The 72,089-nt window shown below is 42.5% G+C and overlaps 2 protein-coding genes and 2 long non-coding RNA genes across 4 annotated transcripts; 2 read left to right on the top strand and 2 right to left on the bottom strand.

Moving 5' to 3' along the window:
• The first annotated feature begins 3,929 nt into the window (after window positions 1–3,929).
• On the top strand, window positions 3,930–7,708 carry LOC146710511 (stonustoxin subunit alpha-like). Its single transcript, XM_085455318.1, has 2 exons — window positions 3,930–3,947; window positions 5,606–7,708. The coding sequence occupies exons 1-2, from the start codon at window positions 3,930–3,932 to the stop codon at window positions 6,140–6,142; spliced, it is 555 nt and encodes a 184-aa protein (XP_085311444.1). The 3' UTR covers window positions 6,143–7,708.
• Window positions 7,709–27,944: 20,236 nt separating this feature from the next.
• LOC146710510 (uncharacterized) lies at window positions 27,945–33,257 on the bottom strand. The gene is made up of 4 exons (XR_014920255.1): window positions 32,549–33,257; window positions 31,865–31,931; window positions 28,224–28,300; window positions 27,945–28,083 (listed from the first exon to the last, which is right to left on the bottom strand). It is a non-coding gene; the product is annotated as an uncharacterized LOC146710510 (long non-coding RNA).
• An 11,741-nt stretch (window positions 33,258–44,998) lies between these two features.
• On the top strand, window positions 44,999–49,057 carry LOC146710509 (ADP-ribosylation factor-like protein 4D). Its single transcript, XM_085453086.1, has 3 exons — window positions 44,999–45,182; window positions 45,731–46,428; window positions 47,859–49,057. Exons 2-3 carry the CDS (start codon window positions 45,985–45,987, stop codon window positions 48,021–48,023), a joined length of 609 nt encoding a protein of 202 aa, XP_085309212.1. The 5' UTR covers window positions 44,999–45,182; window positions 45,731–45,984; the 3' UTR covers window positions 48,024–49,057.
• A 3,189-nt stretch (window positions 49,058–52,246) lies between these two features.
• On the bottom strand, window positions 52,247–53,317 carry LOC146710508 (uncharacterized). Its single transcript, XR_014920254.1, has 3 exons — window positions 52,859–53,317; window positions 52,670–52,762; window positions 52,247–52,501 (listed from the first exon to the last, which is right to left on the bottom strand). It is a non-coding gene; the product is annotated as an uncharacterized LOC146710508 (long non-coding RNA).
• Between the last annotated feature and the right edge of the window lie 18,772 nt (window positions 53,318–72,089).

Here is a 72,089-nt window from a genome sequence, read left to right as displayed (position 1 = left end):
TAGGCCACAGGTGACAAACGCCAGGCCTCGAGGGCTGGTGTCCTGCAGTTTTTAGATGTTTCCTTGATCCATCACATCTGATTTAAATGGTTAAATTCCTCCTCAACACGTCCTGAGGTTCTCCAGAGGCCTGGTAATGAATTTGATTCAGGTGTGCTGACCCAGGGTTAGACCTAAAACCTGCAGGACACCGGCCCTCGAGGCCTGGAGTTCCCCACCCCTGCTCTAGGCCAAATTATCAGATATTACAATAATATTTCTTATCATCTCTACGCTGATGACATTCAGACATTAAGTTATACTGTTCTTTCAAAGATTCTCAGTTTGATACATTTTCTTGTTTAAATAATTGTCTTTCAGGAATCAAATAATTGTGAAACTTCAACTTTCTCCAGTTTAATACGGATAAAACAGAAACTTTGATCATTGCTCCTGATCACATGTCTTCAGAAATTAGGCAGCAGATCAGTTTTTAGGTCCTTCCATTAAATCGAGTCTCAGAAACTTAGGTGTTATTTTCGACAGTTCAATGTTGCTTGAGAAACTCTCTAAACAACTGTTTCAAAACTGTTTTTATCATCCAAGAAACATTTCTAAACTCAGACTGGTGTCAAAGGCAGAACTTGAGATGATTCTTCATGCTTTTATCTCTACTCACTTGGAGTATTGTAATGGTCTTTTTACTTGTCTCAACAAATCAGCTCTGGAGCTTCACACTGTACAGAATGCTGCGGCGAGACTTTTAACTGGCACAAACAAGAGGTCACACATTACTCCAGTTTTGGCTTCTCTTCATTGGTTGCCACTAAATTTTAGGGTTCATTTTAACATTATACTCATAACTTTTAGAGCTGTACATGGTGAAGCTCCTCAGTGCATCTCTGACCTGTTGAAACCTCATGCTTCATACCGAGCACTTAGGTCTTTAGGTCAGAGGTCACTATTGGTCCCACAGACTCGGTTCAACACACGTGGGGATCGAGCTTTTCAGGCACCGAGGCTGTGGAACTCCCTGCTGTTATCTTTATGCTGTCTAGACTCCACTGACTCTTTGAAAAAGCAGATGAAGACATTTCTATACAAACGAGATTATGTGCTATATAAATATATTCTACTTACTTACTTGAATAATAGTTCATTTATGAATATTTTTTTATTAAAATATTTATTTTCTTTACTTTATCACCCAATTAAATTATAATTCTGTAAATAAGGGTGATAGTGTGGCCTGTGTAGGTTGTCTTCAGGTTCTCTGCTTCCTCCCACAGTCCAAAAACATGCATGCTGGGTTAACTGGAGTGATTGTGAGCATAAATGCATAAGTGTTTACCTGGCTACATCACCGTGGTTACTGATGCTGAACCTATAACCTGGTCTGGATCAGGTTATATTCAGAGTGTGTGTTTTAAAATTGACTGAAGTGCCTCGTTTTCACTGAGCCTTTCATTTACAGAAAGCTTTAAGTGTGATATAGATTCAGTCATATCTGACTAATGTCAGTGAGTGAGGCCGAGCTGTAAAGTCACATTTCTGCTAATTAGCACACCAGCTAACTAGCACACCGGCTATCTAGCAAACCAGCTAAGTAGCAGACCAGCTAACTAGCGAACCGGCTAACTAGCACACTGGCTAACTAGTACACCAGCCGACTAGCGAACCGGCTAACTAGCATACCAGCTAACTAGCACACCAGCTGACTAGCGAACCGGCTAAATAGCACACCGGCTAACTAGCACACCAGCTAACTAGCAGACCAGCTAACTGCAGCCACAGGCTGAAGGACGATTAAATGTAGTGGAGATATCAGGGATTACACTGGTGTGTCCGATTCACTCTTTAGCACTCCAGTCACTCTGGTGTGTCAGCCAGAGCACCACTGAAGGCCCAGCGTGTGGAATAAGGAGCTTAAGGTTTGGTTTGAGGCACTTTATTCTTTCACTGATTGATTCTTGTGGCTGTGATCACGTGTGTGGTTTCTTACAAAAAGGAAGTACACAATACAAATACATGACAAATAAGATGAATAGATAAGATACATATCCAGTTATATGCATACGTCAGTATAGCTAACATAACCATATATAAGGTCAAAGATCACAGTACTATAATGCAGTAATGTTAAACACAAAGGTGTATATCTACATAAATCTATCCTATCAGTGATCAGAGTACTGTAGTATACTTCTACTACTTACACTATACAAACTAAACTGCATTAGTGTGACTTTAAGTTACCATCAGTACAGACGAACTGATGGTAGTTGGACAAAATAAAGGCTTTGCAATTATTGTGAAGGGCTTCCGGTTAAAGTAAGATCAGCTGATTACCTCATAACAAATTGTTTGCTATAGAATGCAGCTCCCAGTCTTCATTAATATCATGTACTATAACTCCCAGGTCTACAGAGAGACCAACAGCTGGTGCACGTTGTAACGCTGTGGCTGTCGTAGTCTCTCCTTTTTCTACAGCTCATTTGTTCTTCTTGTGATGGTGCGTCTTGAGGGAGGCTCATACATGCGGTCATTTGTTGATCCTAAGAACGTTCCTCAGACCGACTTCTTCAACAACACTAATTGGCCTGCAGTTTGTAGCTACTCACTTCACTGTGGCGTCTGTTAGCTTGTCTTTCTTTGGTTTATCTTGACTCCTCCCACTAGCTGAATCTACGTAGTCTGCCCAAGCCTCCCACCTCTGTTTGTTTGGGTGGTTTGTTTGCTGCCATCAACAGCGTGTAATGCATTTAAATGATACTTCAGACTTGAAGTACTCCGACGATAAAAAACTCAACTTTGCTTAAAAATAACTTTAGTTGTATCAACACTGCCCTCTGGAATAATTAGACTTTGGTGACAAACTGATGTGATCTCCATGTTTCCTTTGTTGGACTGTGGGCGAGTGTCAGAACTGAATGTACTGAGTAACATGTGGAGTTTAAATATGTGTCAGTTCCAGTTTTAGAGCTCTAAAGTGCAGCTATCATGTTAGGAATATGTTAGGAATAGACAGGAACACTGAGCACACTGAGGTCAAATCTTTATTTATCCAGTTCATCTGTAGGCTGAGCTCAGTCCATCCATTTAGTGAAATGATGTTTAAAGGTCTCCTTGTTCTGAAGCAGAAAGCCTATATTTGGACAGAGACAACATTTTGTAACTTTAGATACAAGTATCAGCCATGTGTGTGTTTCCCATGCTGTATGTCCACAGTCACAGTGACAGTCAGTGACACTGACAGAAGGATGAAACAAGGCTGTGAATCATTTCAGTCTGTGTGTGTGACAAAGAGGCAGACAGGAGCAGCTAACATTTGGAAATGGAAGCTTACTGGAAACACTACATTCACGGCTGAATTCACAATAGATTTGTTCTCAAGTGCACATTTAGCAGCTAATGCTAATACTGTTTTCCCTTTGCTTTCTACAGCAGCTATTGCTAAGTAGGCCACTTTGCTCCGCTAAGGATTTGTGTGACCATGATGGAGACTCTGATAAGCTAATGCTGCTAAGCTAATGCTGTTTACGGGCCCTGTTAGAATCAATATTTCATTCTCATTCTGTTGTTTGAGAACAATATTAACGTTTCACATCATTATAACACAAGAGAAAAGGGTATTGGCATTAGCTACTAGTGCTTATTCACCTCAAATTACCTTTAGCTGCTAATGGCAGCCTACTTAGCATTAACTCCTCACTAATATAATGCTAATTTACATCAAATTAGCATTAACTGCTCATATTGTTATAAGGAAAGAGAAAACGGTATTAGCATTTGCTGCTAATAATTATTCACCCCTAATTAGAATAAGCCGCTAAAAGCAGCCAACTTAGCATTAATTCCTCACTTTGTTGTTACCCAACGGAAAAGAGTATTAGTATTAGCTACTATCATTTTTAATAAGTAAGAGAAAACAGTATTAGCAGTAGCGCATAATGCTAATTCACGTCAACGTAGTATTAGTTAATAATGGCAGCCTACTTAGCATTAACTGCTCACTAATATAATGCTAATTCGCATCAAATTAGCATTAGCTGCTCAAGTTGTTATAAGGAAAAAGAGAAAACGGTATTAGTATTAGCTGCTAATAATTATTCACCCCTAATTAGAGTTAGCCCCTAATGGCAGTCTACTTAGCATTAACTCCTGACATTGTTATAATGCAGGGGAAAAGAGTTACCATTATCGGATAATGCTAATTCTCATCAAATTAGCATTAGTTAATAACGGTAGACTTCATATCATTAGCTGCTGTCATTCTTACAAAGCAAACAGTATGAGCATTAGCTGTTAATCCTTTTTCATCTAAAATTAGAATTAGCCACTAATGGCGTATTGTTAAAAAGTAAGAAAAAACATTGTTAGCATAAGCGGATAATGCTAATTCATCTCAAATTAGTATTAGCTAATAATGGCACCTGCTTAGCATTAGCTGGTCACATTGTTATAAGGCAAGAAAATATGGTATTAGCATTAGCTGCCAATTTCTATTTACCTAAAATTAGCATTAGCCACTAATGGTAGCCTATAGCAAAAACTTCTTAATGCTAAATGAAGTTAATTAATGCTAAGTAGGTTTAACTGAAATTAAAGTAGTGTTAGCATTAGCTGCTGATATTGTTAAAAGGTAAGATAAAACATTGCTAGCAGCAGCGGATAATGCTAACACACATAATAATTAGCATTACCTAATAATGGCAGCCTTCTTAGCATTAGCTGCTCATATTGTTATAATGCAAGGGAAAAGAGTTGGCAAAAACAGTGTTAGCATTAGTGGATAATGCTAATTCACCTAAATTAGCATTAGCTAATAATGGCTACGTACTTAGCATTACCTACTAATATTGATATAAAGCAAGAAAATATGGTATTAGCATTAGCTTCTAATGCTTTCTCATCTAAAATTAGAATTAGCCACTAATGGCATCCTATTTAGCATTAACTCTTCACATCGCAAGGGAAAAATTAGAATTCAATAAAAAAAAAAAGTGTTCACATTAGCTACTTGTATTGTTAAAAAGTAAGAAAAAACATTGTTAGCATAAGGGGATAATGCTAATTCACCTCAAATTAGTATTAGCTAATAACGGCAACCTACATAGCATTAGCTGGTCACATTGTTATAAAGCAAGAAAATATGGTATTAGCATTATCTGCCAATTCCTATTCACCTAAAATTAGCATTACCTGCTAATGGCAGTCTACTTAGCATTAACTCCTCACTAATGTGATGCTAATTCACATTAAATTAGCTTTAGCATTAGCTGCTAGCATCAGCCTACCTAGCACTAGCTGCTCACATTGTTAAAAGGGAAGAGAATACGATATTAGCATTAGCTGGTAATATTTATTCACCCCTAATTAGAATTAGCCACTAATGGCAGCATACTTAGCGTTAACTCCTCACATCGTTGTAATGCAAATGAGGCTAACTTGCATTAAATTAGACTGCTGTTATTAGCTAATGCTATTTAGCAGTAGCTGCTCACATTGTTATAAAGCAAAGGAAAACGATATGAGCATTAGGTTCTAATGCGTATTTGCCTTAAATTAGACGTAGGTGCTAATGGCAGCCTACTTAGCATTAGCAGCTCAGATGTTATAATGCTAGGAAAAACTCACAATCGACACAAACACAGTGAACAAATGGCTCCAACTGTCTGACAACAACAGGAAGGTGACACATGTGGAGGAGGTTCAGTCATATCCTGATCATCCAGACAGATTTGATGTTCATCAGCTGCTGTGTAGAAATGGTCTGACTGGTCGCTGTTACTGGGAGGTCGAGTGGAGAGGAGACGTTTGTATATCAGTGAGTTACAGAAGCATCAGAAGGAAAGGACACAGTGATGACTGTGTGTTTGGATTCAATGATCAGTCCTGGAGTCTGATCTGCTCTGATGATGGTCCTGGTTATGTCTGGCACAATAGAATAAAAACATCCATCTCCTCCTCCTCCTCCTCCTCCTCCTCCTCTGTCTCTAACAGAGCAGCAGTGTATGTGGACTGTCCTGCTGGCACTCTGTCCTTCTACAGAGTCTCCTCTGACACTCTGATCCACCTCCACACCTTCAACACCACATTCACTCAAACTCTTTATCCTGGGTTTTGGTTCTTGTCTCCTGGTTCCTCAGTGTCCCTGTGCTGAGTGGAGTGTAAAGAGTGTCTCCTGTTACAGAAACACTCTGACTGTTGAACAGATAGTTCAGTCTGTACATGTCTGTCTCTTTCACTCACAAACACGTTTTCAGATTCATGGATTCAATCAGTTGATGTTTGAAACTCTTCTAAATGATTCCTTGTAAACTTCTTCAGTCACAAACAAACAGGAAGTGATGTCACATGTGTTCCTGTCCACACAGCAGAATGAGTCTATTGCTGACAGTGATGTACAAACAGAGTGAGCATTTCTGAGGCCCAAAATAAACTGAGTAGTTCACTGAATGAACAATGGACTGTGAGCTCAGTTCCTTCATCATTAGTATGGATTATATATGTATATGTATTATATTAGTATCATATATATCAGGTGCTGCTGCTTTCAGTCATTGTGCAAATGTGCTGTTTGTAAGCTTGTAAAGCTGCAGTCAGCTGAGACTGAAGAAGTCACCTGATCAGTGAGCAAACGTTTCTGAAAACGTCCAGATGAACAGAATCAACCTTTTGGGATCAGCCAGCAATGCAGCATCATTGTTGTTCAGCTTCAGAGGTTTGCAGGAATGAACTGATGACCAGAAACAGCTGCAAAGTCCAAGAAAATACCAGCTGGAGTTCAGCTGCATTTGAAGAAGTCAAAGAAAAGTAAGGATGGCAAAGGGCGACGTTTTCTTCCAAAGAGCTGCAAACATGGTCGACGCCTCATTAGAAGAATCATCTGGACATTTGTGAGGAACTCTAACCAAGAAAGCAACGTCACACAGATCCAACAGACAGTTTCCATGACTGCAAGTGTTGAGTGGAAAAATGCTACATTGCATTATTGCATCCTCTCACCACAGGAGGCGCTGTTGGCACCACTGATTGCTGATCAGCTGTTCTCTGATGATCTGATTGATACTGTGAATAACGGGACTCACTGAACTCTGTGACACAGTGAAGATTACAGAGTTTAACTTCACCCTTTAAGACTGACCACAGAACCAAGTCCGCCAGAGCTTTTGTTATATTTTTACATGCTGTGGAGCCATTTGTGGGAGCATTTCAAGTTGCTATACATCAATACAACTGTTATAGCCCTAATTTTAATAATATGTATGCATTAAGTCCATCGTAACTACATAAACTGCAAAAACAACCTCTGCTCATCCATCTCTGTGTGTATCAGGATACATTTGGTTCATAATACACAGAAAAATCAGAGTTATTACCTGTAATAAATGTGAAAGATTCCTGCAGTGATAACCAGGCAGGACTGAAACACATCCAAGCTGTCACCACGGTAACAGCACCGTCCATCCACAGGTGAGGGGAGGAGCAAAAAGAGGGACTTTGACCATTTTATACTAAAAACACTCAACTAATGTTTCTAATATGAAACAAATAAGCCCACATTAATGTGAGCGTTTATTAAATAATAATAATGATGATTTCCTCCTGATCTCATTTCCACAGCAGAGAAAACTGTGGTGTATATTGAGGTGGAGGGTGTGGTCTGTGGCTCAGGTGTAGAGTGAGGGTGGGGTGCACCACAGCAGCATGCTGGGACTGCTGAGGGTGGAGGAGGGAGTGATGATGACATCAGAGCTGCAGCACAGAGACCAGTGAACACACAGTCTGTTCATCTTTGCATAGATACAATATACAGCACAATATTGAATGACAGACACGCTGTGGGAGCTTCCACAGATACACTGACGTCAGCATCCAGAGTCCTCCTGCTGCTCCCCCCTCAGAGCCCCGTGATCAGCACCAACACATTCAGTTAGATGACAGAGTCCAGCTGCAGCTAGAATCAGCTCCCCTCTGTGAACAACAGCACAGCGTCAGTGTTTCACACTCAGTGAAAGGAGGAAACAGCAGAAGAACACCATGTGTGCTACGTTTCCCAGGACACACTACAAACTGCACAAATACAGAGCAGCACGTGGAAGGACCTGGAGCTGCATTTACAGAGCTGCAGACAGCGTGATGTCCTGTATGGACAGGTGGAAGGAACCAAGTCCTCAGCTGGAACACTCGTGTTTGTCCACAGACAGGAAACACAGCAGGAAACTTCCTGACAGAAGTGCAGCTCATGGATAACACACTTCCTGTCAGTCAGAATGAGGCTGCAGCCAAACACAGAAAGGTGTTTTTGTCCAGATGAGCCCAGAGAAGAAACACGAGTGTTCACAGACATCAGAAGCTCAGAGAGGTGAAACATGAGGTTGGAGTCCTCGTCAGCATCCAGAAGAGCTGCTGTGAAACCCTGAGTACTCATGACAGACTCTGATGGCACAAACACATCATGATTCAAACAGAAAGACAAACATGGAGCTCCTGATCCTCCTGCATGAGAACAAGCTGACATGAGCGCTGTGTCTGAGAGTGTCTCCCTGTCACAGTGACAATAACACAGCTGCTGCTCACAGTCATTAAACTGACCTGAGGTCAGCTGTGCTCCTTACATATGAACCATGTGACCTCACATCAGTGCTGTGGATGACTGTAGTCATAGAAGAGTAGAGCTGTAGCAGGTGGTGTATTGTAGTTAACGCAGTACTGAAACACTCCAGCAGAGGGCGCTGTTAAGTCCTTATTGTAACACAGTTACTGTGTGCAGTTAGACTTCATACATAATCTGCACTTATTTCCATCAGACATGCTGTCAGTAAATGATTGGTTTCTATTGATTCTACTTCCTGTTGACTCGTTTGATGACAGTGAAACAATCACAGCTGATTGTGTGATGATGTAAACTGTCACTGTTACATTCAGTGTGTGTGACATAATGTTAGTGCAGGCTGATAACAGCCTGGTTCTGTTAGAAACACATGAACGTGTCCATAGATCAGTGTGTGTTTAACATGAGAGCTTCAGCCCTGCTGATGTGTTAAATAAAGACATGCAGGAAAACTGATGAGACTCTGAAATAACTCTTTATATTTATAATGTAACTCTGCATCAAAAGAACAACAAAGGATCCCAGACAGGTTTCTGTGAACAAAGACCATTCTGATGTTTCTGTGTTTCTAACACTTTGACATTATTAGTAAACAGACTGCAGTGAGCAGCATTTATAAAGAGCTTCTATATAAAGATATGACAGCTGTTTGACAAGTTTATCACTCTGTGTTTGGACCTGATCAGTCCAGCTGTTTACTTGAAACATGTTCATTTACCTGTTCTGTTATATTCATGTTCTTGTCTCTGTTGAAAACACATTTTAATGTCCCTCAGATTTTTCTCCCAGATGAATAAATATAAAAATGACACAAACTGACTGCAGCTACTTTTTGTCCTTTCTGTCAAAAACCTTCATGTGACTCATGAGAGACACGTTTCAGCTGTTTGTGACAGATCAGAGGCCAACAAGTCATTTATAACACTTTCCATCATTGTTTAAAGTTCTCAGTGTTTCTGTGGTGCTGCGTATAGGATCTCCCAGCATCATCACTGTGCTGTCCAATCATTGTGTGCGAGGTTACCCTTATAGTGCGATGTGTGTTTGCACAAAGAGAAGCATGTGTGTCAAATATAAATAAGCACAGAACAGAAACAGCTGCTCGTTTCTTCTGTTTAGAGTCAAGTTAGTGTTTTGTGTCTTTGTTTGAGGCCTGATGTCGAGCAGAGGTGTGTGTAACTGCACTGCTCTGTTATATGTGTGAAGTGTGTGCTTCTCTTCAGCATCATCTTTGTCACTGCTGATTCCTTTGTGTCATCATGTGTTGAGAAGAGAGAACAGTTATAACGGAGGAGCAAAAGGAAGCCCTGAAATCTGCATCAACAAGGAAGTGTTGGCTCACCAGTGATCCCAGCAGAGCCACTGGTTTGGCTCCAGTTGTTCTAGATTCAATGATGTTGTTGCTACAGATACATGTCAGCATCTTTATTGAATTTAATATGAAGCAGAAATGGTGTCATCAGGAGAAGAAGAGGAGAACAAGTCCGGCGAGGAGGCAGCAGCTCTTAAAGATGAAACAGCAGCTCAGCCCTGAGCTCAGAGAGCTGCACATGAAAAAGCTCCTCAAGCAGATCCTGTCAGAGGTTTGTCATCAACAGGAGGAACTGTTCACATCATAGGATGAAGATGCTGTCAGCTGGATGAAGAAGGTTATTTAATGCAAACGTTCACACTGAAGTCAAATTGTTGTCGTGTTGAACAGATTCATGTACTGATCGTCTCCAGAATGTTAGAAGAGCTTCAATGAATCATTAGAAACAACTTACAGCTGCACAGCTGTGTCAAACACATCTGTGTGTCATTGTGGGATTGTTGTGTTTCTACATGTGACACACGTCTAAAACATGCACACAATCTGAACACAAACAGGGACTCATGTGTTCCCACAGCCAGATGCTGAGAGCCATTTCCTTGTAGTCCTGTGTCTACATACATGAACCATTAGATGTTATTGGAATGATTGTCAGCTCTGATAGTTTCATGTGTGTTTAGCTGGACGCTGTTTGATCCTCGACATGTTTAAAGGTGTCCAGTCCTGAGACACTGGGGCTGGAAACAGCTGTGATGTCATTGGACTGTCACACAGACAGAAGTGCATGAAGTGAGCAGCCGAGGAGCCGCTGATGTTTTGGATTCAACAGCATTTGAAAGGTCGACACAGACACGTTTGCACACAGAAAGCTGAATCTGTCATATGCCACAGTGAACTCACTGTTCAGTGTTTTTCAGGAAGCTTCTTAACTGCCTCTGCTGCCAAACAAGCAGCTGATGTCCTTGAGAAGAAGCTGAAGAAGTCTTCAACAACAAATACAGGAAGTGGACTTTCAAATACTAGATTCACTTTAGACTCACAGAGAAATGACTCAACCAGCTGTGTTTGACTCTATGAAAGGTCAGTGTGTGTCTGCACACAGACTGTTGTGTTGGACTGTTATTCAGTTGTCTGCTGAATGTTTTCAAATGTCTGCATCTCAGCTGTGATGAGGCTGGGGGTCATGGGAGGCCACCGTAGCAGCCTCTTCAACATCATGACATCATCATAAATGCTGCTGGACTGTCTGATGGGCTGACGGTGAAAAAGCCGTCGGGAAGGAAACAGAAGACATTTCAGAGGCTGCAGCAGATTTCTTTGATTCGGGGCCTTTTTCAGCTTTATTGGACAGAGCAGTGAAGATAAGTGACAGCAAAGCAGAGAGAAAGGGGGCGTGGCCCGGGTCAAAGCCAGGCCAGCTGCTCTCCACCTCGTGGTCACCTGCTCATCCTAGTGAGCTCCACCAGCAGCCCTTTCACACACTTTACACTGTCAAACACTGTGTGTGGACCTCAGCTAACAACAGGCTACATTTAAGTCTGGACTACATGCTTTTATATTGTTTTTATTCCATCAGCAGCTCAACATCATGAGCAGCTTTGACATAAAGACATCAAACTCAAGCTGACTTTAAACTACTTTTAATACAGGGGCTCAAAAACAACAACATCTTTATTATATATCAGGACAGAAAGTCATTTCATCTCAAAGGGAAACAGCTTTATTTGGAATAACCAGCACTATCAACTGGTTTGGGATCTCCACCAGTTTCATGTCTTTGCAGCTTCTCCAACAAAGTTCCTGTAAAATCAGCATGTTTGTCTTTATTGGTTTGATAGTGATTGATTATTCAGTCCCAATCTGCTGTCATCTAAAGAACAAAATGATGTTTCTATGAGTCACAAAGCTCCAGATGTTGTCGGCTTCACAAAGAAAACAAAGAACTTAAACACAAAGTGTTTGGAGCCAAAATGTTCCCAAGCTGCTCTTTTTGAAATGGCAGAGGTACAGTGGTGTCTAACAGCACACTGTGGAAGGCAAACATGTTATTGTTGGATGAAACTTCATGAATCCTTTGTAGATTTGAGCTGTTGGAGCCTTTCTTTTCTCTTCAGGTGTACAGATGCTGAGGAGGCAGGTGAAGCAGGTGGAGCTGTTGTGATGCTGGCAGAGGGTGTGTCTTAGTAACTCTGTGAGGCAGAACTGGATCCAACATTGTGGATGTGTTGATGTTGGAGCCATTAAGAGTCTCTGGCCACACTGTAGGATTTCCCTTTGATCCACTGTGGGGGCATTTTGGAGTCTGTCAGTGAAACTCTTCATGTTTGTGTTTGACTCCAGTTTATAGAAACAGAGAAATGTGTCATGCTTTTGTTCGGCCTCCACAAATACACACATTTGTTCATTGGTTGGACTTTTTGGAAGGAGACACATTGAAAACCATGTTAATAAGATCTTGTTTCCTGTGGATCCGACACAGAGAGTGGACTTCAGACAGAAAGCGTGGAAGAGATTTTAGAGGCCGTGTGTGGCAACAGGAAGTTTCTGTGTGTTTGCTGATCTTACATGTGGAAAACAACACGTGATGTTTGTGAAGTTCTACAATGATCATTGTTCTCACAGCATTTTGAGTGGGAACAGTTCAAACTGGGAGTAGTGGGAGTTATTTACTGATTGAAACAAGCTGAATGTTTCTGTGACGATGAAGATCAGCAGCTCAGCTGATCAATGAACTGACATCTATCAGTCGTTTCATGAGATGAAGTCATCAGCAGACATTTGTTCTGACTGTGTGATGAATGTCAGAAGGTCAGGGCTCTGCTTTAGTCACTGCTTGATGATCATTGGCTCATTGTTGAATCCAGGGGCCCAGTCTGACCTCTGACCTTTGCTGCAGGTCTTCTGTGTTATCTCCACTTTCATGTCTGATCTTCTGCTGTATCGTCCAAAATAAACATCTGGATCATTTCCAACACTTCAGCAGATCTTTAGTTTGGGCAGTGCAGCACAGAATAACACATATTGTACTATACTGCCCACTTCCTGATCTTATTGGATCTGTGTGTGAGGTTGGTGAAGGAAACACATGTTTACTGAGTGAGTCGCTGCCATTAGGAACTAGTTTTTATATCACAGCCTGGAAATCACACAGGACCATTTCTGCAAGTGAAAAGTCGTCATTGGAGGAAAATCATTGTGTAGTTTGTGCGACTGAAGAATTGTCCCAACTACATGTGCTGCTGACCCTTGACCTTTTCTTTAGGTGCACAGAGGAGTCTGTGGGAACATCCAGAACTGAGGCATCTTGTGTACAAACGTGTTCAGACCAGATGTCAAATGATGTCAGATGTCATCCGTGAATGGATGCAACTGTGGATCGTTCCAATAAAATGAGGCAGTTTTGTAAGTACAAGCCCACTACAACCCATCATCAACATTTTAAATTACATTATACATCTTCACTGATATAAAGCACCACTATTTTAACCTGATTCATTTTTCCACCCTAACAGTTCATTCCTCAAATCAAACAAGATATTTGACCCTAAAAAAATGCATCAACAAATAATTTTGTAATAAAATATTTATTCTTCAACTTTTACAAGTGAAATCAAACAAGTGTGTTTAAGAGTGAAACCAGAGTGGAAGCTGCTCATATAGAGTCCAACCCAGGCTAAAGTAAGCTGAGTAGAGCAGCACCATCAGTGTCGGCTCTCTGAACACGGTGCAAGATCGCCATCTGCAGGACAAAACTAGTTTTTCTCGCCCTCCTCGTCAACATCAAGATGATGTCATCGTACAGCAACTGATTCCCTGTCCGTCTGGAACAAAGCATTTACATTAAAAAGACATTTACAGAAAATACAAACACCAACAACACATCTCATCATCACATGATATTTTATTATTTATTATATTATATATTTTTATTGCACCATCAACATCAACAAATACCAGCATATTTTCTTTGAGATTGAGTAGAGTGGACCTTTCCCTTGGTTCACTTCCTGCTCGCAGCATCAGCTGACCTCTGACTTCCTGGTTAAGGTCTCTCAGCGTTGACTGGAATATCAAATCGGACTCACACCATGTTCTTGTAATGTGGTCATGTCTGTCAGCTGTTTGAAGAGCATCTCTGGCCTAAACACAATAGGAAGAACAACAACACGGCTAAAAAAAACAACACATTTCCATATTAGATGAAGGGCACCGTAACTGGAAATGGTAACATTCATCTGATGCTGCTTTGGATTTATCTTCTGTTTTAGATCAACTTTGATCACTTCGAGCCATCTTAAGTCCGTTTGTTCTTCTCACTAACATCTCGTATGATTTAAGATCCCTGCTGTTCCCCAGCTGCCCTGTAGGTTTGTGCTTTGACCTCCAGAGGGCGACAAATCAGCACAGACAGAGAGCTCCATTCAAACTTTGCTGCCATCAGGAATAATTCTTCAAATATAATCATCAGTGTTTGAGCAGTTATGATATCAGGGACAATCTAGACATGTGTGACAATACTGAACATGTCACATGACACACCTCAAACATCATGTGATCCACTCTCAGTCTGCACTTTCATTCATGACTTCAACAGGTTGAAATGAGCTTTGAAGAAACATTCAGTGAAATAAATCTTTCATGGATTCATGTGAGCAGCAGATGAACTTTACAAAGAATCAGTGGATTTATCTTCTGTTTTAGATCAACTTTGATCACTTCGAGCCATCTTAAGTCCGTTTGTTCTTCTCACTCACTAACGTCTCATATGATTTCAGATCCCTGCTGTTCCCCAGCTGCCCTGTAGGTGGCCTCAGTGTGTCTCACACCATTTACAGATGATTACAGGTCATTTACAGTTCAAACAGGTCCAACATAAGAAATATGCAGAAAATATCCTGCTATAACAGTTTGGGTCAAAGTGCAGATGTTCCAGATGTTCTGAGTCTGTCTGTGTTTCATGTTAACATGTAGATGTTGGACCAAAGTGAAGCTTTTTGATGTGACTGCAGGAATGTGAAGTGTAACTCTGAGCTCTAGGAAATGAAACTAAACGGACTTTTTCTCCTTTATTTATAGTGTTAAAAATCCCAATTCTTTGAATCTTTGGGCTGAAGGAAGGACAATACTCGGTGTATAAATGCTCAATCAACAATCATTTATTTCCATACAATTCAACACATAAGAGCATTACAACGTCCGGACGGGAGAGATGCCTGCAGAGGGTCAGCAGCATGTCTCAAAATGGTGACGGGTTACTCAGCTTTTTATACTCTCTAGTGGCCCCCACCTAGTCGTAAAAGCCTAAACATTCACATTCTTTCTCTCTTACGGCGCCTAAATTATGACCTCGGCTCCCTGTCTTCTCTGCTCCCTGCAAAGGTGGGGGTGTGGAATGTTGTCTATCTCCCTAGACACCAAGTCTCCTGCTTACAACCTTCTCTTGATGATTCAGCAGTAAAGCATGTCAAGAAAACAGTATAAGACATTCACAGCCGATCAAGGATACAGAGTGATGCACACTTATCTAATGAACTACAAAATGATTATGTTCTTTTAACTCAAAAGTATAATGAGGACTAAACTACATACTGATCACACACTCTATATTAAAGGGTATAATATGATCTACAGCAGTATCATAATTCAACTACTTTGATTACATATATAAGGTAACATATGATAACAGAATAATCTCAACAATAGGAAAGTGTAGGAGAGCAACAGATGAACAAGCGTTACTGTAACAGGAAACACAAGCACGTCATCAGAGGACCTTTATGTTCATCATCATCACTGTTTCCTTGTTCTGTCACAAACACACAACACTTCCTGCTCTCTCTCTGATGGATCTGATTGGCTGTTTCATTCACAGGAGGTCAGGGCGTCACACAAACAGCTTTAACTGCACAACGACACACTTTAAATCATCTGCAGACAAACCTGTGTGTTTGATTTATGAAGAAATAATAAAGACGTGTGTACAGCTGTCCATGAAGCAGCTTCTCACACAAACTCTGACACTTCAGCCACTTTAATTCCTGCAAAGCTGCGTAATAAAGAGCTGTGACTGCTATGAGCTGCTGCTGATGACTGCATGAAGCTCTCAGCTGAAGCTTCTTTCATTTAGTTTAATGTTAATGTCGCCTTTTTAAGCCTGTGTGAGGATTTTAATGACACACATTAAAGGAGCTTCTTTGATTAAAACCAAATTCATGTTGATTTTCAGCCTGAAATGATAAAAACTTTAATAATTCTGTTTATAATCATCAACCTGGAGACTAATGAAAAGTATAATAGTGAAAAAAAGCCTTTATTATTTGAGTAATGCCTGAATCTGCTCAGAGACGGAGACAACACAGAGGTGTTGATGACAGTTTGACATTAACTGAATTAAAAACAAAGTGCTCTTATTGTGAAAATCTGCCTCCTACTTCTTTAAATCATTTTTATGTATTTTTTAACCTCACAGTGAAACATTGAGGCATTAATCTGACACAGTTTGATCAGCAGCTGTGTTTTCACTGACGTTTCACTTTGATTTGTTCAGACTGAGCAGAGAGGATCGGTTCTCTGTGTGCGCACTGCTGAGAAACACAAGCTCATTTCTGCTGTTTCATTAAAAAGTGTTATGGAGGAACAAGAAGTTCAGCCTCTAAACTCTCAGCGTGAGGACTGAGTGAAGAGTTTCAGAGCAGAGAGTTTTGGCTCACAGCTTTTAGCGTCTACACAAAGAGACGATTACGCACTTGATCTGAGAACATCTCCACCTCCTACAAACAAACTCTCCTACGAGCAGCTGTAACAACTAGGGATGGGTATTGATAAGATTTTCACGATTCCGATTCCACTTTCGATTCTGTTTAACGATTCGATTCTCTTATCGATTCTTTTTAAAAAAGGAGAACACTAAGGTCGATTAGCTTAGAGCTTTGTTTTTTATCTTCTCTTTGAACAAGATAGAAATCTAGGAGTAACATGGCCTTACAAACCCAACAGTGAGATCTTAAGAGATCCAGCCTACGGCTCTTCAATGGGGTGTCACAGGATCCCCAGGAAAAAAAATTGTAAATGTAAAATAATAAAATAAATATTCTTCTGTAGCAATAACAAAGTATAACATAAATTATTCTGTAGCAATTACACAAGAATATCCAGTAATGTCCCTGCCTACAATTAAACACATTCACTTACTGAAAATCATCTGCTGTGGCAAATGGGTTCAAGCCTTTTACCACAAACTGAGTCTCTGCTCGGTGACGTTCGTCTATCCTGCCTGAAAGGAGACGCTACCGCTAGACTGCAGCAAGAACTGCCAGCATCTGAGCCAGACTCTGTCTCTCGTCATGGTCACCTAAATGCACAGTAATGGCAGGTTTGTAATAAGGCAGATCACACTAACATAATATGCACTGTTAGTTGATTATTTACCTGCCGCATTAACGGGCGAGGACGTGCAAATGTTACCGCTGCTGCTGGGTTGAGATTCACGAGACCGGAGCGGAATTAAAAACACGACATTCATTTAAGGTCATCGTGTCTTTTGTGAGCAAATGCTTTCGCATATTCGTAGTGTTTCCTCCCTTAAATGAAACATCTACTTTGCAAGTATTGCAAGTTGCCCTGTTGTCATCCGTTCTCGTAAAGTATGACCAAACTTTTGAGCGTTTGAGCCGCTGGCGCCGTGTTTCCTGCCAGGTAAATGACGCTCCGCAACGCGGTGACGTCATTCGGGGTGACTGGAATCGATAAGGGAATCGTTTGCAAAAATGGCAAACACTTCCAAGGAATTGAAACAGTGGGAACCGGTTCTCAACAAGAACCGGTTTTCGATACCCATCCCTAGTAACAACCACAACAGGCAGAAGACTGGATTTCTTCAGGTCAGATTTCATGCAGTTTGCATAAATTGTGTGTCACAGACATTGTAGTTCACATTTGTGTGACTCGTTTAAATCTTCTCCTCCTGAAAGTGAAACTCTTACAAACACATAAGGACACAAAAATCCTCGTGTCCACAGCTTTCAGTCCCAAACTGACTCTGAGCCTCGTCAGTAAATCCGTCAGCTTTTTACCATCTAAAGAAGTCTTTGTGCTGCTGCAGACGTTAGTAAATCTGACCCGAAATGTTCTTTTTTCTTTAAACTCACAGGCTGCTCTCCTTTAAATGACCTGCAGGAATCAGCAGGGTCAGAACATGTGTGTGTGGCAGAGTCTGAGCAGAAACCTGCTGCAGGTTGATCAAACTAAAGTCATATTAAGGAGCTACTGGCACAGAATTAAAGTTATAAATGAAGTTTACAGAACACTGTTTGCCTTTAATTCTCTAAGCACAGATAAATGAACACCATTGGACTTTATCAGAAATGAATGAAATATCACTGGGATCAGGTGTAAAGTGACACGTGGAAGACTGGGTTTGTTTTTTAATACTTAAAGTTATCAAACAGAAACAACAGAAGTCCAAATGGTGCACTTGAATACAGAGAGAACAGAAATGATGGAGGAATCATTTAGTTCCACTCAGAAATATGAACGTCAGGTTAATCAGACGATGGACTGAAGAACAATCAGAGTGTTTCCATATAGAAACATCTGTTTGTTCTTAATCACTCACTCAAAAAAGAGAAACTGGATGCCTGTTACATTTACAGGAGTTTGAAGAAAACATGTTTCTGAAATGAACATAATTAAATCATACAGGGAGTGCAGAATTATTAGGCAAGTTGTATTTTTGAGAAATAATTTTATTATTGAACAACAACCATGTTCTCAATGAACCCAAAAAACTCATTAATATCAAAGCTGAATGTTTCTGGAAGTAGTTTTTAGTTTGTTTTTAGTTTTAGCTATTTTAGGGGGATATCTGTGTGTGCAGGTGACTATTACTGTGCATAATTATTAAGCAACTTAACAAAAAACAAATATATCCCCATTTCAATGATTTATTTTTACCAGTGACACCAATATAACATCTCCACATTCACAAATATACATTTCTGACATTCAAAAACAAAACAAAAACAAATCAGCGACCAATATAGCCACCTTTCTTTGCAAGGACACTCAAAAGCCTGCCATCCATGGATTCTGTCAGTGTTTTGATCTGTTCACCATCAACATTGCGTGCAGCAGCAACCACAGCCTCCCAGACACTGTTCAGAGAGGTGTACTGTTTTCCCTCCTTGTAAATCTCACATTTGATGATGGACCACAGGTTCTCAATGGGGTTCAGATCAGGTGAACAAGGAGGCCATGTCATTAGTTTTTCTTCTTTTATACCCTTTCTTGCAGCCACGCTGTGGAGTACTTGGACGCGTGTGATGGAGCATTGTCCTGCATGAAAATCATGTTTTTCTTGAAGGATGCAGACTTCTTCCTGTACCACTGCTTGAAGAAGGTGTCTTCCAGAAACTGGCAGTAGGACTGGGAGTTGAGCTTGACTCCATCCTCAACCCGAAAAGGCCCCACAAGCTCATCTTTGATGATACCAGCCCAAACCAGTACTCCACCTCCACCTTGCTGGCGTCTGAGTGGGACTGGAGCTCTCTGCCTTTACCAATCCAGCCACGGGCCCATCCATCTGGCCCATCAAGACTCACTCTCATTTCATCAGTCCATAAAACCTTAGAAAAACCAGTCTTGAGATATTTCTTGGCCCAGTCTTGACGTTTCAGCTTGTGTGTCTTGTTCAGTGGTGGTCGTCTTTCAGCCTTTCTTACCTTGGCCATGTCTCTGAGTATTGCACACCTTGTGCTTTTGGGCACTCCAGTGATGTTGCAGCTCTGAAATATGGCCAAACTGGTGGCAAGTGGCATCTTGGCAGCTGCACGCTTGACTTTTCTCAGTTCATGGGCAGTTATTTTGCGCCTTGGGTTTTCCACACACTTCTTGCGACCCTGTTGACTATTTTGAATGAAACGCTTGATTGTTCGATGATCACGCTTCAGAAGCTTTGCAATTTTGAGACTGCTGCATCCCTCTGCAAGATATCTCACTATTTTTGACTTTTCTGAGCCTGTCAAGTCCTTCTTTTGACCCATTTTGCCAAAGGAAAGGACGTTGCCTAATAATTATGCACACCTGATATAGGGTGTTGATGTCATTAGACCACACCCCTTCTCATTACAGAGATGCACATCACCTAATATGCTTAATTGGTAGTAGGCTTTCGAGCCTATACAGCTTGGAGTCAGACAACATGCATGAAGAGGATGATGTGGACAAAATACTCATTTGCCTAATAATTCTGCACTCCCTGTATACGATCTGCATGAAACTTAACTACTTAACAAGTCTCAGTTCTTGTTGAGATGATGTGATCCAGTCTAGTAAGAGTGGTTAGCTGCCAGATGACTCACAATTACACAAGATTAGGTGAGATTTCAGACCGAGGGAAAATCACTGGGGTGATCGCAGGAAGAGGCAGAAAAGCACAGACGTGCTGGACCTCACAGTCATTTGGAAAAGGTAAGAATGAATCTGTCTTCATTCATCTACATGGAAATATATCACCAACAAACAAACCAATAATACAACCAAATCACTCCCAGTTCAAGACTTTGGTTATTTACAACATTTGAAACATACAGTGTAGCTCAGTCAAAACAGCCCAAGGCCAAGTGAAAGTGCTGAGAGGGAAAAGATCATGATTAACGATTTATTTAAACTCATAACTGGGGCAGCAGCTGAGCTTTGTGAGCTGCAGCTTAAAACATGTAACCATGCTTTCAGTGTTGCAAATTTCCTGTTACTAGCTAGGTCAAATCCAAATTTAGTGTACAGGTCATAAGATCATATAGAGGCAAAATCCTGATACATCATGAATCATTTTTACGTTTTAGTTGTAATAATTATATATTTCTTGTTCATTTTAGTTCTCATGTGGTCAAAAAGTCTAAGTCAAAATTCTCAGCATTTTCAAATTACAGCTTCTTAATTTATATAGATAATTTTAATATTCTACTGCTCAGAAATAATTTACAATTTCCAGCTGTGAATTCCATCTTATTTACATTTTTTAACATTATATACTAGATGGGACTTGATGAAATGACCAATATAGATATATGCCCAGTAGCAGAATATCTTGTAATTATGTTTTACTCCCCTCTGGTGGCCAAATTAAACACGAGGCGATCGTGGCTCAAGAGTTGGCAGCTCGTCTTGTAATCGGAAGGTTGCCGGTTGGAGCCCCGGCTCGGACAGTCTCGGTTGTTGTGTCCTTGGGCGAGACGCTTCACCTACCGGTGTTGGCCAGAAGGGCCGATGGTGCGATATGGCAGCCTCGCTTATGCAAGTGCGCCCCAGGGCATCTGACAAGGATGCCTCCTTAATGTATTTATTTTTAACTTAAATCACTGCAAATATTTGAGAACATTTTATCATTAACGATGCCATGATTGATTCTGTTAGATCTTTATTGACACACATGACATCAGCAGGTCAAACCAAGTGGAGGGGTTTGTTTGTCCATAGAGATGCTTCCTTTTGTTTGTGTTAAGGTTTAAATGGATTTGTTGAATGTGTTTCTTTTCATCAATACTGCCATTTAGTTGTGTAAATGTGCATGTTAGAAGTGTGAAGAGGTTTTGTGTTTTAGATCATCTGTGTAGAGTTTTAGATCCCTCAGTTTGAGTGAGTGGTACTGGCGGGGCAATTGGAGGGAAATTGATGGCCCTATTTAAAGCCAGTCTCTACCAGATCCAAGAGAGAGGAGAGGTGAGCTGTGTTACCAGAGCCATGGTCTGTTGAGTTTTGTTAATACAGTTGATTTGGGGGAAGTTTCACATTAAATTAAGTTCACTGTAAATAAATTGCTCACCTTTGGAAACCTGAAATGTCTGCGTAGTCTGCTTCCCACCACCTTCCTTGACATTTGAGTCTGACTATCTCACATACTGGTTAGTGTAAATGGGACACAGAAACCTTTACATTTAATCCCTTCACCTGATATCTAGTGTCAAAGAATATCAAAGCTGTAAAAGCTGTTTACAGCTATTAAAACAAGCTCGGCTTTACAAAAGAAGACATGCCCTTGGATAAAAGAGTCTATCTTAAACTTAAGGAGAATATGCCGCAAAACGGGACGACTATGGAAGAAAAGCAAACTCCTTAAATGACAAATGAAAACTGTTAGATCAAATATTTTTCTAGACTCATATCAAAAAACAAGAGAAATCCCAAGTTTCTTTTTGACAAAATTAGTGATATTGTCTCCCCAGATGTGGTACCTTTAGATGTACACTCTAAAGTAGATAGTAGTAAACAATTTTTTGTTGACATGATTAAAGAAATCAATGCTGAAATCTCCCCAAAGCTTTCTTGTTCTCCGAGTCAGGCACTCCCTTTGTACTCCTGGTCAACTTTTACAACTGCAAAATATATATTGAAATAGCAGCCCTGGTGGACAAAATGAAGCCACCTACAAGCCCCTAAGACATTGTCCCCACTAAGCTCTTCATCAATGCTTTTGACACCATTGGTCCTTGGGTTGGGAACCTTTTTAATGTTTCTCTTCAGACTGGGGTGTTCCCCAGCTTTTTTAAACATGCCATTGTGGAACCAAGACTCAAAAAACCCAACCTGGATCCAACACTACTTTAAAATGTAATCTCCAAACTCCCATTTATGTCAAAACTCCTTGAGAAGGCAGTAGCTGTCCACCTCACAGCATACTTGGAGAACTATAACTTCAATGAGCGTTTTCAGTCTGGGTTCTGTAAATTGCATTCCACTGAGACAGCACTACTGAAAGTTACTAATGATATTATGATGTCAGCAGACTCCGGAGAATACACAGTCCTAGTCTTGTTAGACCTTACCTCAGCCTTTGATACAGTCAACCATACCATCCTGATAAACAGACTGAGAGACCTGGTTGGGACGTCTGCTCTGTTCACTGGTTTTCTTTTGATATATCTGAAAGGAGTTTTAGTGTGTCTGCAAACCAGATCACGTCGGAATCTACAGAGTTGTTGTGTGGAGTTCCTCAGGGCTCTGTGCTGGGACCTATTCTGTTTTTAATATACAATTTTCCTTTAAGCCAGATAATACAGCAGTTTCCTGAAGTATCTTATCATTTCTTTGCTGACAATATTCAGCTATATTATTCTTTTAAGCCTGCTGAAGCTCATAAGCTCTCCAATCTGATTGACTGTTTAACCAACATTAAACAATGGTTGAACAATAATTGCTTACAGATAAACCCGGCAGAAACTTTGATGATTGCAGCAGACAGTGCCTGATATTAAACGGCGACTGGGTGACTGAGGTTCCTCACAGAAACATAACCTTAGAAACCTGGGTGTTATTTTCGATGAAGCTTTTTCTTTGGAGGGACATTTAAATCAGACAGTAAGAACCTGCTTTTTTCACTTGAGGAACATTTCTAAACTTGAGATGATAATACATGCTTTTGTCTCTACAAGACTTGACTACTGTAACAGCCTGTTTACTTGTCTAAACAAGAAAGGGCTAGCTCGTCTACAGGTTGTTCAAAACTGACAGCAAGGCTACTGACCCGCTCGAACAAGGGAGCTCATATCACCCTGTTTTAAAGTCGGTGCACTGGCTACCAATCAGATTTAGGTTCCATTTTAAAATTCTAGTTTTAACTTTTACATTTTACATTACAGGAACTTTTCTCTTTGTGTCCAATATCAACACTGTGACTCCTCAGAGTGTAAACTTTACTTCAGCAAAACCAAAAACTGAGTAGTAGAAGTCGTCACACCAAATATCTTATGATAACAAGTAAAAATATGTTTTCAGTACACGGCCTGAACTTCTTCCTCAATTTCTTCTTCTTCCGTCAGCTTATGTTGAGATTATTTCAGTTTGTAGATGATCAGATTACATAATTGTAATTTACATAATTAAACTAAGGGGTAAGATGGCTCCAGTGTGTGTGCTTGCTGTTTACCTCTGTCAGTTTTCTTACTGTTTGTTCTGTTTCTGATGATTCTTGTCACTGAAATCAACTCAAAACTGGGGAACACCAAAACCCTTTGGATCTTCAGTTTTTTGCCATCAGCTTTCAGAGCTCTAATCAGAAGAAACAAACAGGGTATCCTCTGCTCCTGGCTGGTGTTCCTGATTACTTGCTACATAAAGTGCCACCACCTGCTCCGACACACCGCCACAGACACCGGGGTAAACGTGCCGGTCGGCTGGTGAAGTTTAAAGCTTGACTTATCTTTTCTTCAGCGGCCGCTCCAGCTGGTTATGGTCCGTTCCGCCACATCCCAAGGCGTCTCCTGGATCCTGTTATCTCCTGTCTGGTTACTGTTGTGGGCTTGGGTGTCCATAACCCTGCTCACCACTGTTTTTTGCATTGTGGGAGTCATGGAATAAACTTTTTGAATTTGGTCCCATTAACTTGGGCTTCACCGACAACTTCTACCCAGGCTCCAGCTCCAATGAAGATGGCTCTAACAAATGCGTGGTCCTTAGCAAATAAAGCTTCATTATAAATTATTTTTCCTCCAATGGATTGGATCTCCTTTTTGTGACTGAGACACAGATGAGAGTTGGTGAGTCTAGCATTATTTCTGGACTGTTACCCTCTGACGGCTCATTTCTTAATGCTCCAAGGATGTCAGGTAGAGGAGAAGGAATATTGACTGTGTTGAAAAATAACTTTCACTGCAAATAACTCCATGTACCTGTTTAAACAAGTGACAATATTCACTAAATAAGCACTAATAATATATTAATTTTGTAACACACTGAAAACAGTTCATCTAACTGTGACTGTAAACATGTTTCCATTTGTCACTTCATTTTTTACTCTGAAACACAGGAAATGACATCATGGCTCAAATCGTTGTCATTAAAATCTTTCTTTATTTAACATTTGAATTTTTTATTTAACATTTCCAAGATTCAATAACATAAAGAACCCGAACAATAAAACATTTATGTGGATCAAAATACATTAAAACAAAAACTTTATAATAGTGTTACAAGAAAAATGATTCTATGTTTCTTTACCTTCTTTTAAATGTACAAAGATGCCTTTTGTCTGCCCTCTCCCTGTGGTTAGATTAGTTTAGAATTATCTTTTTAGACTTTCCCAGCAAACACATCTTGTTTCTGGGACATATTGTTTTAGATTGTTTTATCTTCCCTAGCTCTCTGCTGACGAGACTAGCACCATATATGGAGTTGTTTTATTTTATCTGTTTATTATTTGTTATCCTGTTCTCACTGTCTCTGTGCTCTGTGCCTATAAAAATTACCAAGCCACTGTGCATGGTGTGAGTTGTTCTTAGCAGCTCACCCGTGTACACGTTTGATAAAGAAAGTAACTTTGTCTCATTGTGTCTTTATTTCTCCTGGGTCTTTTACAGAGTTTTCCCCCAACAAATAGGAAACAGAGTTTTCAACCAACTGATGAATAGAAAGCTAACCACTCGACATGAACACTACAGTAGGACAGTTTTGAAAGCTTAAAATGGAACTAGGGGAAGAGTTTGATTCACAGCTGCCTCATCAGATTTTTACAGGAGATTCTATCTGAACTCTGTGGAGCCTGATCTCAAGCTTTTTGAGTCTGACACAGAAACCAGAGGATCTTTCTGTGTCTTCAGATTCACTGTGATCCAGTGATGGGAGTGATTTCAGCCCTGAGTGATCGCGCTGATGTTTGCACAGAGCAGACAATGAGGTGAATGTTTGGGCACATTGGTAACAGTGAAACAGTTTATTAGTAACGTGGGATCGTTTGTGTGCAGAGTATGAACTGAGATTCCTGAAGCTCTTGTCACACTGGTCACAGCTGTAGTTTCCTTCCATGTGTGCACGTTCATGCCTGTTACGATTATGTGAATGTGAGAAGCTTCTCTCACAGTGTCTGCACTTGTGTGGTTTCTCTCCTGTGTGGACTCGTTTGTGTGTTTTAAGCTGACCTGCAGTGGTGAAGGATGACCCAGACTGATCACAGAGGTGCTTTTCAACCCCACTGTGAATCAGTTGTTGGTCTATAATATGTGAAACATGTGTCAAACGTCTCCATCATGAAAGATATCAGGTCATCTTGAGCCACAAAAACATTCCTATCATGAGGTAGACGCTGGAATCAGTTTGCTGCAGACGTTTATATATCCGATATTTATCCAGTTAAAAGTTGAAATTCAAAAACGTCTTTTCAAGAGTCGTCTGTCCAAGAGGAGCAGAAGCTGCAACAAATATAACAACAGTTATTTAAGGCTGTTTTAAACGGCCACAAAGGAGCAGATTGGTTATAATGCAGCTGCTTCAGAGGAATAAACACTGTTTTTATTTCATGTGTAACACCTTTCAATAATGTGTTGACTAAAGTCTATTGACCAGTATAAGTAAAGACACACACACAAACACACACAAACACACACATGGAAACACTGAAACCTGTTTGTGGTGCAGCAGCGGTCCCAGCTGCTGGCCTTTATCTAGACTGGGTCGGCTGCTGATCTCAATATAATCAATGTTTAAAGTTCTCAGTGTTTCTGTGTTGCTGCGTATAGGATCTCCCAGCATCATCACTGTGCTGTCCAATCATTGTGTGCGAGGTTACCCTTATAGTGCGATGTGTGTTTGCACAAAGAGAAGCATGTGTGTCAAATATAAATAAGCACAGAACAGAAACAGCTGCTCGTTTCTTCTGTTTAGAGTCAAGTTAGTGTTTTGTGTCTTTGTTTGAGGCCTGATGTCGAGCAGAGGTGTGTGTAACTGCACTGCTCTGTTATATGTGTGAAGTGTGTGCTTCTCTTCAGCATCATCTTTGTCACTGCTGATTCCTTTGTGTCATCATGTGTTGAGAAGAGAGAACAGTTATAACGGAGGAGCAAAAGGAAGCCCTGAAATCTGCATCAACAAGGAAGTGTTGGCTCACCAGTGATCCCAGCAGAGCCACTGGTTTGGCTCCAGTTGTTCTAGATTCAATGATGTTGTTGCTACAGATACATGTCAGCATCTTTATTGTAGTAAAGTCTTGTAATGTGAAGATAGAAACAAGGCAGCAAACAGCTCCATGATCTGATCTTAATGATGTTTTTATTTGTGTCTCTCAGAACTGGATTGGAAACTATCAAAGGTCTAAAAACAGCCTCGACCCTCCCACAGAGCAAACTTTACACACGTCATCTTTCAGCTACAATCTTTGTTGCAGGGATCTTCTGCCAAACAAGGCTGAGAGAAGATTTCTTACAGCTGTCATGTTGATGCTGTTTCAGTCTTTGGGCAAACACACTGATATATTAGGGCTGATATCAGGGCTGCACAAGTTCTTTGTGTTTGTGATCATGAATAATAGAAGTGTGGAAGGCAAACATGTTATTGTTGGATGAAACTTCATGAATCCTTTGTAGATTTGAGCTGTTGGAGCCTTTCTTTTCTCTTCAGGTGTACAGATGCTGAGGAGGTGTGAGGAGTTAATCTAGCTGTGTTTGCTTTTGCAAGAGAACTACAATGTTTTGATGATTGGGTGACAGGTTTTCTTATTTGTGTGAAGAGTTTTGCAAAATTAGCCAATAGTTACAAAAAAAAGGGCTTAAGCAATCAGAAAAAACTGTAAGCACAGTAACAAAGTGTTTGTTACGCCCCCTGCTGGATAGAAGGCAGAACTGGAAAATATGGGAAGGACTGGAGACACTAGAGAGAGTCAGCACAGAAAAGGCTAAACAAAGAGCAAAGTTAAGGTGGGAGGACCAGTTTACACAAGAAGGCAGCTTCTTAATAACCTGCATTGTTAGAGTTTCTCATGATTTTATGTGCATCTGTGTTTCATGCCTTAAATTTCTCTCTCCTCCCTTTGCAAAGCACACAGTTGCCCTGTGCCAAGGCTGTTTGAATAAATCACTGTGATGGTAATAATGACCCTGAGCTCTCCTTTTTGTGTTCAGTGTGTTACACATGCATTGTCAGACACCCACACCTGTTTGTGTGTTTGAGCATGTGTATGTGAGAGAGACCAAGCACTGAAGCTTCATCAGAGTTTTGCTGCCTTCGCTGTACAGTGTGCATATGTGTCAAACTGTCTGAGGGTCCTTCTGTAACTCCAGTAACAGACACATGGACGGAGTCGTTTTCATTTATTATCTGATAGATGCAGAAACAGCTGCTTCCACACATGCTGCAATAGTCATGAGAGTTGAGGCTTTCCCTTTCCTCACCACTGCTGGGTGTACTGCAGAGACTGGAAGATAAATGGATAATAGATCAATATTTGTAATAGATGGGCCGTTACTAAGACGACTGATAAACATAATGAAAATGAGTCATAGCCAGTCTACAATGACAGGCCAAGCCTTATCACAGGAATTCAATGATACCTACTGAGAACCTGTTGGGAATCTTGGGGTTGTGATGGTCATCCATCTTCAGGTCACCTTCACAGTGATGCTGACTTCCGGCTACAAACAGCACATGGAAATGTTACCTCTCTTGTTTACCTCTCATCCCATTAGGCTGCCCCTCCCTAAGCCTAGCAGAGGTCTTCTTCAGATTACTTTGCAGCGTAATCCTCTTCGAGGAAACTGTTGTTATGCGCTGGTGCCATATGAAAACATAAACTGAACTGAAACACAAGCTTGTTGAGAGCTCTAACACAAGGAAACAAGGTCAGACCACTAGGAGCAGGAGACCTGATTACCACCTTAAGACTGATCCCACTCATCACTAATGTGAGTGATTTGCACGAGAGCCAAATCAATCAAACTGAATGGACAGAGCTGTTACGCTGATATTTAAGGTGTGTTCACTAAATGATTTGATTTGTTCTGTGTGTAACCTGTAGCTGTGGCATCGGTGAGGGAGATGCTGTAGGGACAGTGAACCTTCTGAAAAAATGATGTGTGCTTCTAGCTGACCACATGGCTAACTTGCTGCTGCTGCCCTTAGAATGATCTCAGCCAAACGAATGGCTGACAAGGGAGAGAATGAGGCAGTGAATGATGAATCCTTTGTTATCCACTGCCAAGAAAGCATTACATCAATGGGTTCTGATATGTGAGAGTGTAGAGCAGCCTGTGTGTGGCCTGTCATAAATCATTCAGATGCCAGATAATTCAATTCAGTTTTATTTACACAGCGCCAAATCACAACAACAGTCGGCTCAAGGTGCTTTATGTTGTACAGTAGACCCTACAATAATACATACAGTGAAGAACCCAGCAATCAAATGACCCCCTATGAGCAAGCACTTTGGCGACAGTGGGAAGGAAAAACTCCCTTTAACTGGTTCCACAGAAGAGGGGCCTGAAAACTGAAGGCTCTGCCTCCCATTCTACTTTTAAATACTCTAGGAACAACAAGTAGGCCTGCAGAGCGAGAGCGAAGTGCTCTAATAGGGTGATATGGTACTACAAGGTCATTAAGATAAGATGGGGCCTGATTATTTAAGACCTTGTATGTGAGGAGCAGGATTTTGAATTCTGGATTTAACAGGAAGCCAAAACAGGAGAAATCTGCTCTCTCTTTCTAGTCCCTGTCAGGACTCTTGCTGCAGCATTTTGGATCAGCTGAAGGCTTTTCAGGGAGTTTTTTGGACATCCTGATAATAATGAATTACAGTCGTCCAGCCTGGAAGTAATAAATGCATGAACTAGTTTTTCAGCGTCACTCTGAGACAGGATATTTCTAACTTTAGAGATGTTGCACAAATGGAAGAAAGCAGTCTTACATATTTGTTTAATATGTGCGTTGAAGGACATGTCCTGGTCAAACATGACTCCAAGGTTCCTCACAGCGTTACTGGAGGCCAAGGTAATGCCATCCAGAGTAAGAATCTGCTTAGATACCATATTTCTAGGCTTTTCAGGGCCGAGTACAATAACCTCAGTTTGATCTGAATGAAGAAGCAGAAAGTTAGCGGCCATCCAGGTCTTTATGTCTTTAAGACATTCCTGCAGTTTAACTCATTGGTGTGTGTTATCTGGCTTCATGGACAGATAGAGCTGGGTGTCATCTGCATAGCAGTGTAAATGTATGCTATGTCTTCTAATGATGCTGCCTAAGGGAAGCATGTATAATGTAAACAGAATTGGTCCTAGCACTGAACCCTGTGGAACTCCATAATTAACCTCAGTGTGTGAAGAGGACTCTCCATTTACATGCACAAACTGGAGTCTATTAGATAGATATGATACAAACCACTGCAGCGCAGTACCTGTAATACCTACAGCATGTTCTAATCGCTCTAATAGGATATTATGGTCGACAGTATCGAACGCTGCACTGAGGTCTAGCAGGACAAGCACAGAGATGAGTCCACTGTCAGAGGCCATAAGAAGATCATTTGTAACCTTCACTAAAGCTGTTTCTGTGCTGTGATGAGCTCTGAAACCTGACTGAAACTCTTCAAATAAACCTCTGCAGATGATCTGTTAGCTGTTTGACAACTACTCTTTCAATGATGTTTGATATAAAGGAAGGTTGGAGATTGGCCTATAATTAGCTAAGACTGCTGGGTCTAGAGATGCTTTTTGAGTAAAGGTTTAACTACAGCCAGCTTGAAGGCCTGTGGTACATAGCCGATCATTAGAGATAGGTTGATCATATTTAAGATCGAAGAATTAATTAATGGCAGGACTTCTTTGAGCAGTTTTGTAGGAATGGGGTCTAAAAGACACGTTGATGGTTTGGAGGAAGTAATTATTGAAGTTAACTCAGAAAGATCAATTTGAGAAAAAGAGTCTAACTTAACATCAATGGTACTAAGAGTAGCTGTAGATAATATTACATCTGTGGGATGATTACTGGTAATTTTTTCTCTAATGATAAAAATTTTATTTGTGAAGAAGTTCATGAAGTCATTACTAGTTAACGTTAAAGGGATGGTTGGCTCAACAGAGCTCTGACTGTTTGTCAGCCTGGCTACAGAGCTGAAGAGAAACCTGGGGTTGTTCTTATTTTCTTCAATCAGTGATGAATAGTAAGATGTTCTGGCTTTGCGGAGGGCTTTCTTATAAAGCAGCAAACTATTTCTCCAGGCTAAATGATGATCCTCTAGATTTGTGACACGCCATTTCCTCTCCAGCTTACAAGTCATCTGCTTTAGGCTACGTGTTTGAGAATTATACCACGGAGTCAGGTACTTCTGATTAGAGACCTTAGTTTTCACAGGAGCTACAGTATCCAGAGTCGTACGTAGTGAGGAGGTGAAATTATTAACAAGATAATCGACCTCTGTTGGGGTAGCGTTCAGGTAGCTGCTCTGCTCTGTGTTGGTACAGGGCATTGAAGATGATAACAGTGGGTGGATTATATTCTTAAACTTAGTTACAGCGCTTTCAGAAAGACATCTACTGTGATAAAGTCTACTCTCCACCGCTGTGTAATCAATTATTGTAAATGTAAATGTTATCAGGAAATGATCAGACAGGAGAGGGTTTTCAGGAAACACTGTTAAATGTTCAGTTTCTATGCCATATGTTAAAACAAGATCTAGAGTGTGATTAAAGTGGTGGGTGGGTTCTTTTACATTTTGAGAGAAACCAATTGAGTCTAATAACTGTCGTGGTTCTGGGTCATTTGACCCAGCTTTTGAGTTTATGGTGTTTTTTTCTGTGTTATAATGTTTTAGTTTTCTATTAGTTAGTATTGAGTTAAACTTGGTTATGGCTGCTATGTTTAGTTATATTTCTGTCTCCGTGTTGTCTCGTCTCACCTTCCTGTTTACATGTTTTTCTCCCAGTGTTTTGTTCCATGAGCAATAAATCAGATAAGAAGTCTGAGAAATCAGACAAAAACTCAGAGTAAGGATTAGGCTTAGAGATGATAACAAATAAAACTGTTTTTTCAGTTTTCCAGCTTGGCTGGACAAGACTAAGCATCAGGCTTTCAAATGAACTAAAACTCAATCTGGGTGTTTGGGTGATCAATAAGTGGAAGTAGATAATATAGAGGATCGCTGCCCCACCCCACCAACCCCCCGAGCTGTACTTCGAGGATTGTGATAGTTAAAAGCCTGGTCCTACCTCGTTCTTCTTGTGTTGCATTTGATTTGGTTGCATTGGTGTCAGCACAGCTTCTCATGTGCACCAACTGTGAAGAGAAAGATGGACACAATAGCCAACTCTGAACTCATCTGCAGTTTAAAGAATATGTCACAGTTTGAGGAAAGTCTGCCTTCAGTGCTCAGATCATCAGAACAATGTGTTACAGGGAGGGTAATGGATGAGCCAGAGAGTTGGAGAAATGATTTGAAGTTCTCTAACTTCCAACTAAAAGTGTGACAGCTCCTGACTTGAAGCCTTGAAAAACTTGGATTGGCATGGATCAGTCAGCAGGACAAAGTATTACGAGCACTGAAACTTAATGAAAGACCTGTATGGTGAAAGACATGCAGTTAGTGGGTTTAGGTCCATTGGTGATTGTAAATTGTGGGTGTGAATGGTCGTCTGTGCCTCTCGCTCTGTGGTAGCTGGGAAAGGCTGCAGCCCTCCTGTGACCCTGATGATAAGTGGAAGAGGATGGATGGTTTGTGATAGGATCTAATTAGTTTCCCGAGTATATACAATCTGGAGATGTTGCCAACGTAATGAAAAATGTTCAGATTCTGGTTACACTTGATGTCATTTCATATTTAAAAACACTGAAAGTTTCATAAGTGAACATTTATGTCTGGTTCCTTATTAGAAAGCAGATAGCTGCTTGCTCACCGGCTGCTTGTCTCGGGCCATCCTGCGGTCCAGAGCAGTCTGCCGTCGCCTGGCCTCCCAGTGCATAGCTGACATCTCGAGTGAGTCTGGGCTACGGAGACGTAGACACTGTAAACCTTTGTGGTGTGCCTGCACCGAAGGTCACTTTGGGAAGTACATAAAAAGAGAACTGGGGTAAATGTAGAGATGAAGGTGTGAAGTTTGGAGGACATGGGAAGTTCAGTTGCCATGGAAACCCGTTCCCTTATCATCTTCATTTATGCATGATGTTACATGACATCAAAGCCAGGATGCAGATTGCTTTGGAAATAGAGAGATGGTCAGTGTCAGGAGCAGAACATCTGAAGCCTCTACACCTCATGGATGGAGAGAGGAAGAAGACCTGACCAATGTATGCTGCTCATCTGAACCCATCTGTCCACTCACACCTCACCACCCTCTCATGACTTCCTCATGCAGCACCACAGTTCCTCTCTTGGCAGCATCTCATCTGCTTCCTCTGATCCACAAAGACACAGTGAAGCTCCATCTGTCCTCCTCCATCAGCACAATCCAGCATCGTCACGTCTGCAGTGCTTTTCTTCAACAACTCTCTCTGGTACTTTCATGGTGTCTCTTCAGCTTCAGCCCTTAGTTACTACAGCTCTCACCTTTGTTATGGATAATGAGCATCAGTACACTTGTCCACTCCTCAGACATCCTGTCACACACCAAGCACAGGAGTCCACTTCTTGACACCTCCTCTCTTTATCATCCTCACATTCTCTCATTTTCACGATTCAAACTGACTCGAGCAGCATGTGCTGGTGCTGGGGAGGATTGGATTACAAACACTGTGCTTTATCTCACAGCAGCTACATGATACAGCACCCAACCACTGCCACCAGCTACTCTGATTACTGTGCTGGGTCCTGTCTCACCTGCTCTCAGTGTGAGCCCTGTACGCTTAAAATGAACACAACATTTAAATGATACCACACATCTCGAATACTGATTCACACTGTCAGAGTTTGAAGCTATGGAAAATATCATGTTACACACATATGATATAGAGATTCAGACTTTGTGTAATGACAAAGGAACACCCAGATTTTGGATCATGTTTCCACACTCTTAATGAATGAAGACATGATTAATTTGAACTCTTTTCTTCTGGATTCCTGGACTTTTAGCTGTTAAAGATTACGTGTGTGAATGAATATCAGCGCAGACAGTCGCAGTGGTCTTAATGAGCAAATGAGAGTTTTACTCACCTGACTTGTACTCAGGAGACAAAGCAGCTGTACAGGCTGGGCTGAGCACTGCTGAAGTGTCAGTGTCACTCTGACCTCGATAAGGAGAGCCTCCAGGCAACATAACGCTGGGCTGCTTTGTTACAGAGGAACAGATTGGCGGGGGATTGTGGGTAAATCTGCTGCCTCCACCCTCCATGGTTCACTAACAATGGTCCCACCCTGACATGGCTGTGTGCTGTTAAGCTTCTGTGTTCATTTTAAATACACCAACTTTCACTGAAGGTCTTAAAAGATGCTAGTTAGGAGACCTGGATAAGAAGAAGTCCTTGTTAGGTGAGGCTGGGGGTCACAGACCTTTGAACTCTGCTGCATATGTCACAAAACATTAAATGGAGCAGACAGGAAGTGAAGAAAGTCAGTCAGGAGGTTTGTTACAGAAGAGTTTGCCATTAAAGGTAAATGTGGACAGGCTCAGGTGTTGTTTAGGGGAAAACATTTCATTCATGTATTCTCTCAATCTAAGACCGAATGCTTGCAGAGATCTCGCCGTTTGAAATACAGACAACATGTAAAAAATAAACTGCAAGCTGAACTCTGATTCTGCTGTGACCATGGATGTGAGCCACATGAAGTGATCTGAATGCATCGAAAAGTGCTGATGATTAAAATGTGGCATTAAAAGAAAAGAGGAGTGAGTGCTTAAACTAACAAGCATGCTTTGAGGACACTGAAGCACCGGCAGGAAACACTGAGGCACAGAAAGGACCGGTCTGAGCACATCGCCACCACGCTTGTGTGGGAACACTGAGTGTGTGATTGGAAACGAACATTGGACGAGCATTTCCAATCAGAGAGAGCGCCAGCGGACAGCGTGGTGGCATGGATCCAGAATGAACTCTGAAAGAGGTTTCTGCACCAATTCTTCATATTTTTACTTTCACGTGTTAATCCAGCCATCACACCAGAGAAAGTGAGCTTTCTTTTCCAGTTCTTTCTATACAAGTTGGATGTTTTATATTAAACGGTTAGCTTAAAAAAAAGAGAGAGAAAAGTAACATCTGGTGATGCTGAACTGGCCACAGAGACCATGGCTAAGCAAATGAACTCAAGGCTGTCAGATCAGGTTTTGCAGTGCTAAGATGTTATTGTGGTGGAAATACCATAATAAGTAACTAAACATGAAAGTGGAACTTGGCAACCAACAGAACCCTACCCCTGGTTATTTTATACCCTGAAAACAAGTGGATTTCCATTGTTAGAAGACCAGCTGAGTCATGTGGTTGGCAGGAAGCTCTCCTGGCAGTAGTGAACAGAAACGTCGTCTCCCAGCTGCTCTGAAGGACAGAATCAGAGGAGAGTGATCAACATCAAAGCCTGTGAGCAAAGCAAACTGAGCTTTTGGAGACATTTACAGAGAATACAGCCTGGAGAGGAGGGAGTCTAAGACCCTGCAGTGACCTGAGCCCGACCCTGAGATAAACATTTTTTTATTGCTGTTTCTTAAATTATTATCTGTTCATTAAAGTCTATAAAAGCTTTCAGAGCAATTTTAGTTTGCTGTTGTTGGCTCTTGGTTGATGCAAAGTGACCAAACACAGGTCAACTCATCCACCTTAATTTAAACAGAGGCTGTTGAGGAATAAACATATATTCTTAGTGCTTATTTTCTGATTATATTGTTTTATGTATTTTAGTAATAAAGGCTTGTAAAGCAAGGCCACTTTTGACTCATAAACTAAGTGCTCAGCCAGACTGAAAAACAGGAAGTCAGTGTAGAGCTGTACAAGCATATAAATAAAAACAGGAAACCAGACAAAAAGAGGAACTAGTAACATATAAGGAGTGTTTGTATCCAAACTATGTCTGACGTGTAAAGGACCAATAACACCGATATGAGACACATGTTTAGCTTCTAATGTCAGAGATTCTACAACTGGCTTTGGGCTGTGCAGGGCTCTCTCTCTCTTCCAGAAGATGACTGAATAAAGAATTATAAATGTTTTGACCCCTCTGAGTCGGGTTTTCTCTGTTCTATCATGGGGATCAAAGAATCGGGTTTAATAAGACCAACACGGATTCTGCACAAAGACGTAAACACAAAGCGCGGACCCGCCGACGGATCAGAACCAGTGAGATGTCGCCTTTCTCACCCGGCGGCACGGAACGGTTGTTCACGCCCTTTTTGCGCTGATTCTGAAGCTGCAGGTTTTATCTCTCTCCAAACAACATTGACCGAACCAGCAGCAAAAGAAGATCCAAACTACGCTTCACATAAACATCGTCATGAATTCCCTTTGACCTTTGCTGTTTTGCTTCCACCACGATCCCAGCCAACATGTATATATGGGCCCCACCTGGTTTTTGCTTGGGCTGGATGGGTACCATGTGGGCATGGGCTCAAACTGGGCTTTTTGTATGGGGCCTACTTGCGTTCTTCACATTAAACCCATATGGGCAATCCCAAGTGGGCACTTTTAGTAGGTCCTAGCTGGGTCAAACATGGGAAACACTTAACTTGGGAAAACAAAAATGGGAAACACATGTAGGACCCACTTGGGTTTTCCACCTGGGATAGACATGGGCAAACACAGTCATTTAAGGATAGGCTGTTGCTGTGTGCCCCAGGTGGGGCAAAGTGAGGTAATCAATGTATTTTTTTTTAGCACTGATGACACAGGTGGGGCTCACCTGGTCAAACTATGTGTCACACGTGGGAAAATGCAAGTCAGACCCTGAAAACATGTCTACGTGGGCCCCATATGGGTTATGTTAAGTTAATATGGGCATATATTTTACATGGGCTCAAGATTGTTTAGTATATATGGGACCCACTTGGGTTTCTCACATTAAATCCATATGGGTGGGCATCCAATGTAGGTCCTAGTTGGGTCAGTGATGGTAAATGTGTAAGAGCCTGAGAAAGTGTTATTTGAATAAAGGAGGATTTATTCCAAACAAGCCCATCACAGATTGCACACAACCCAGGGAGTTCTGAAAGTCAAATTGTAAAAAGAAACTCAAAAGAAAGTATGAACATAACTCTCTTTTATAACCTGCAGACGGCACCCATGTGGTACCATTCTCTAAGAAATCACCCTAACTTTAACATATTTGGCACAACCTCAGTCTATCACTTTTGCTATCCTTACGTACAGTCAGATGTTCTTTACCCTTCATTTTTGACCCTCTCAGTATTTAGCCTTGGCTAACAAATGTGCTCAAAGTCCACATTGAGACCTGAAGATGTTATGTGTTATCAGACACTACAACCCAGCTGTCAAGTGAGACTATAGGAACTTTGGTGTTTTTGAACATTCAATGTTACTCAAAACACTCTGCACACTATTCCAAATAACTGGTTTGAAACTGGTTACTTTTTAATTTTAGATTTCATTTAAAGTACTTAATTTAAACTTTCAGCGCTCTGCATGGTAGGCTGCATGGTGAGGCTCAGATAAGATAAATAAAGACTTCATGATTCTTCTTAGGTAAATTCACTTGTCACAGCGGCAATAATAAGTGATTAAAACGGACACAAGAGTAGAAAAAAGAAAAGCAAAAAATACAAATAAAAAACCTAAGATAAAAGTGAATTACACAGACAAAATCCAGATTTGGCATTTGCAAATTAAGGATTACTGGTTGTTCAAACAATTAAGACTATTTACTTGAGCAAACATGCAGTTGAGGATTTTTAGTAGATCAGACACACTCTACTGTATTAGAGAAAAGACAGTTAGCTACATGGAAGATGGAAGTTTTGGTTAATCAGATCCAGTAAAGCTCCTGAAGTATATTACCGATCTGTTAAAATGTTACTCTTCAAACTTGTGCCCTCAAATTATATAACCAGAAATAATTTATATTATCTTTGAACTAGTGGAAAGGAGAGGGAATGGGGTCTTTCAAGCAGTCACACTTCAACTGTGAAACTCCCTTGTCCCTATGGTGTATTGACACTATTGAAACTTTTCAAAAGCAGTCTAATGTTAGAAGAGCTTTTAGGTAAACTGTTTCTGTTGTTGTTATTCTTCTTATCATTATTATATATTTTATTAATTATATTTTTATTATGATGTTGATTTGGGTGACAATTATTTGACAAATATTGTATATTCATATATATGCTTAAAAACTCTTTAAAATAATTTTTTTTCTTTTAAACTTGTGTATTGTTTGACTTTTAAAATGTTTGTATCAGGTGTAAAATGACTTTTTAAATAAAGTTGTTTTTAATGTGAGCAGCTCCTATTGGCTCGTTTAAAAAGAGGGAGGAGCAGATTGCACCGCCTTGCGTCTCCCCGGTGTTTGAGAACCTGGAGGACAAAAGGATACCAAAGAATCGAAAACTATGACAAAGGTAAATACTGAAAGTTTGATAAGTTTTCATCAATGAGTATTTTAGTAAATTTCTATAGTTGTCCTAAACGGTATAAAACAATCAATATGCAGGTGGATTCACAATTAACCTAGTTACGCAGCCGAGAGTGAGCGCAGGAGAGAGCACCGCGGTAAAGTGAGCCGTCATTTGTGAGCCGCGGTCAAGCCAGCCGCCTCCTATCCGCCGCATAAATTTCCTTGCGCTTTTACACCAGTCTTTACGGTAGCGCCTTTTCGCTTTATATCCTGATTGAAAGCCTAGACTCGCGCACACGAACAGTCACACGCGCGCACACACAAATTACAATGGAACAGCCCAATACAGCCATCGTGACAGTCTGGTTGCATATTCAAAAATTCATTAAAAATCATTCTTAAAAGTTGATGCCAAGCTTTCAACACAATCCTCTTCTCGGACACCTACTTAAGATAAGATAAGATAAGATAAGATAGAACTTTATTAATCCCTCGGGTGGGTTCCTCTGGGAAATTCGATTTCCAAAAAAGCACAGCACCGACAGAAGTTACAGAATATTATATAAAACAAATTTCCCACGTGTGGGACTAATAAAGGTTATCTTATCTTATCTTATCTTATATATATATACACACACACACACACACACACACACACACACACACACATATATATAAATACAGAGACAAATATAAATAAAATATACAAAGGGGATAAATAGGAATAAAAAATAAAAATACAAGTGAATTGCACATTTCAAGTATTGAGTCTATTGCACTGTTGACTATTTACAAAAAGTATTGCACAAGGTATTGCACAGTGAGGTGAAGAGGCACTACAGCTTAGTTGTTCCCCCCTCCTTTGTCCTCCTGTTTCCCCTCCCTCTCCCCTCCAGAGAGGAGTTAAACAGTCTGATGGCGTGTGGGACAAAGGAGTTTTTAAGTCTGTTAGTTCTTGTCTTGGGGAGAAGCAACCTGTCACTGAACAGACTCTTCTGGTTGTTTATGGCCGTGTGCAGAGGATGCCTGGCATTGTCCATAATGTCCATCAGTCTCTTTAATGTCCTTTTCTCTGCCACTGTCCAGCTTCATGCCGACCACAGAGCTAGCCCTCCTGATCAGTTTCTCCAGCCTGGATGAGTCCTACTTTACCTCTGGGCCAGGTTTTACCCAGATTTACTGTAATATTACTCAGAAATCACAGTAAACTCATATTCAGTGCAATACAGTCAATACACTACAATTATGTTTATTTCAAAAATTCATTAAAAGTCATCCTGAGTAGTTGAGGTCCAACTTTCAACACATCCCTCCTCCGGGAAACCTGCTGTACGTCTGGGCCAAGTTTCAGCCAGATTTACTGTAGAATTCCTCAGAAATTGCAGGGAACTTATGTTCAGTTCAAGAAAGGCTGAAAGACGACCACCACTGAACAAGACACACAAGCTGAAACGTCAAGACTGGGCCAAGAAATATCTCAAGACTGGTTTTTCTAAGGTTTTATGGACTGATGAATGAGAGTGAGTCTTGATGGGCCAGATGGATGGGCCCGTGGCTGGATTGGTAAAGGGCAGAGAGCTCCAGTCCCACTCAGACGCCAGCAAGGTGGAGGTGGAGTACTGGTTTGGGCTGGTATCATCAAAGATGAGCTTGTGGGGCCTTTTCGGGTTGAGGATGGAGTCAAGCTCAACTCCCAGTCCTACTGCCAGTTTCTGGAAGACACCTTCTTCAAGCAGTGGTACAGGAAGAAGTCTGCATCCTTCAAGAAAAACATGATTTTCATGCAGGACAATGCTCCATCACACGTGTCCAAGTACTCCACAGCGTGGCTGGCAAGAAAGGGTATAAAAGAAGAAAAACTAATGACATGGCCTCCTTGTTCACCTGATCTGAACCCCATTGAGAACCTGTGGTCCATCATCAAATGTGAGATTTACAAGGAGGGAAAACAGTACACCTCTCTGAACAGTGTCTGGGAGGCTGTGGTTGCTGCTGCACGCAATGTTGATGGTGAACAGATCAAAACACTGACAGAATCCATGGATGGCAGGCTTTTGAGTGTCCTTGCAAAGAAAGGTGGCTATATTGGTCGCTGATTTGTTTTTGTTTTGTTTTTGAATGTCAGAAATGTATATTTGTGAATGTGGAGATGTTATATTGGTGTCACTGGTAAAAATAAATAATTGAAATGGGTATATATTTGTTTTTTGTTAAGTTGCCTAATAATTCTGCACAGTAATAGTCACCTGCACACACAGATATCCCCCTAAAATAGCTCAAACTAAAAACTACTTCCAAAAACATTCAGCTTTGATATTAATGAGTTCTTTGGGTTCATTGAGAACATGGTTGTTGTTCAATAATAAAATGATTCCTCAAAAATACAACTTGCCTAATAATTCTGCACTCCCTGTAGGTCTGTTGACAGAGCTCTGTACAGGTCTGCTCGAGCTGACCTGAAAAGGGGTCCCACCTGTCCAGCAACAACACATGGCATGGAATAATAGACATCATAAACCACAGAGGCAGAACTGTGAAAACAGAAAACCTGAGTGTGCAGCTAGCAGAGGACATAAACAGCTTCTTCGCCCGCTTTGAAACACCACAACAGCAGCATTCATCTGCCTCAGCCCTGCTCCCATCCTCATCCTCACCTGGTTCCTGCACCGCTCCATTCACTGTAACGGAGCACGATGTCAGATGTGTGTTCCTAGCAGTGAACCCCAGGAAGGCGTCCAGACGGAATACGTGGTAAAGTGCTAAGAGCATGTGCCCACCAGCTCACCCTCATCTCCACCAGAATCTTCAACCTCTCACTGGATGAAGCAGCCATCCCATCCTGTCTAAAATCAGCCACAATCATCCCAGTACCAAAGAAGTCTCCCATCACCAGCCTGAACTATTATTGCCCTGTGGCCCTCACACCGGTAATCATGAAATGCTTTGAGAGACTAGTCCTTCAGCACACCAAGGATTACCTCCCCCCAGAATTCGACCCCCACCAGTTTGCATACCGTGCAAACAGATCCACAGAAGATGCCATCACCCTCCACTCGGTGCTGAGTCACCTAGAACAGCGGCAGAGCTACGCCACAATGCTCTTTGTGGACTACAGCTCACCCTTCCACCACTCGCCCATTGAGAGCCTACTAACTTACTGCATCACAGTATGGTACAGCAGCTGCACTAAGGCGGATAGAGCCACCCTCCCAGCATGTTTGCAATGAGTAGGAGATGCTCTGTATCGCACTGTACAACTGTATAGTGACAAAGGTATTGGGTTCTTTTCTAAAAATTGCTATAAACAGAGGAACCCAAACTGATGAAAAGTGGCGAATATTTTTTTTCAAATGACTATTTTTAGTGGATGTTTGATATAGAAGCAGAATGACAGAATGTTAAAAGAAGTTACTTTTAGTCGCTCTAAGCTGGGCATTGCGTTCTCTGGCTGTTCAAAGCCATGGAACTTTAGACTTTCCAAGCAAATAATGATGGCCATACTGATGTTCTTTTCAGTACATTTTACTTTATGTTCATTTTCATTTTTATGATGTTTCTACTTTTACATAATTCCTCCCACATAGCAAAATTGGTATGGCCTGGATCTGTCCCACACAATGTGCTGACACATGGCCTGCGTACCGCAAAGAATGACGGCCCTATGGTGGCCCAGATCTGGTTTACCAGAGGTGGCCCACACATGCGCCAGCACAAGGCCAGTTGCAGACACACTGCTGGCCCTGTGCTGGCCCAGAACAGTTTCAGCTCTGGCCCCAGATGTCAGCCTAATATGTACCTTAGCCATGTAAGCCATGTAATAACAACATGTGCTGGAACATAATAGTGCAAAAGTAACATGACGAAACTCTGTTCAGACAGTGAATGGACTGATTCTTATACAGCACTTTTTTACTCACCCATATTACTCAAAGTGCTCTATACAACATGTCACATTCACCCAATCAGGCCAAATGTGGCATGCCATCACATAAACAGTGCCATCTTACCATGCCAGAAGTCAGCCAGCAGTGCCGGCTTGACACCAGATCCAGGCAAGACCCGTCTGCTATGTGGGATGACTTGTTCTTTTGGCGTTTTAGTTGTGGATTATGTTTGGACTGTGTCTCTTGCCCTTTCAGTATTGTTTCCTTGTGCTTCTAAGTGTCCCTTTGTTTCTTTTTAGGTTATGTAGTATGGGTTAGAGATATTTTGTATGTTGTTTTTGTTTAATAAATCCGCCTTTTGGATTATTCCCTGATGTGCCTGAGTTCTGTTATTTAGTGTCACTTTGAAAGGACACACATCCAGCATTGACATATAATTGTTCTTTCAATTTTTGATAAAGATTACATTGAATTGAGATGTAACTTGGCCCAGAGGTACGGTAGGACGCCCAGAGTAAGAAAGTGTTGAAAGTTGGACCTCAACTACTCAGGATGATTTTTAATGAATTTTTGAAATTTCCATAATTGTAGTGTATTGACTGTATTGAATTGCATATAAATGTCCTTTAATTTCTGAGGAATTTTACAGTAAATCTGGCTGAAACCTGGCACACAGGTACAGTAGGTGTCCCAGAGGAGGAATGTGTTGAAAGTTGTACCTCAACTACTCAGGATGACTTTTAATGAATTTCTGACATTTCCATAATTGTATTGACTGTATCGGGCTGTTTCATTGTAATTTGTGTGCACGCGTGTGCGTGCGACTGTTCGCGCGCGCGCACGTGTGCGCGGGTATAGGCTTTCAATCGGCACATAAAGCGAAAAGGCGCTACCGTAAAGACTGGTGTAAAAGCGCAAGGAAATTTATGCGGCGGATAGGAGGCGGCTGGCTTGACTGCGGCTCACAAATGACGGCTCACTTTACCGCGGTGAGAGAGCGAGGCTACACTTAGATCAAGTGTAAAACAGCCGGTTTCAGTTTAAGCGTTGTTTTCGATAAATTTCTCAAAATATGTTTTGTCTCACTCCCATTTCTTCTTGTTGCATGTTGAAGCTCTACTTGGAACCTCGTTAAGATCCAACTATGCAAAACATGATTTATTTATTTATTTTACATTTTTCAAGTGGTCAAGTGGACTGTACTAGTGTTAAAAAACACACTCCAGTAAAAGCTAAAGCAGTGGTTCAACTTATTTACTCGAGTAAAAGTCAAAAAGCACAGGCTCTGAAATGTGCTCAAAGTAAGAAAGTCAAACCTAGCTCTTTGGAGGATGTTTCTGCCAGCTGCTTTTGTTCAAAGCTAGCTGAACCTTGTGCTATTTAATGTAATAATAAAATATTAGAAAATGGGAATACAAACTTTGGTCTAATGGATTTTCTTATGCCTGCATAGTTGGTATGAAGGTGGAATTCAGTCGATGAATCTCAGCATCATCAGGTAAATTTATATGAATGTCTGCTTCACTTGATATAATCAATCAAGATCAAGATCTGATGGCACCTGCAGTCATTCTGGTGTTGTGGGAAAAAAGTGGGGCCACTTTTATCCCTGACTATGGCACATGGTATCTCTCTTATGCCACATCTCCTGGTGATTATTACACAGACACGCCTCACTGCTTAGGCTCAAATCACTTGGATGTTTTTCTTGCACTTGTACATTGTTTTGCACTTTGCTGCTTCTCATCGTGGCCAGGACATCCGTGTAAAAGACGTTTTCTAATCTCAATGGAGATTTTTTTGCTGGTTAAATAAAGATTAATGAAAGAATGTTTGAAGGTTTGTGGTGACGTCAGATAATAAATCCCGACAAAGTGGTTAAAGCAGAAGTAACAAGCCCGTTTATTATTGTTAGGAGTGGAAAGTACAGGCAGTAGCGGTTTTTGATACGGCGACACGGGCGGTTGCCCGGGGCGGCATCGTGGTGGGGGGGCGGCATCACGGGCATCGGCAAAGAAAAAAACAAAACAAACAAAAATAATGCTCGTACTCATGCTGCCCCGACATCAGCCAGCGCGTATTGGGAATGGCACAGGCACCGATCGGTTTTTTATCGCCCCTTTGCTGGGAGTAAGGGCGCCCTCTGTTTGCGAGGTGCGCCTGCTGCTTGTGGCACAGGGAGGAGAGCGCGGGGCGGCGGGGCACCCTGGTGCCAGAGCCACCAGAGGTTTCCATCAGGCCTGAAAGGGATTAAAACCACACCCATACGCTAGAGATGCAACATGAGGAATGTGTGATCACGATAGGAGCTCATGCATGCATGAAACAAAACAAAGAACAATTAATAAGCCACGATTTCTTTAGAAGAGTGTTCAACAAAGACAGCCGAGCCCACAGGCACTACCTTTAATAAAGCAAGAATGCAGGAATGCATGACGCCTTCTCTTTCCCAGCTTTTTTTCTCCCCACATCAGATTCAAGCTCCAGCAAGCACGTGCTACAAATAATCAGTTGGTGCCAGTGTCAACACCCCCTCACCCACCCCTCCTCTGGATGGGAGAAAAAAAAATCTATACGTAGATGATTTTCACAAGTTGTGAAAGCTGTACAACTTCCTTTTAAAACCCATTTCCTCGTTTGATCACGCCCCTTTTAACACCAACAACACATACACTGCTGTCCATCTCGCCCTTACATCAAGGACATTTTACTACAGTCAGCAATTCTTCAGTGTTCACTGACACCCGACTCACTCAGCTGGCAGAAGAAGCATTTTAGTTCTATCTGACAGAGGACACTGACGATGGAAGACAGGAAGACCCCACAGAGGACTCGTGGGTGCAGTGCAGGGGCTGGTGTGACAGAGGATGCTGTGGGCGGATGAGCCGCTGTAGCGACGCCTAAAGGAGCAGTAGCAACAGCCGAAGAGGGAGGGGGGAAAAGGAGGAGGCTCCTCCTCCCTCCGTTGATACGTCAGCAGCGGGATTGCGGGGTGTTTCCGGAGCTCCTCTCTCACGTTCACTCTTCTCCGGTTCAGGATCGAACCGGTCACGTCTTCGCGGAGCGCCTTTGAAACGAAGCTACGAGGATTCCCTGTGTGGTGGACTTGTCCCAGGATGACTGCGCTGACTGCGGGAACAGGCATGGAAAGACCGGCAGGTGAGACATGTTCATCTTTGTCCACCAGCAGAAGCGCGCTGGCTGACCCGAGAGCTGCGCCGACAGCCGCCGTGTGTGCCGGGAGCGCACACGGCGGCTGTCGGCTTAGTCCTCCTCTGGGATTCCGGCTCCTCCTCGTTCTCTAGAGACAAAGGCTTGTGTGTGCGCGCGTGACTGTGACCTTTTTGTGTGGAATATGCGAGTCTTCAAAGTAAATAAGAGCTTTTATTGGGGAAGTCACAGTTGACACTAGTTTGTGCTTTGATATAAACATAGTTTGTTTGATTCTGTTGTCGTTACTTTGTCTGTAGCACTGCTTCAGAGGGCCAACTGTGAGACACGATACTAAGTGCGCAGAAACCAGAACAGGTAGTGCAGGATTCCTCCGGTTTCCCTTCCCGAGCCTGGTTTTTCCAGCTCTGTTTTGGGCACAGCTGGAAAAGACTGGAAATAGAAACTCCACTGGTGTTGCTGAAGATGCTCACGGAGGCAGGGCCGTTTGTTAAACGCTGACTCGAGTTTTCATCTGTCTGTTCTTTTGTCTTCAGGTCCTCAGTGACTGCAGCCAGGCAGCCTGCCCTCCCCCGTAACCTTTGAAGTGAGGCCAGGGTGTGAAGTATTTTCCAACCAAGTAAACTTTTCAAACACCTTCAGAGCCCCCTGACACACACTCTCGCTGCCAAGGATGCAGAAAGCAAGCTGACCCTGGACACAAGTAAAAAGCAGAATAGTAACAAGCCAGAGGAGATAACCAGATCTGCTTTATTCATTAAGAGCGGCCACTCCATCACAGGGCACAAACATGGGGAACCAGCTAACAGGCACGGCCCCTAACAGCCCATTCCTCCCCAACTTTCAGTCACTGCATGTGGTGGTGATTGGTTTGGACTCTGCAGGGAAGACCTCCCTGCTCTACAGACTCAAGCTGAGGGAGTTTGTTGAGACCAGCCCCACCAAGGGATTCAACATGGAAAGGATTAAAGTGCAAATCGGACACTCCAAAGCCAACACCACAACTTTCCAAGTGTGGGACGTTGGTGGTCAGGAAAAGCTGAGGCCCCTCTGGAAGTCGTACACTCGGAGGATGGACGGGCTGGTGTTCGTGGTGGACGCAGCGGAGATGGAGCGCATGGAGGAGGCCAAGGTGGAGCTCCACCGGATCACCCGGTCAGCTGAAAACCAGGGGATTCCTGTGCTGGTTCTGGCAAACAAACAAGACCTGGATGGAGCGCTGTCATCTACAGAGGTAATTATCAAATATGAATGGCCGGCATTATTGCTCTGGGCACAGCATCTACTTCTTATTGTTCTTTTTTAGCTCTGTGGCTGTGGTTGGAGGTATAGTCACTCTACACTTGCAGTACACTTCCACCCATCAGTTTGCGTGGGGACTTCCTTCGTAGCATGTTAGGTAGGTTGGTGATTTTAGGCTGGCTTTGGATGTGAGGTCAGTAAAATCCTTTAAAGTGCATAGAGTAATGCTCTGTGTGAAAGGCTGGTTAGATGTGTCGCTGTCCTCGGCTGTGCTCACAGAGGTGGCAGAGTAGAGCAGGGACCGTAGGCAGTGTCGGGCCAAGGCAGAAGTCACCGGGTGGGCGAGTACTTCTCAGTGCTGGAGCAGCAGCTGATTATGTATTTGTATTGTTCTGGCCCAGCCTACAGAGCGCAACACGAGAAAGATAGGAACGTCCAACGCTGCCAACAACTGAATATTATATTTATGGTTAGAGAAAGGAAATGTCGGGGTGGGAGTGATAAAGCCTCCGACCTGTCTCTAACCTAAACACCCTACAGCTGCCAGGTCAGTCAACAAAGGTCTATAAAGTATATACAAAAACAACGAGTCTAGCTCATCTAGCCACAGGAACCTCACCACACACAGTACACAACTTAATACAAAGTACAGGGTTAAACGTATTTGGAAGCAGGAAGTAGGCAGGGCCATGCCAGTCTTGATGTGTCCCAGTTTATAGCCAGCCCCATTCAGTCTTGCAGCCGTCAGCCTCCACCTGGAACTTGCATTAGCAAAAACAGGAGAGAAAAAGAACACCACCACTCTCAGGCTGGAGGAGCAAAAACAGCTCACAAAATGATGACATGGGTCATAACAGTTTGTGTTTCAGCCTCGCTGAGCCCTCAGAGGGCAGACGCACATACATTGTGATGTTTGTTATTAAAAGAATACATGTATGTGCACATTTGAGGCTACCCTGCCAGCACAAACACAGTGTAGCTGTGGGAGGCACTGAGTGGGCTGGAGCAACAGGTTTGCATGTAGCAGGAGTTCAGCATGATGTGGGTGCATCATGTGCATGAAGTTCCAGTTTTGTGGATGAACACATTATTTTCTTCGCCCTACACCTGAGCCAGCAGAGATGGCAACAGCACAGAGTCACACATGAAGTGACAGATGTGCCGTCGCTGCAGGGTGACCTCCGTAAACTGCAGCATCAGCACAACTGTAAAGTGAAAAAATGTTGTTTTTGTTGGTCTGTCCTTTTGTTTAGAGGATAGTGCAGTTAATGGTGTGTGCTTTGTTTAGCCTCATCACTCCTGCAGAAACATGCGTACGTCATCCTTTAGGACCTGCTTCTGAAAGCGACTTTCACACTCAGAGTTCGTAGCTTATTGCTTCCTATGACGCGGTTGGGACTAACCTCACTTTTCTCGTTTAAGGTGGAAAAGGTGCTGGGCCTCCACGAGCTGAGCTCCTCCACCCTGCACCACACGGAGGGCTGCTCAGCACTGAATGGTCAGGGTCTGCAGCCCGGCCTGGAGAAACTCTATGAGATGATTGTGAAGAGGAAGAGGATGCTCCGACAAAGCAAGAAGAAAAGCTGATGGAAATAAAGGGGTGCAGGCCAATTTGTGAGCACTTGTGTCTGTGACACTCGGGGAACTTGGTGAATGGGGAAAACCAGAAAGAAGCTGGTCAGTCCTGTGGATCAGGTGCAGTGTTTCCAACCAAGTGTAGACTCTGTTCCTGGAGACATTTGGACCTTTGAAACTGCTTCTCATTGTCTTTAACTCTCAGAGGACCACAGAGCTCTGCGGAGGGAGTGACCGCGCTGCTGGCAAACACTCACTGAAGCACGCACTAACGTCGAAGGATGTTCGGTTACTGGTGCAGACGGCCCGTGTTACACCCGATCACCTAAATCTTCACCCTGCCTCAGACTGAGCAACACTTCTGTGCACCCACAGGAACTTCCTGTGTTTGAATCTGCCCGAGCATATCGCTGTCACTCTCACCGGGCTTTGCTCCTCACAGCTGGATGTTTCTGGATTGTTAAGTTCAGACAAGTTTTTACAATGGCTTCATACTGTTTTGTAAAATATGAATAAATTGAGCAACGTTAGCATTGTTTCCCTGAGAACATTGTTTTATTCATCGTGCCCTGGGAGCCTGTCCCAGCTGCCACAGAAGCGGGGTACACCTGGACGGGTCACCAGTTCACCCAGCCCCACTAACCTCAGTAGTATCCATGCAGACGCGGGAGTCTGCTGATGTTGTTAGCCTAACCCTAACACATGTCTGCATCTCCTCAGTGAATATTAAGATGTTTATTTAATGCCATATTAATTTAATGATGTTCTGTTTTTTGTCTTGTAATTATTTAAATCAGGCTCATGGTTTGCTGAAGTCTTTCTCGGCTGTCACACCCTGTACAGCTCGATATCTATAAACTTAATTCTCCTGAAGTTGTGTAAAATGAGTTGCATGAAAACACCAATGCGATGTGCACACAGCGGAGGTGTGGTGCCATCTTTGAGCTTTACAGTACTACAGATTGAACACACACGTGTGATTTGGTACTCTTTAAATAAAGCTGAGTTGAACTGAATCCTAATAAAACTTGTGCTTTTTGCTGTGATGGATGGACTCGGTGTTTTACGATTCTGTTGGCAGCCTCTGAAATTCACGCAGCGAAGCTTCACACAGGAATGTGAAACACACCCACATAGCTGTCTAAATACCAAACACTCATTCCTGTTTAACACCATTATTCTGGCTCTGATTTCAAGACCAGTGAATACATACGAGCACGTCTGAATGGAAGCCAGGGACTCACCATATATACTGTGCATGTCTTTGGACTGTGGGAAGGAACCCATGCAGACTCCACCCAGGAAGGCCCCAGCTAGGGATGGTTGGCAGCAGATCCTCTGGGTGTGAATGACCATGAGTTATTATCATCACTGATGAATTACTAACAATAGTCCATACAGATATTCCAAAGTGGAAAGGCATTCTTCAGCCATCCCACGAGGAGTTTAGACAAAGCTTAACCCCCCTGGTATTAAAAGCCTGCTGTGCCCACTCAGTCAGCTCCTCAGTCAATGCAATTATCCTGATTGGAGGCTCCCCCCTGCTGCACCTCAGCTGTCGGAGCAAAAAGTAAATAGCATGATTCCCTGTGCACACGCATACTTCATGTATGCGTGTGCACAGGGCGTGTGTGACTTCAGGTGTGACTTGCAATGTTAATCCACAGGTTGAAAAAGGAAATGCTATTCAAAGAAATCACCTCAGTGTTACAAGCTCTTCTTGAATGTGAAACATGAGGAGGATGTGCATACTTCAGGCTACTGATCGAACTGCATGCCCATGGGGAGTCAGCTTATCCTACAAGGCTGCTCACACCTTCTTTGGCATCTTTATTGAACAAATAAAGTGAGCTGCTGCTTGGGTATCAAATAATGGATTTGGTTTGTAGCTGGCACAGGGACGTTTCCTGGTTCAAACCTTGTTATCTGCTGTGTGCAGTTTGCATGTCCTCCTTTGCCTGCGTGGGTTTCCTCCATGTGCTCCAACTTCCCAAAGTGAACGTGAATTTCAAATGAAATTCAAACCCCCAGCCCCTGGCATTTAAATCCCTGATCAAACCTGCTGTGCCCACTCAATCAGAATTTCAAATGAAATTCACGTTGGCTTATCTGGAGGTTTTGTTAGCTGAACACAAGCACACAAGATGACTTCTTGTGTACATATGACAGAAACTGGTACACCAGCACTCCCATTCTATGGTTTGTATTCCCTGCTGCCAGCTGTCTGTGTACACAGTCATAGCAGGAAGAGCAGCTGCACTGACGTAAACGTGCTGGTCCACACCCAGACATCAGGTGTCACAAACAGGCTGGTCTAGATACCTGGCACATTCCCTGCAGGCAATGCAACCATGACAAACACTGCAGCTGCACTAGTGTTGCTACTGTTTCACGGGCAGGGAGACAAGTCAACACTTAGATGAAGAATTGGATACATTAAAGCCCGAGGATCACAGCATTGGGTTTCTTCGCAGACAGACAATAACAAACAAACACACACAAAAATGCTGCCATCTATATGCAAGACCCACCTCAGCTGTCCATCTGCATCTAAAGGTCAAAGGTCACTCTTTGAGGATGCCAGCATTCACATTTTGGACAGAGAAGACAGATGGTTTCAAAGAGCATCAGTGGCTGTATCCCAATTCAGGGTCTGCAGCCTTACCGGTCCTCAAGGGCCGCACTCAAAGAGGCTGGAAGTGCGAGGCTTGTAGGCTCGTGAAATGTGACGGTCTGGCCTCCGTCGTGCCGCCCAGGTTGCCTAGCAACCATGATACTAACAGCTGGAAACGTTTCATACAGCTGTGTTTGACAGAAATGAAGGAGAACATATTTAGTTCATTTGTTTCTACATGAGCTTTGTGTGATGTGATGAGTATCTGAGGCTGAGACCACAGGACTGTAAAACATGATTGTTGGGCTTCATTTCTGTGCTGAACAGTCGTTTAAGATCAGTTAGTAAATAACAATTAGATGTTGTTCATGAGACTAAAGTCATCTCACTGTGGTAATGTAAATATAATATGGCCAATATTATAGTTATTATATTAATCATTATCAGTTATTACAGCAGTGAACATGAACTCTGTGTCAAACACTGAGCCTCAGTAAAGATTCAAGTTGCATTTATTTATATTTCCTATCACCTTAAATCTTCACTCAAAGACAAGTATCTGTGACAGTGTGTATACAGATGTATTATATATAAGAGACAAATATTGTTCGTTTAATATGTTGTCATTACTAAATGTGGCTCAATGCTTACATACATGTGTAAAAAGCAAATGTAGGAGCTGTGATAACTGTGTCTGATAGAATGAAGAGTAGACTGATATATGAAATATTCCTTTATTGGGTGAGAAAATCAGACCATGTCATAACTGCTGTAAGTCACACAGAATAGATATCAGAGCCTTAAACAGGCTGACGTCTGCTAAATGGGTCAAACTGCACTCTAAAAACTATTGTTTAAGCTCAACAAAAAAAATTAACGCAACAGTTTCCATTAGTCTTTTTGAGTTATGATAACTTATGTTGAAATTAGATTGAACCAACAAACTATATTGAGTTACGGGAATTAAATTATCCTCCATAATCAAAGGTGATTTGAATTACCATTTACGTAATATTTGGTAGCTTAAAAACATATTTTTAAGTTGTTTACTCATAAAAATTATGTTCCTCCAATTACTTTTTCCACATTATTTGAAATGATTTTTAAGTGTTATGTAATTAATTACAGCAATTACAAAAACACTTTTTTAAAGTTCATTATTTAAAATATTAAGTTGCTGATTTTCATCATTATTATCATCATTTTAGCTTTCTCTTATTTTTTTTTTATTGTAATAGCTTTTAAGAAAGGAATTCATTCAACATTTTTTTTTATCAAATAACTTTTTTATTTTTTTAACAGTAGGCATTTCAACACTTTGTATTTAAAAAGTGAAAATAAACCAGAAATTTAGATTTATACCATCACAGCCAAGTTATAGAATATGCCTTTATGTATTTAACACCACAGAAACAAATGTGTTCAATTGGTAAAAAATCTACTTAGAAAACATTTTGTTGCAGTAATACTTCCATGCAAGTGTTCAGTAAATGTTAACTTTCAATGCCTACCAAACTTTACAAGATCTTGCATCTTTCTATTACACAATGCAGCAAACACCTTTAAGATCAATTTTACACATACAGGATTCAAAACAGTTAACAATTTTTGAAACAGAGTCAACATCTTTAACATAATGATGGTTCCATCAAGGTCAAGGAACAGCTTCTGAACAACTTCAAAAGTATATTTGCATAAGCTCAGATTGAGAGCATATATTATGCCCATGAGCAAAACACAGCACCTTGGGAAATTCTGGCCCTCCATTATTTTTGTTTCCTCCACCACAATGGTTGCAGTCTTATGGTTAGATCCAGGGGTGTACCGGTCACTGATGATGGCAGTTTTCATCACCTGCCTTAAGTTCTTTGGTGTCCTTGTAAAGCAAATTTTAAAAAATAGGTTAGTGAATTATAGATTAGACTTTTATACTTACTGAATCTTAATGAATTCAGATGATCAATGGAACACACACACACACACACACACACACACACACACACACACACACACACACACACACACACAATGCTGAATTACTTACACCAAACTCCATGAAAAGGTCCTCGTCCTTCTCTCCAAGGAAAGTGATAAGGCAGCAGATGGCTACTTCTCTGCGTGTTTCAATTGTATTGTGCTATTTAAGAAAAAATAAAGTGTGAGTATAAAATACATGGGTGACTGACAACAAAGTGCATTTCAAAGCTACCCAAAGTCTAAATAGTTGTCCTACCTCAAGAAGCATGTCCTTGATCTGCCTGATTCTCACTCCCTTAGCTCCTCCCCTTGATAAAATGACATCCATCAGTTTTGGGGTGCAATGGTCAAGTGTAGCCATTCAAGGCTTACAGTGGTTATTCTCTTGAACTCCTCCTTTATCTGTAGACCACACAAACAGAAGAATTAAACCTTGCAGACTATTAGCTATACTGCATTAATGAATGCTGTAATACATTATTTAAAGAGGATAGAAGTGATCTAAGGCTACCCCAAGTTTTGAGGGAACAAAAACAATCTTGGTGAAGACAAGGGAGACTTCCCCACCATAACCGTGGTGTAATCTCTAATGTTTTAGCAACCCTGTTTTTGCAGAGGTTTCGAATTTACACATTGATCACTCCCAGCCCATTTTGTAAAAAATGTGTCCCAACTTAACAAAGCACTAATGACCCTAGATTATCACACTATACTAACTGCTTACATAAAGTTTTAATATTAAGTAGATTCACATTGTTAATGCCAGAATAATGCTATTTGAATGACATTAACAATATTTCACACAATCTGATTTAAAAAAAAAAAACACCCCAAAAAAACAAAACAAAGATAGCTACAGCTCTTAAGATCAAGAACAATACTTACTTTAAGCTGTATCACAATACTAACCAAAATCATTTACAATGTAATATTACGTATAGGTCATGCAAGTTTTATAAAGACATAAAATAGGTGAGCCAGATGGAAAAAAGAAGCCTCTAGGTTATCCCTCTGACAAAACTATTCACAGTTTAAGGCTTCCAATTTTGGTAAAAAGAAAAACAAAATCAGCCTAAGATCGAAATTAGATTGCACTGTGTAGCAAAACTTTAACCACGCTTTTCCTAGCCACAGTTGCACTCTCTAGCTGAAGACTTTTGTCAAATGAAACTTTATAAGTCTTATCTTCTGCTGTGCTAAAGTTTAGAATGGCTAGCATTAGCTACATGTGGTAGTGCAAAGTATTTCCTTATCTGTATGAGCATCACATCATACACAAATCCACTACAGGTGACTAGCACAAATGCTTTGCTTTGGTAGAACTGTTATTTGTAAATGAAATGTTACTTACCTTGAAATGTCTTTTACAAAAGCTTGCACCATGCAACTCAACATGTGTGAATTTGCCCAGCTAGTTAAGTCGGTAGGGGAGGGAATTTGAAATCAGAAGTTACAGTGGAAAAAAATAAGTTATGTATTAAATTTCTTTAAGTAATTACAACTTGAATTTTATTTTGAACCCACTAACATTGGGATTTAATTTCAAATTACATATAAAATTAATTTAATGTAATTACCAACATTATTATTTCAACACAACCCAAAAAAATAAAGTTTGCAACTTAGAAGGTCTATCTTAATCAATAAATTAGAATTTTTATGTTGCAGCCATGGATTTAATCAAGTGGTGGTAAAAGGCCTGATGAATTACTTTTTAGAGTGTGGGCAGAAAGTCTACAAACACATAACATCCTTATAGAATATGATGTAACATATATGTCACACAGTGGAAATTTGTATTTATCTTGTATATTGTTTTTATTCTGATTTTTAGTGTTTATTTATGAGTGTCGTTTTATTTGCATGGTTTTATTCTGTTTCTATTGCATGGTTTTTAGTGTTTTATGTAACATGGTTTTTATCCACTGTGGACTGGCTGCACATGGGACAAATTAGCTGATAGGGACCACCTGCTGAGGCAGGGGTGTGTCCAGAGGTGGCCTATCAGCTGTGTAAAGACCTTTTAAAAACAGGCTAGCTGAGCACTGAAGGAGGGAGGACCCAGACTGGAAGGTTAATGCGAGATGGCCAGCGTGACGCGGCGACCCAGTCCTGACCTCATGGAACGGCAACAGTAAGAGACGACGCTGTGATTGGCAGCAGGGCAGAGGTTTACCTCTGCCTGCATTTGTGAGCAGGGCCTCTACTGTTGTTTAGTGAATGTAGAAAATGGTAGTTTTACGGGTTTTAGAATTGTTTTAGTAGATTGACAACATTTTATTACGTACATTTTAAGGGTGTTTTTATTTGTGCTCCCTGGCCCAGTAATAAACTGTTTCTGATCCGACCTGCTTCCTCTCTGTGCCCGTGGTATCTGACTCGCTTGTTCCCCCTTGTATTTTAAAGAATCTTTCTTTTTAGCGTGACATTCTGGCGCGACCGCTTTAGTGTCGCCGCGCGTTACATATAGATCATATATAAACAGTTACAGCAATATGATGCAACAAACACAGCAGCTACTGATCCAAAATACTCAAAGCTTCATAGAACTGAAACCAACATTTATTTTAGCTCCATTCTGCTGCTGATACAGACTTTAGGTTTCTGAACATTAAACTTGTTGCTGCCTTTCATAGTGTGTAACTTGAAGGCCCTGAGTACTCTGAGTACTTTCTCCCACACTGGAAACACTGGGATGATCACATTATTTGAACATTACCTAATAAGACTGATTCAGCACAGACAGTTATGTTAAACTTTCCTAGCAGTCCTTCACAAACAGGGAACAGTCTGTCTATTCTCTCCATCTGTCAGCTGCTGCTGGCTCTTCCTCCTCCTCTTCCTCACACACTGTTGAGTTTGTCCTGGTGGATCATCAGGGGTGCAAAGCCTCACAGATGATGTGCAGCAGTGGGTCCCTCAGTCTGTCCTCACTCTGGACACTTGCAGTCGTCACACATGGAAATCAAATGTGTGATAAGCTGCAGGATTCAAACACAAGTGTAACTTATAAACACATGTTCATACTTTTATTCCACAATCAGAGAGAAAGAAACAGAGAGAGAGTGCAGGACAGACAGACAGGTGACAGTCTCAGGTGTATACACTGCTGCAAAACAGCACAAAAGAAGGAGGATTTAGTGTTTGTGTTATTACGAGTGTAAACAAGAAGAGTTCCAGATGGTGCAGTGGACACATGTGTGACTGCTGTGATTAAAGCATCTTTCTTTCAGCTTAACGAGTGAACCGTCAGCTCGTTCAAACACACGTTAAAGTGCGTTTGGCTCGACACCACCGAACAGAGGCAGCAATGTAACATAGCTCACATTAACAGTGCAGTGAATCCTGCTTGTGCCGTGATGTTCAGGACTGCAAACCGAGCAGCATCACTGACTTTCAGCTTGTTGTGTTTGTGGATATATGACTGACTTTAATTATCCACAAAATCATCACAATCTCTGTCAGATTAAGGTCGACTATATATATATATTTTTTTTAAAGTAAAGGCTTTAAAACTAAGTTAGTTGTACACATCACTAATGTCACATAACTTTGCCGACATGTGGCCAACATTAATGTTTTAATGTTCTTCGTTATTAAACATTCGCACATAAATAACTGACATCATATTCAGTACTTACTGTTAAAAGTTTACTATGCATTCTGGGATATGTTGGGCCATGAAGTCTACACCGCCACATCCTTAAAATTCAGGGAAATGAAGGACGCATTTCGAGCAGCCTTTGTATTGGGACAGCCTTCGTCGCGTCGCTGTGACGTAGTCGGCCTTAAAATGCAGCCTTTAAGGCTGCAGACCCTGAATCGGGATACAGCCTATGTCCACTGTGAACAACCATCCTTGAACAGAGGGCGGAGCTTTAACGCCCACTCACATCCTGGGCCATTTGACCTCAGGCAATCACGTGATAGGGTGGGGCTAGGTTTAATTATGGGTTCACACGAAACCTTGGCTGATTGTGACCTACACCCATTTTCACACCTTGGCTCGTGTGATTAGGTAATAAATTAGGCTCGTGTGAGGATCAACAGGGGGTCCATGACCCCCTTGGGGGACACTCCTATAAGGGTTAAAAAAATCTGGGACTCTCCTCCATTTGACCTTAGAAATGAAGAAGCTTCTTGGATGAAACGTTTTCAAGAAACTTAAAGAAGTCCTGATGCTTTTCTTTCAAAGCTCCTCAGACTACGATGAGCTGGATCACTGAGAACCTTCACATATCTACATGATGACACTTGCAACTCAAGTAACTTATTCTACTGCATGTGAGCCTGGATCATTGTTGTTTTAAGGATCAGAAAACAGATGCCTAAAAATGTGGTTTGAAACAGGACATGTGGTTCAGGTGGTACCACAGGAGGGGGGCTGCTTACTAATATGACTATATATATATGTAAAAGCACTGTGTGTGTGAGAGAGAGGTTATTGAGACTTGTAGTCAAGTCGATGCTTCAAGTGCTCAAATCGAGGAGAGAGACAGCGCTTTGAGCACTCCGGGAGAGTAGTGCTATATAAGTACCAGTCCATTTAAGCATTTAAAACCACTGCTCATCCCCTGCACACTGAGTGGAAAAGTCTGCAGAGCAGTTCTGTGAGAGCTGACTCTCTGCTCACCAGCTGTCCAGAAAAAGATGGTCGGGATTATGCTCAGTCAATATTTCCCATGTGGGAACCAGCTGTTCAGGACTCTGGGTGATGATGTAATGACAAAAACAGTAGACGTGAATTGGATCTTCATATGTATATGTGTGTGTGAGCAACAGATGGCCCAGTGAGTTCAGTCAGTTTATTCAGAAGCCTGTAATGTTATGAGAGGAAACATGCCGAACAAGTCAAAGGATAAACAGCAAGAGTTTGTTCACGAAGCGGCTTAAACAAATCTAAACTATGAATCTACACATTCCTGTTGTGAGAAAATAAATCGGAAACAAAGTAAATCACGATTCATATTTTAAATTTAGCAGCCTGTGTTTACCTTGATGCACAGTGTTGGTAGTAAGTGAACCACATTCCTGCGACGTCAGCCTTGTTAAACAATGGAGTTTTGACTGACTTTAAAAAGTATCAAAAGATTAGTTTTTCAGGAGAACAATGCTCCAAAATATGCCACAAAGTTCTCTTTGACTATAAGCTGTGTTACATGATCTTACACCCACTAACCCCCAACTAAACCCAGCTGTACAGTAAGCATGTTTGCTGTGGGCTGTGGTTCACACTCTCAAACATGTGCACATTTTATCCAGGAAACAGGAAGTGCTGTTACCATGTTGATGTTAGACACCGCAGGTAGCTTCTCTGTCTGGAGTTTGTATGTTCTTCCTCCGCCTGCATGGGTTTTCTCTGCTCCGGCTCCTTACACAGTCCAAAGATAAGCATTAGTGATTAACCTAGACTGGCCATGTGTGTAAGTAAGATAAAGTGCTGAATGGAATAAAGCCCCATATGGGTAAGTGTGGCTTAAAGTCTAAAGTGCTTTCAGTGGCCAGTTGGACTAGAAATGTGCTCTATAAATACCAGTACATATGTTAAGCCACACAACGTCCTTTTCCAAACCTATGAAACCCATAGTACAGCACTGGTACGCTGGAAATGCTTATTTACCCGAGCCATATCTTCTACCACTGACACACTCATTAGTTTTAATAGAGTAAAAAGCAGCTGTCTGTTCATTTTGGTTCGAGGGCTTCAGGCTGCAGCATTTTATTCTGAGAGGGTGAGTTGCACACCATCTTTGCATGAAGGCCCAGAATCTGGATATTTATAATGAAATGGTGGCTTCATATATCAAATATGTTTCATAACACATATATATATTCTTTAAAAAAGTTTTGGGGTAACATGTGTGATATTTGCACAATAAGGTTTTTGTAATTTGATGTTTTTTTTTAATGTGTGCTCAAATATGGGACTTTGCAGGAGTGCTGGATTATTTTGATACTCAGCCATCTTCTTACTGGCTAAAGAAGCTGACTGCACTCCACGAGCGTCTGGCAGCACAAATGAACCAGCTGCTAGTTAACGAGAGACACCCGGAATGGCTAACCGAAGGTCGGACGGTCCTGATCCCCAAGGACCCCAAGAAGGGACCGGTCCCCTCCAACTACCGACCAATAACCTGCCTCAGTACTACATGGAAGCTCCTGTCAGGCATCATATCGGCTAAGATGAACAGGCACATGGGTCAATACATGAGCGGGACACAGAAAGGAATTGGCAAGAATACCAGAGGCGCAAAACACCAGCTACTGGTAGACAGAACAATCAGCCGAGACTGCAAGACCAGACTGACCAACCTGTGCACTGCCTGGATTGATTACAAGAAGGCCTATGACTCAATGCCCCACAGCTGGATACTGGAATGCCTAGAATTGTACAAGATCAATGGGACCCTAAGAGCCTTCATCAGGAACTCAATGGGGATGTGGCGTACAACACTAGAGGCCAACTCCAAGCCCATAGCACAAGTCACCATCAAGTGCGGGATCTACCAAGGAGATGCTCTGTCCCCACTGCTGTTCTGCATAGGCCTGAACCCCCTCAGTGAGATCATTAACAAGACTGGCTACGGATACCGACTACGGAACGGAGCAGTTGTCAGCCACCTCCTGTACATGGATGACATCAAGCTGTATGCCAAGAGTGAACGAGACATCGATTCACTGATCCACACTACCAGGCTATACAGCAATGACATTGGAATGTCGTTCGGACTGGAGAAGTGTAGTCGGATGGTATCAAAGAGAGGGAAGGTAGTCAGAACTGAGGGGATTGAACTACCAGAAGGCAACATTGCAGACATAGAGGACAGTTACAAGTACCTGGGGATCCCGCAGGCAAATGGGAACCATGAAGAGGCCGCTAGAAAGGCTGCAACCACCAAGTACCTGCAGAGGGTCAGGCAAGTCCTGAGGAGTCAGCTGAATGGTAAGAACAAGATCCGGGCCATCAACACGTACGCCCTGCCCGTGATCAGGTACCCTGCTGGGGTAATAGGCTGGCCAAAGGAGGAGATAGAAGCCACTGACATAAAGACAAGAAAGCTCCTGACCATGCATGGAGAGTTTCACCCCAAGTCCAGCACCCTGAGGCTGTACGCTAAGCGGAAGGAAGGGGGCCGGGGACTGGTGAGTGTCAGCACCACAGTCCAGGATGAGACAAGGAACATCCAAGAATACATTGGGAAGATGGCCCCAACTGACCGAGTGCTCAGTGAATACCTCAGGCAGCAGAAACCCAAGAAAGAGGAGGGAGACGAGGAACCATCATGGAAGGACAGGCCCCTGCACGGTATGTACCACCGGCAGATAGAGGAGGTGGCTGATATCCAGAAATCCTACCAGTGGCTGGACAAAGCTGGACTGAAAGACAGCACAGAGGCACTAATCATGGCAGCACAAGAACAAGCTCTGAGTACAAGATCCATAGAGGCTGGGGTCTATCACATCAGGCAAGACCCCAGGTGCAGGCTGTGTAAAGATGCCCCAGAGACAATCCAACACATAACAGCAGGGCACAAGATGCTAGCAGGCAAGGCATACATGGAACGCCATAACAAAGTGGCCGGCATAGTGTACAGGAACATCTGTGCCGAGTATAACCTGGAAGTCCCGAGGTCAAAATGGGAGATGCCCCCAAGGGTGGTGGAGAATGACCGAGCTAAGATCCTGTGGGACTTCCAGATACAGACGGACAAAATGGTGGTGGCTAACCAACCGGACATAGTGGTGGTAGACAAACAGAAGAAGACGGCCGTAGTGATCGATGTAGCGGTTCCGAATGACAGCAATATCAGGAAGAAGGAACACGAGAAGCTGGAGAAATACCAAGGGCTCAGAGAAGAGCTCGAGAGGATGTGGAGGGTGAAGGTAACGGTGGTCCCCGTGGTAATCGGAGCACTAGGTGCGGTGACTCCCAAGCTAGGCGAGTGGCTCCAGCAGATCCCGGGAACAACATCGGAGATCTCTGTCCAGAAGAGCGCAGTCCTGGGAACAGCTAAGATACTGCGCGGGACCCTCAAGCTCCCAGGCCTCTGGTAGAGGACCCGAGCTTGAAGGATAAACCGCCCGCAGGGGCGTGCTGGGTGTTATATATATATATATATATATATATATATATATATATATATATATATACACACACACATACATACATACAAGGGAGGGGTAGAGAGAATTTGTGGTCCCTGCCAGGACAGACCTTTCTAAGCTGATTATACTGTCTCTGCACTGAGCCATAATTTAAGGGCGGCAGTATGTCAGTGTCAGTAACATTTATTTATAGCCGTTCCTTGATTTTGCGCACACACAGTTAGTTAGAGACTTGCTTTTAACTGGTAATGAACTTGTGTAATAGTTTTCCATCTTTTACTTTAAACAGCTTGCAATTTCTAAAATGCAAACAAATGAGGCGTTCATTAAAGTATTAAAGCATTTCTTATCCAATTACTGTATTAATTGATGGAATAATCAACAGAATACTCGATTACTAAAATAATCCATCACTGCAGCCCTAGAGATGGTTACAGAAATAATTAAATTGAAGATTTGGCTTAATATAAACAAATTATGATTATATTTGAATAAAAATTATGCTATTTGGAAATATCAGATCAGATCCACATATAAAGATTCAAATAAATTGAGTTGATATTGAGTCAATGAGGTGAATCATACAGAGGAACATGATGAATTTCAGTGAATGTCTCTGTTCAGTAAGTTACTACTTTGTGCTTGTTCAGACATTACAGTTAACATTCCCAGACTTGAGGTATTTGACTTTGATGTCAGGAAATAAAGTTATGCAGTTGCAAAAACAAGAATGGAAAGGTGACGTAGATGAGCTGTGAAAGTATGAAGATGCGTAGGCGAGAATGCAGAGAATCTTGGCGAGAGAGAGGATGCCTGAGGAATGCAGTAGTGTACTGGTACCAATTTCCAAGAACAAGCGTGATGTGCAGAGCTGTAGTAGCACAGATGGATTAACATGAAGATTCATAACATGAAGATATGGAAGAGAGTTGTTGAAGCTAGGGTAAGAATAAAAGTGACAATCAGCAAGCAGCGGTTTGACTTTGTGCTGAGAGTATTACTGTTGTGATATTTGCCTTGAGAACGTTGATAGAGAAGCATAGAAAAGGTCAGAAGGAACTTTACTGTGTTTGTATCTGTGGTGCAGGACCTGTATGAGGACGACAAAGTGGTGAGGTATGCGGTAGGAGTGACAGATGGGTCCAAGGTGGGAGTGGGATTACATCAGGAATGGCTCATATTTGCAGTAATGATGGATTCATCCATGAAGTCGTGCAGGAGTCTCTGTGGACTACGATGACTGCAGGCCACATTGTGATTTGTGATCTAGTGAGAGCGTGGAGCAGTTGGAAGAGAGCCTGGAAAGGTGGAGGTATGCTCTGGAGAGTAGAGCAATGAAATTTAGTATGAGCAAGTCAGGATATGTGTGTGAATGTGAAGGTGACAGGTTTAAAAGTCAACATGCAAGAGGTAGAGATAGTGAAGGCATACGACTTCGAATTTCAAAGGTCCAAAGCAGCAGACAGTGCACAAAAATAGATGAAGAAGAGAGTGCAGGCAGGGTGGATGAATGTTAGGGGCGATTTGTGATACGATAGCAACAAGAGTAAAAGAGAAAGTTTACAAGATGGTTGTGAAACTTGCTGTGATGTATGGTTGACACTGACACGAGGCTGCGTTTTTCATTCGGAGTGAGCAGGACTAAAAAGTACATCAGAGGGACAGCTCAGGTTTGAGGTTTAGAGATAAATGTTAGAGAGGTAAGGCTGAGATGATTAGGACATGTGTAGAGGAGGGATAGTGGCAAACAAAGACAAAGGATGTTAAAGAAGTAGCTGCCATCTTCCAGGAAGATTCATGGATGTAGGACATGCAGCTGGTTGGTGTGAGGCAGGATGTTGGAGACAGAAGTAAAGCATTTGTTGTGGTGACCCCACAACCAGCCACACAGGAAGAAGAGCTAAAACCCCAAAACCTGAACAAGGACTAGACTGATCAAGACATGATTTTTCTGGTGGCTGGTGGTTTAGCAGTTTGGACACATGCATCAAGACTGGTGGTGAACCATGCATGAGTTTTCTGAACGATATGACAAGTTTAATCAGCTAAATGCATGAGAAGATGCAGTAATTTACTAATCTTCCAACAATGTTGTGTCAAATTAAAAATAAGCAAACGTGGTGCTTCCTGCAAAACAGAGACACAAAGCTAGGATGTCAAAAAGGAAAAGAAATTCTAAGACTGCATCATGATTTCAGTTTCCAAAAGGTTTGCCTGTCTTTTAGTCCATGTTTGTTCCAGCTTATTTAGACTAGTATAGAGACAGATATGGTGACTTTATTTAATCAGTCCAACCGCTGTATCACTTTACCTCACTGTAAGTTCCTCTTGTAATTGTAATGCCTCTTTATACCACAAGATGGTATAGTCAGCCAATGTAACATCCAGACTGCCCATACTCTAACATTAGCAGTGTTAGGTGTGGCTGTGTGCAGACAGGAATAGGACCCAAGGTGCAGACTCCAGAGACAGAACTTAAACAAAAACAGCTTTAATGCTGAACGCAAACATGACATAACTGGAAAATGTCAAAAATAAACTAACACCGGTGGACAGGCAAAACACACAGCAAAATAAACGGTAGATCGCGACACAGACACAGAGAAACACTGGGCTTAAATACACAGAAGGAGCAATCAGGGAATGAGTAACAGGAGGGAAACACAGCTGGGGCAAATCAGAGCTGACGAGACCAAAGAAGCATAACCTGAACACACTGAGATAAGACACAGACCTTCAAAGTAAAACAGGAAACGCATAACACAGACTCACATGCAGGCACTACGGAGGGAACAGAGACGTGGGACCAGGGCAGACACAAACACTGACTGAACACGGGGATATAGGAACTTAAGATACACATAGACGCGAACTAGACAAGGGGATGCAGGTGATAGGGGAGACAGAGCAACTAAAGAAGACAGACCTAAGCCATAAGACAGAACTCAAAGAAACCAAAAACTAGAAAGTATAAATAATATCATAAACTCAAAAACCCTGGGTCGACGACCCAGGCATCCTAACAGTACCCCCCCCTTAAGGGCTGGCTTCCAGACAGCCCAAACCAAAACATCAAAATCAACAAAACAAAAACAACCCCAACCAGGGTGGGCGGCGGGGGAAACAGGTTGGAGGGCTCGAAACAAAACAAGGAGCCAGAAACAACAAAACAAAAAAAAGTGCAAACACTGGAGCCCGGAAAGCAACAGAACAAAACATAGAAACAAAGTCCAAAACAACAGCACCAAGGCCCAGGCAAAGTCCAAAAAAAAAAAAAAAAAAAAAAAGTTCAGGGGGGCCGGCCCGGAGGCTGAGAGCACGATAGTCCAATCCCGGGCAGTTCAGGGGGGCGGCCCGGAGGCTGATGGTCCAAGAGCCCAGAAAACAGTTCAGGAGGCCGGCCAGGCAGAAGGCACCGGTGGCGACGGAGCAGATCAGGAGGCCGGCCGGGCGGGAGGCAGCGACGGCGACCGAGCAGGTCAGGAGGCCGGCCGGGCGGGAGGCAGCGACGGCGACCGAGCAGGTCAGGAGGCCGGCCGGGCGGGAGGCAGCGACGGCGACCGAGCAGGTCAGGAGGCGTAGTTCAGAGGGCTGTCCATGACGGCAACGACGTCCAGTCATCGGCCGGACAGAACGGGCAGGACGTGCAGGCCGGGCAGGACGTGCAGGACCAGACAGATTGGCGACCTCAGGAGCAGACAAAGCTGAACACTCGGAGACTGGACCAGGCGGAGCTGCAGAGTCGGAGGCCGGACCAGGCGGAGCTACAGAGTCGGAGGCCGGACCAGGCGGAGCTACAGAGTCGGAGGCCGGACCAGGCGGAGCTACAGAGTCGGAGGCCGGACCAGGCGGAGCTGCAGAGTCGGAGGCCGGACCAGGCGGAGCTGCAGAAGCTGAGGCCGAAGCCGGACCAGGCGAAGCAGAAGCCAAAGCTGGACCAGGCGTAGCCGAGGCAGAGGCTAATGGCGGCTGGATGGGCTCCTCGGGCCCTCCAGCTGATGTGGCGTGAGGCTGAACAGGCTCCTTGGGCCCTCCAGCGGAGACAGGTGGCTGAAGCGGTTCCTCGGACCCTCCGGCGGAGACAGGTGGCTGAACGGGCCCCTCGGACCCTCCGGCGGAGACAGGAGGCTGAACGGGCCCCTCGGACCCTCCGGCGGAGACAGGAGGCTGAACGGGCCCCTCGGACCCTCCGGCGGAGACAGGAGGCTGAACGGGCCCCTCGGACCCTCCGGCGGAGACAGGTGACTGAGCAAACAACTGAGGCGGAAACTGAGCAGGTGACTGAGCCGATAGGTGAGCTAATGTCTGAGCTATGGAGAGAAGTCTAATATGTATCGACTGTTGTAAAGATGGTAGTAACGGTGCGTGAGGTGGTGGATTAGCATATGGTTGGGCTAGGTTGTCTGAGCCTACGGATCCTACAGAAAACTGCTGGACGGGCTCACCTGAGCCTCCAGCGAGGTCAGAAACATGTGCAGGTACCTGCCGGACACCAGCCACTCCCACCCGAGGAGAAGGTACGGGTGCAGGAGCTAACTGGATCCCGGTCATCCTCACCCTGGGAGCCGGGGCAGGCACAGTCAACGGCTGGGCAGCTGCTGTCTCCACCTGAGGAGCTGGTACAGGTGCAGCGACAGGCAGAGGCTCAGCCAGCCTAGACACCTGAGCAGCTACGTACGACTCTGGATACTGTAGCTCCTGTGAAAACTAAGGCCTCAAATCAGAAGTACCTGACTCCGTGGTATAATTCTCAAACACGTACCCTAAAGCAGATGACTCGTAATCTGGAGAGGAAATGGCGTGTCACAAATCTAGAGGATCATCATTTAGCCTGGAGAAATAGTTTGCTGCTTTATAAGAAAGCCCTCCGCAAAGCCAGAACATCTTACTATTCATCACTGATTGAAGAAAATAAGAACAACCCTAGGTTTCTCTTCAGCACTGTAGCCAGGCTGACAAAAAGTCAGAGCTCTTTTGAGCCAACCATCCCTTTAACGTTAACTAGTAATGACTTCATGAACTTCTTCACAAATAAAATTTTTATCATTAGAGAAAAAATTACCAATAATCATCCCACAGATGTAATATTATCTACAGCTACTCTTAGTACCATTGATGTTAAGTTAGACTCTTTTTCTCCAATTGATCTTTCTGAGTTAACTTCAATAATTACTTCCTCCAAACCATCAACGTGTCTTTTAGACCCCATTCCTACAAAACTGCTCAAAGAAGTCCTGCCATTAATTAATTCTTCGATCTTAAATATGATCAACCTATCTCTAATAATCGGCTATGTACCACAGGCCTTCAAGCTGGCTGTAGTTAAACCTTTACTCAAAAAGCCATCTCTAGACCCAGCAGTCTTAGCTAATTATAGGCCAATCTCCAACCTTCCTTTCATATCAAAAATCCTTGAAAGAGTAGTTGTCAAACAGCTAACAGATCATCTGCAGAGGAATGGTTTATTTGAAGAGTTTCAGTCAGGTTTCAGAGCTCAGCACAGCACAGAAACAGCTTTAGTGAAGGTTACAAATGATCTTCTTATGGCCTCTGACAGTGGACTCATCTCTGTGCTTGTCCTGCTAGACCTCAGTGCAGCGTTCGATACTGTTGATCATAATATCCTATTAGAGCGATTAGAACATGCTGTAGGTATTACAAGTACTGCGCTGCAGTGGTTTGTATCATATCTATCTAATAGACTCCAATTCGTGCATGTAAATGGAGAGTCCTCTTCACACACTGAGGTTAATTATGGAGTTCCACAGGGTTCAGTGCTAGGACCAATTCTGTTTACATTATACATGCTTCCCTTAGGCAGCATCATTAGAAGACATAGCATACATTTTCACTGCCATGCAGATGACACCCAGCTCTATCTGTCCATGAAGCCAGATAACACACACCAATTAGTTAAACTGCAGGAATGTCTTAAAGACATAAAGACCTGGATGGCCGCTAACTTTCTGCTTCTTAATTCAGATAAAACTGAGGTTATTGTACTCGGCCCTGAAAATCTTAGAAATATGGTATCTAATCAGATTCTTACTCTGGATGGCATTACCTTGGCCTCCAGTAACGCGGTGAGGAACCTTGGAGTCATTTTTGACCAGGACATGTCCTTCAACGCACATATTAAACAAATATGTAAGACTGCTTTCTTCCATTTGCGCAACATCTCTAAAATTAGAAATATCCTGTCTCAGAGTGACGCTGAAAAACTAGTTCATGCATTTATTACTTCCAGGCTGGACTACTGTAATTCATTATTATCAGGATGTCCAAAAAACTCACTGAAAAGCCTTCAGCTAATCCAAAATGCTGCAGCAAGAGTCCTGACAGGGACTAGAAAGAGAGAGCATATTTCTCCTGTTTTGGCTTCCCTTCATTGGCTTCCTGTTAAATCCAGAATTGAATTCAAAATCCTGCTCCTCACATACAAGGTCTTAAATAATCAGGCCCCATCTTATCTTAATGACCTTGTAGTACCATATCACCCTATTAGAGCGCTCCGCTCTCGCTCTGCAGGCCTACTTGTTGTTCCTAGAGTATTTAAAAGTAGAATGGGAGGGAGAGCCTTCAGTTTTCAGGCCCCTCTTCTGTGGAACCAGCTTCCAGTTTGGATTCGGGAGACAGACACTATCTCTACTTTTAAGATTAGGCTTAAAACTTTCCTTTTTTCTAAAGCATATAGTTAGGGCTGGACCAGGTGACCCTGAATCCTCCCTTTGTTATGCTGCAATAGATGTAGGCTGCCGGGGGATTCCCATGATGCATTGAGTTTTTCCTTTCCAGTCACCTTTCTCACTCACTATGTATTAATAGACCTCTCTGCATTGAATCATATCTGTTATTAACCTCTGTCTCTCTTCCACAGCATGTCTTTATCCTGTCTTCCTTCTCTCACCCCAACCGGTCGCAGCAGATGGCCCCGCCCCTCCCTGAGCCTGGTTCTGCCGGAGGTTTCTTCCTGTTAAAAGGGAGTTTTTCCTTCCCACTGTCGCCAAAGTGCTTGCTCATAGGGGGTCATATGATTGTTGGGTTTTTCTCTGTATCTATGAAGCGCCTTGAGGCGACTTATGTTGTGATTTGGCGCTATATAAATAAAATTGAATTGAATTGAAGCAGGGACCAGCTGGACCTCAGCCTCCCTCACCTGAAGCACTGAAACAGGTGCAGGGGAATGCTGGGCCCGAGCTGCCCTGGGAGCAGGAACACAATGGTGCGAAGGAGCAGGCTCAGCAAATACAGACTCCTCTACAATGTTTTTGAACTTCCTACCACCACCACGTCTAACAGTCTTAATAGTCTCAGTCTTAGCAGTGTTCAAATGATTGTTCTTTTCCAGCTCAGAGGAACGAAAGCGATCATAACTCACCTCCGGGAGTTGCTCCGCAGAAAAAGAGTGGTGACGGTGTGAGCGTCGCCTCCTCCGGGAAGCGGGGGGGTGGTAAACTGGGCTGTAAATCCTCCAACAGACCGGGCTGCGAAGAGGAATCAGAGAGTTTATGAAGCTCAGAACGCTGCAGTCCCAAAAACAGAGCAAAGGACTGCAGTGGAGTGAGTCTAACGTCCGGCGTCACGTAATCTTTCTTCCTCCGCCGCTTAACCCTCTTGTCGGACTGGTAATCCAGGGGTGAAGGCGGAGGTGTAGCGACTGGAGAGAAGGAGCACGTGCTCAACCTGATCGCCCGAGGCATAGATACTGGCTCGGCCGTAGCCATGGCAGTTTGGAGGCTGCGGGGCCCTCCCAAAGCCAAACGTGACCCATAGAAGGGTGACTGGAGCTCCTGGGCATGCTCAGCTTCCTCCCTCACGATCTCCTTGAGGAAGACAGAAACTGCGGGTCGCTGATACCACACGGAGTCTGCTGGGTCCATGTTCTGGTCGCGATCTTCTGTTAGGTGTGGCTGTGTGCAGACAGGAATAGGACCCAAGGTGCAGACTCCGGAGACAGAACTTAAACAAAAACAGCTTTAATGCTGAACGCAAACATGACATAACTGGAAAATGTCAAAAATAAACTAACACCGGTGGACAGGCAAAACACACAGCAAAATAAACAGTAGATCGCGACACAGACACAGAGAAACACTGGGCTTAAATACACAGAGGGAGCAATCAGGGAATGAGTAACAGGAGGGAAACACAGCTGGGGCAAATCAGAGCTGACGAGACCAAAGAAGCGTAACCTGAACACACTGAGATAAGACACAGACCTTCAAAGTAAAACAGGAAACGCATAACACAGACTCACATGCAGGCACCACAGAGGGAACAGAGACGTGGGAACAGGGCAGACACAAACACTGACTGAACACGGGGATATAGGAACTTAAGATACACATAGACGCGAACTAGACAAGGGGATACAGGTGATAGGGGAGACAGAGCAACTAAAGAAGACAGAGACCTAAGCCATAAGACAGAACTCAAAGAAACCAAAAACTAGACAGTATAAATAATATCATAAACTCAAAAACCCTGGGTCGACGACCCAGGCATCCTAACAAGCAGTGCATATTTTTCTTTCATACAGTCCATGATTGTGACCTCTTATCCACCGTCCTGACAGACAAACAGTGAAGGCAGCATCTGTTGATTTTATACTTTTATTCTTTGGTCTAAGTACTCTGAGTCATTATAAAAACAGCTAAAATGTGCAAATGAACACAAAAGTGGTTTTTAATAACAACAAGCCAAACACCATTTTCTTCATACCACTCTCTCTAGCCTATTTTTGAACTATGCGTCTCGTTGGTGTTGTGGATGCACGTTAAGCTACTTTCTGAGACAGAAATAAATGTTTGTGAGACAGCACAATACTGCTACCAGAATGAACCTTCTGTTAAGATTCATACTTAATGCAGAGGGAATTAAAACCCCACACTAGCTAGTAGCAGAAGAGCTGTGCAAACTAAGGGCTGAAATATCACATTCAAATAGCAAAGATTTGTCAAGATCAGTTTATCATATATCTTTATATCTGCAGTTCACTGAACAGTGAAAATAGACTGACAAATTATAATTGTGTAAAGTCATATACCTCTGTGACAAGGCCACAGTGAAAATGAAAGTCTTATTATTAAAACCCCTGGGGGGTCTTGGGTTGATTTGTGGCTATTTTCAAATTTTGATTACATGCCATTTGCACAGTGTTGAATGGACTATAGCCAAATTGTCCAAAAAAAAGTTTGATATGATTTTATTTCAAAATTCAAGTCTGACTTCCTTCAATTAGCTTCAGTGGCTAAGCTACAGACAAACTTACACTATCGGTCCTAGTGGTCGATTTGTGCCCCATTGAAACCCATTATAAACGCTATTTTTCACTGTACAATTATTACCATTACCGTAGTGGCGATGGCTTAAGTTTCACTTTCATTCTGGACTCAGGGCCTTAGAATTGTAATTTTTTTATTTGTCCACCGGGTGGCGCCCTTGCTCCACATTTGACCCGGGGCTGGAAAACAGCAAGAGCAACAGCGGGCTGCTTTGACAGACCTGCGGGAAATGAAGCCTCATTTCCGGCGTGCAGCAGCGGCTTCGGGCGGGACCATTTTTGGTCCCTAGGACCGTTTGAGGGTGCATTTATTTTTTTTAATCAACAGGAAATGACGTATTTGTTTTCACGTGGTAGCGGAAGTGTGTGCTGCAGACACGGGAACCGAACCATATGCTCCGGCGCTGCGCGAAACACACCCGCGGCAGAGGCACTCCTCCCCGGGGGAGCAGGAGCAGCAGCGCCGCCTGGGGACATTTTCGGCTTCTGCAAAAAAAATTAAAAACGGATCGAAATTAATGTTGGTGCCAATCTTTTGTCCATCTAAAGGCCTAATTATAATAACAATAAAATATTACTTCAAATGTTTTTTTTGGAAAATATTTTATGTTTTATGTTTTATGTTTTTGGGGCAAAAAAAGCAGTGCGCTCATGTGACGAAACCGGGATATAAAGGGTTAAAATCCGCGAAATGTAATTAAAACTTGACATGAATATTTCAAGGAGAAGTAGGTCTAAAAGATTGGCTAATTTAAAGTGGAATAAAATATTAATATATAATTTTTTTATAGCACTTTTTTGGGCGTGGTCGATTTGTGGCTCTAGGTCCGATAGTGTATGCATTTTTCTAAGACCCCCCAGGGGTTTTAATAACAAAAACAGAGGTGAGTGAATTCTTGGGGCTGGCTCGGTACAGGTTCACGCTAAACTTTGCTCAGCTGACTGGCCCCCTGGCCAATGCGACCTGAATGGGTGCCTCAGATCAGATCCATAGCTTGTTTTTTTTGTGCACAGCTGAGATTCTTGGTCTTTGTTTGGCTTACCATCCTGTGTCATATATGTATATGCAATACTGGTCCATTTTCCCAATTCCAAAACCAGGTCCACTGTTTTCCATTTAACTTCCTTAACTGGATTCTTATGACCCGTATGAGTTCAAGCTCAAGTGAACAGTTTCCACTGCCCGGGATAGGAGGGTGTCTGAGGGCGGGGATCTGATGGCTGGACTTTAGTCCATGGGCCCGGCCGGGCACAGCCAGAAAAAGGGACACGGAACCATCCTCCTGCAGGCCCACCACCCACTAGAGGCGCTGTGGGGTTTGGGTGCAAGGTATACCAGGTGACGGCCAGGAGCAGAGGTGATCCCCTGCTATCTAAACGAGCAATTGGGACATGGAATGTCACCTCTTTGGTGGGTAAGGAACCTGAGTTATTGTATGAGGCTTAGAGGTACTGGCTATATATATATATATATATAGTCGAGCTCACCTGAACGCACGGTTTGGGCTCTGGAACCAGTCTCCTGGAGAGGGGCTGGACTCTGTTTAAGTCTGGAGTTGCCCTTGGTGGGAGGCGGCGGGCTGGGGTGGGTATCCTAGTTGATTCTCCAAATCAACAGGATCTAACTGTTTCTTTCCACAAGTAAATGCTGGAATCTTTAATTCTGCTTGGCATCTCCGAATGGAATCTTTGACCAGGAAACCCCTGTCTGCTAAAACTACATCACCTGGGAGCAAATGAGATAAAAAATTTCTTTGTTCTGTAATAAACTTGCCACTTGTGCGACCTCCCCATCCAGAGGAGATGAAACAAATAGAACCTTGAGGTCAAATTGTAGCAATCTACTCGGTTTCTCTAGAAATATTTCTAAACAATCTATGATGCAAATGTAGCACCCCACCCGTTATACTGAGTCTAAACCCACTTACCTCAGATTGGACCCCCTAGGCGGGGTGTTAAGTTCGTTACCGCCTAGATACCACAAATGGTTCTGGTATAGACAGGAATCAGGGAAACTACCAGTAAACCCTTGCCTGCAGGTTAAACTTAACCGGTAGTAAGTTTTTTTTTAACACTTTATTTGTAGTTTTTCAATTAT

Source organism: Copadichromis virginalis, linkage group LG4, assembly GCF_057382275.1.
Source record: "Copadichromis virginalis isolate Kocher_CV1m ecotype Utaka linkage group LG4, C_Virginalis_male_GT1.1, whole genome shotgun sequence".
NCBI lineage: Eukaryota > Metazoa > Chordata > Actinopteri > Cichliformes > Cichlidae > Copadichromis > Copadichromis virginalis.
Note: the sequence above shows the minus strand (reverse complement) of the source record. Positions and strands in the feature narration are given on the sequence as shown.

Bases quoted from the DNA above. Each gene is read 5' to 3' on its own strand.
- LOC146710509 (XM_085453086.1), top strand. From the start codon at position 45,985: ATGGGGAACCAGCTAACAGGCACGGCCCCTAACAGCCCATTCCTCCCC. The intron at 46,429-47,858 runs GTAATTATCAAA...TTCTCGTTTAAG, and splicing joins GAGCGCTGTCATCTACAGAG to GTGGAAAAGGTGCTGGGCCT.